The following is a 71,507-nucleotide window of genomic DNA, read 5'->3' as shown; positions in this document are numbered from 1 at the left end:
GCATTTCTGTCCGTAGAACGAGCTATTTATTTTTTCTGCTTTCCATGCTTCTCTTTCTTGTAACAGATTCAAATTATACTCTGTCCAGTCCCTTGGTCTCCATTAAGAATTGCTGGTTTGGACTTCTGCTCTCAAAATTAATTTCTAAGCTACTTAAAGGCTAGAACTTCCAGAAGGCTTTGGAACACGGATGGCATGTCAGATGGAGAGTCTTCCGAATCAGAAAAGAAAAGCAATACCATGAACATAGAGAATTAATTTAAATTAGTATGAATATCAAGAAACAGAATTCTGTACTCTCTGGAATAGGCCCCCAAAGTGGTGTGGGTGTATGTATACATACATACATTATGTAGGAAAGTAGAGAAAATATTATCTCTATAATATATCTATACCGCTTCTGTTTGTTTTACATTATTCTCCACCTTGGAAAGTTTGCTTAAAAAATAAGAACTAGGCTGGTGGGCTACTGCTGGCAGAGGAACCCAAAGCTTCTGCTCCACTAGAGCACAGGCAAAACTAAAATGTTTTGTTTCTCCTTGAAGAAAACACAAAGCAGTCCAATCCTAACCATGCCTTATCAGAAGTAAGTCCTGTTGAATTCAATGAAGCTTGGTAGAGGTAAAAGGACCCCTGACCATTAGGTCCAGTCGTGGATGACTCTGGGGTTGCGGCGCTCATCTCGCTTAATTGGCCGAGGGAGCCGGCGTACAGCTTCCGGGTCATGTGGCCAGCATGACTAAGCCGCTTCTGGCGAACCAGAGCAGCGCACAGAAACACTGTTTACCTTCCCACCGGAGTGGTACCTATTTATCTACTTGCACTTTGAGGTGCTTTCAAACTGCTAGGTTGGCAGGAGCAGGGACCGAGCAACGGGAGCTCACCCCGTCAAGGGGATTCAAACTGCCGACCTTCTGATTGGCAAGCTCTAGGCTCTGTGGTTTAACCCACAGCGCCACCCGCTTACTCCCAGGTAAATGGGAGGATGATTTCAGTCGAAACTAGGAAAATAAACAATGCAATGCAAGCCTTACAATGCAGATATTCTTGCAATGTATAAACTTTGCTGCATAAATGCCTGCTTAACGTTATAAACATTGCAGATGTAGCAAAATATAGTATGTATTGAACTTGTGTGTGTAGTAAACCACGTTGTGATCCTTGGGTGAAGAGCGGTATGGAAATTTAATAAACAAAGAAGCTTGTAACTTTGCCACCAGTCACGTCCCAATTCCTAATATTTTTAGTCAGGAAATGGTCAGGTCATAATATAAATAAATAAATGTTAGCTACACATTTATATCCCAATGTTGCCTACTGTTATATCCCAGAATAAAGTTACTGAGATGTAAGCTCTTGCACCTCCAGTGTGTGCTGTGCACTCAGTGCTCAGAGAGTGCCTGCTCCTAGGTAGCATTAGCTGCAAGGAGCCAACTGTGGCTGTTACCAACATAAAAAGGTAAAGGTAAAGGACCCCTGACAGTTAAGTCCAGTCGCATACAACTCTTGGGTTGCGGCGCTCATCTCGCTTCACAGGCCGAGGGAGCCGGCGTTTGTCCGCAGACAGTTTTTCTGGGTCATAAATAATAATAATAATAATAATATTTATTATTTGTACCCCGCCCATCTGGCTGGATTTCCCCAGCCACTCTGGGCGGCTTCCAACAGAAATCAAATACAAAAATATCAAACATTAAAAACTTCCCTAAAAAGGGCTGCCTTCAGGTTTTTTCTGAATGTCAGGTAGTTGTTTATTTCCCTGACCTGTGATGGGAGGGCGTTCCACAGGGCGGGCGCCACTACCGAGAAGGCCCTCTGCCTGGTTCCCTGTAGTTTTGCTTCTCGCAGTGAGGGAACCGACAGAAGGCCCTCGGCGCTGGATCTCAGTGTCCGGGCTGAATGATGGGGGTGGAGACGCTCCTTCAGGTATACAGGACCGAGGCCGTTTAGGGCTTTAAAGGTCAGCACCAACACTTTGAATTGTGCTCGGAAACATACTGGGAGCCAATGCAGATCTCTCAGGACCGGTGTTATGTGGTCCCGGCGGCCACTCCCAGTCACCAGTCTAGCTGCCGCATTTTGGATTATGACTAAGCTCTTTCTGGCTAACCAGAACAGCACATGGAAACGCCGTTTACCTTCCCACTGGAGTGGTACCTATTTATCTACTTGCACTTTTTTTGGCGTGCTTTTGAACTGCTAGGTTGGCTCACCCCGTTGCGGGGATTCAAACAGCCGACCTTCTGATTGGCAAGCCCAAGAGCCCAGGGCTGAGGTTGTTGCACTGATTCTCCCACCCCGAGGGCTGCCTGCAGGATGGGGCTGGGGCAAGGGCCAGTGACAGGCCTTTTGCAGCTCTTGGGCCCTTGGCCAGTGCCCTGCCTGGCCCACTGCAGGAGCTGGCCCTGCAGCCAGATGAAAACGCAACAGAAACCTCTGGCAGGCCTTTGTGTTGTGGAAATTCTGGAAAGCATTTTTGGCTGTCACTGCACACTTACACAAACTTCCGTAATGCAGAAGCTGGATGAGACACCGAAATGAAATTTCTAAGCAAACTGGTCTTCCAAGCAGACCAAAGGGTTGACCTTCTCCCATTAATGCCACAAATCATCAGCTGAGATAGATTCCCGGCCTTGTGAGTCACACATCATTCCATGACAGGGATTTCTACATGCCAAACACTGATTTTTTATGAAAACAATGACTTCAGATGGCATTTTGGTTGTTACATTCACTGGCAGGATTTGTCTGCCACATTTGATAGGTTGTGGGTAGGGGCGGGCGGGCCGGAGGTGCTAATCCATAACAGATTGGGTAGCACCAGTACTGAGGCACGGATGCTCCTGTGTTCTGTGCATGTCTTTTGATTTGCTGTGCATCTGTTTATTTCACTCCCAGATTTGACTTTATTTGTGCCCAAATGGAAATACAAGCTTCGCTATACAAACAGCTAACACAGTTCCAGTCCCAACATCTGGGAATGCCATGATAAAGAACCCCACACAGATAAGAAAGGAGAGGGAAACACACTTTCTGAAAAGGATAACTGCTGTCTTGCTCCCTATTATGATTACTGGATCTTGCCAGAATTTTATCATGGCATGCCACTCCACCACTCCAGTCTCATAGCAATGTGGTTCCAGGGGTCCGATGTACTTATCAAGGGTTTGTGTTGCCTTTGAAATGAGGTACAGCAGAGACTGTGGTGTCTTTATGATATATGGTTTATTTACACATATATACAACCTGAGCCTACGACGGAGGGGTTCACAGCATTAACACCCCAAGAGAATCTTGCTTCTGCCATAATCCATGCTCTGGATACCGTATTTTTCTGTCTATAAGACGCCCCCATGTATAAGATGCCCCCAATTTTTGGGGACTTGGATTTAAGAAAATGGGGGGGGGGGAGAGAGACAATATCTGTGTAATAAGACACCCCCTAATTTTTGACATTATTTTTTTAGGGAAAAACCCTAGTCTTATACACGGAAAAATACGGTAATTGTTGATTTATTGTTCTAACTGGCTGGACTTCATATCTGTCTGTCTATCTGTCTGTCTGTCTGTCTTTCTATCTATTGTGTTCATGCACAACTTTATTCTATGGCATCATCAAACTTCTGTGTAACTTTCTTTTCATTATTTTGTAACTTTATTATCATGTATTGGACTGAATTTACAGATTACAACCTGGCACATGTCACTACTGATCTGGTTGCTTCATATATTTTGCCCTGCTAGCCAGTAAAGTAAGTGTTTGCGCTCACACACACATTTTAGCATATCATTGTTGGCTCTTGTCTTAAAAAGAAAGAGGCTGGAACAGAGGTGATGTCATCAAGTGAGTGTATCATTGGTTTCTCTCAAATGTATAGTCACAGTAGAATATTGAATAAATGGACAAGCATTGTAGTATCACCAAAATGGGTGGGTGGAATTATGTCACACATCAGAAGCCTAATTTCCTTCACATATAGTATGTGGGTAGTAACAGAAGCAATAAATTTGCTAAAAGATTTATATTTATTTGGGGGGGGGGGAAGAAACCTTTGATAGTCTCTTGATTGATCTGAAGCCAGTAAGAGAGTGTGTGGGGATACCATGCGAAGTCAATTTTAAGAAACCAAGAATAGAGAGCAATTTGCTAGAGCATAGTAAAGACCCTACAAAACAGAGATCTCATACCTGAAGTTACTAAAATTTAGCAGGAAAAAGGGCTGCTGTTTGATCATGGCAACCCTGAGTGACAGCACAGGAGCTGGACCTGTGACGTGTGAGCCAAACTTTTTGCTTTTTTGTAAGGTCCTTGGTGAGTGAGGAAAAGTAGCAAGCAGGGGAGCTTTTTGGCAACCCAGTTCCTTCCATTTGGATTACAGTGGTACCTCTAGTTGCAGACATGATCCATTCTGGGGTGCCGTTCTCACCCCGAAAAGTCCGCAACTAGAGCGGCACTTTTGCACAAGCGCAGAGCACGATAGAGCACTTCTGCGCATGAGCGAAGCATGCAGAATGTGTGTGGCGAAACCCGGCTTTGCCGCATTCGCAAGCTGAAAAGACGCAACACGAGGTATGACTGTACAATTCTCATTGGCTGAAGGCTGAAGTAGGCACCTATGGCAATTTTATCAAGATCAGAGTTCCAGCCCCTCATGAAGGCCTTGCGGAGTTGTTGCTACAAGCTCAGGACATTACATAATAGATCAGCAACAGTGAAGGAAAGCGCTTGAGATTTGGATTTCCAAAATAAAGCCAGACAGAACATTCCAAAATCCTCAGCTTGGGCCCTTATTTTTATATACATGATAGATAGGACAAAATTTGAACCCCCCCCTTAGGTTTGAAAAGGATGGTGCTTTAAAAAATCTGAAGAAGCTTTCCACAAAATGGGAGCAGTTATCAATTATTCTAATTGAACACAGCCTGTTGTCTTCTTAGCAGGGGGAGGAATCATGCGGCAAAGGCACCATAAGTGTACGGCCTTGGATGATGAAAGGGCCTCCAGATGAAACTTAAAATACAGCTTGGAACCTACAGCAAGAAAACAATATAGGTTCCATCCAGGATTCTCCATGCTCAGATGCAAAGTGAGCTCTCTTAGCAGGAGACCGTTCTTCACAATTTTCGAAATGTTTTGGAATTGTTGACCTCTTCAGCAGAGCATATATGGGGATAAAATATGACAAATCCCCAAATACGCTAAACAGGTGCTGAAGAAAATGTTCTAGGATTTATAATGCAAAGCGTCTTTCGTTTTTACTCCTGAGGCAAATCCAGTTCTCTCAAAGAATTCTATTTAGGATTCAAAATGAGGCTTTCTACCGGAGGAGTGAGCTCACACATGCAGTAATGGTCACCAACTGGTATGCTTTTAAATGAGTTTTATCAGATGCGCAGAGGATAACACTAGCAATGGCTACTGATCTCTGAATACTAGTTGCTGGAAAATGCAAGTGGAGACCCTGCTGGTGCACTCAGGATGTGGGTGGTGCTGTGGTCTAAACCACTGAGCCTCTTGGGCTTGCTGATCAGAAGGTTGGCAGTTCGAATCCCTGCAATGGGGTGAGCTCCCGTTGCTCTGTCTCAGCTCCTGCCAACCTAGCAGTTCGAAAGCATGCCAATGGAAGTACAGTAGATAAACAGATACCACTGCGGTGGGAAGGTAAACGGCGATTCCGTGCGCTCTAGTTTCCATCAAGGTGTTCCATTGTGCCAGAAGCAGTTTAGTCATGCTGGCCACATGACCCGGAAAGCTGTCTGTGGACAAACGCCAACTCTCTCAGTCTGAAAGAGAGATGAGCACCGCAACCCCACAGTCGCCTTTGACTGGGTCCTTTACCTTTCTTTCTTTTTACTTGGGGGCTTCCTATTCATGGAGCATAAGGCTAGCAAAAGCTACTAGTCACAGTGACTATAGAGCAGCATTTCTCAAACCGTGGGTCACGACCCATCTGTTGTGGGTCATAGCTTTTATAAGAAAACCCCAAACAACTATCGCCTGTAATCATTAAGTGGTATGATGAGAATGCCTCTTACAACTTTTTGTTCCGTTGGCATGTTATAGTGCAGTGTTGATGCTTGTAACCCAAACCCATAAAGCCCGGAGTCTTACATTTTAATACAGTGGTACCTCGGGTTACATACGCTTCAGGTTACATACTCCGCTAACCCACAAATAACACTTCAGGTTAAGAACTTTGCTTCAGGATAAGAACAGAAATCGTGCTCTGGTGGCGCAGCGGCAGCAGGAGGTCCCATTAGCTAAAGTGGTGCTTCAGGTTAAGAACAGTTTCAGGTTAAGAACGGACCTCCGGAACGAATTAAGTGCGTAACCAGAGGTACCACTGTACTTGGGAATTGCTCGCTGGTGGCAAAGAAGGCCTTCAGTCCAAAATTCATGTGGCGATTAATTGATGGGTCACCAAACCAAGTAAACTGGACTTGTGGGTTGCTACACCAAAAAGGCGCTGGGAACCCCTGTAATATAGTACCTCCAGTATCAGGGACAGTATGCCTCTGAATGCCAGTGACTGGGAATCACATCACGGGCAGGAGAGCGCTGTTATGTTCATGCTCTGCATGTGCCTTGAACTCTGTGAGGAGAAACTGCTTTGTCTGATGCAGCAGGACTCTTCCTAGGGTGCAAGTTCAGGGATAATGTTACCACCATCTACTATCCGTGAGAATTAGGAGCAGAAGACCTGAACTAGGAAATGGCAAAAAGTAACCTTGAATTCTCCAGCCGCTTTTTAAACATGACCCCACTTCATAAAACCAGTCTACACATGTAGAGGTGAGGCAGAGCAAGGTGGAGAATTTCCTGTCTGGAGCCTGTATTGCGTAGCGTTATGCGCTGAAGAGATTTCCCCTCTGGCTCTTGCCTTGCAGCTGGATCCTGCCTGAGCACTCTGTCAGTCTCCCTCCCTCTGGACTCCTGCTGCTCAGCAGCTTCTCTCCCCCCCCCCCCCGCCTCCCCAGCATGCCAGCATCTCCAGAAGTTAAATATGCAGCTCTTCCATTCCCTCTCCATGCCTTCCCCCCAGCTCTATCCTGACACTGGAGCTGGGGAGGCAGGGGCGGCGACTTCTGCTGCTGCTATCTGGCCTCAAGCCATGCACCAACCCAGCTAATGAGGGCCAGGTTTATTCCACACGCTAGTGCGGCTGCCAAGGAGACAGTGTTGCTAGAAAAGGGGAGAAGGAATCCACGTCAGGCACGGCTTCCCACAACTTTTGAAGTTCAGCAATTGGAACAGTCAGTAAGTGTGGTAGGCATGATTCTGAATCACGCACAATTGCTTTGCGCCCATCTCTTTTTTGACAGGCTTCTCCTTGAGAGAAAATGGATCCTGTGCTTTCATCTTGGTTTGCAGCAAAACATACTTTTAGGCTGCAATCCTGTACACCAGTGGCTCACAGTAGCTACCGGTAAGTACTTACTGAGAACCCCGTTTTTCAAAAGCTGAGCCATGGACCCCCCTATTTGTGAAAATGTTGATGTCTCTGTGGAAGTTTTTGATATGTGAATAGTGCCACCACACCCTTCAATGTGTCCCAGCGCAAAACTGGGACGCACATCTTCCAGGCCAAGAGTACGGCACCATTTTGGGGCATCATGAACTGGCACAAGATGTGCATTTGGTTCGCATGTTTTTGGCCACTGTGCTCTCACACAAAAGCACAGCCCCCCCCCCCAAACAGGATGTCCCTGAAGTTGACGGATATGTTCCATGAACACCCTGGGTGGGTTACATGGACCCCTTGGGGTCTGCGCACCACCAATTGGGAAACACTGCTATATGCAATTGCTTGGGAGGAAGTCCCAACGAAGCAAATGAGGCTGACTTCTGAGTAGGCATGCATAAAAATATTGCACTGTCAATAACCGAAATCCTGCTCTATCGGCACAATGCACCCAGTGTTTAATGTCTAAAAAGAGGGATACTACAGTACAAGTTTATCAGGACACTTGCTTAGAAGCCTTCCCATATTACTGATAATACGTTCAAGCTGGTAGGGAAAGAAGCATCCTCTGAAGATTCTCAAAAGAGAGTCTTCCTTTTTATCTTACATCGGACCATGCATACTACCGTGAGCCATCCTGCTCTTCAGAGTTAGAGACAAGGAGCACTCTTAGGTCTTAACAAGAAGGTCCTTGTTCCAAGCATATGGAATGTCCCCTCAATCACACCCACCTGCCAGCATGGAGGTCTCGGCACATCTCTCTGCCGGAACGGTAGCTTTGCCTGACTAGTCTGTGTTGCTAAGAGCTTTCTGGAGGGAGAAGACTGATATTGATTGGGAATCACAGAATTGTAGAGTTGGAAGGGACCCCAAGGGCCATCTAGTCCAACCCCTCTCCCTCCCCCCCTCCCTCCCTGCAATGGATATATAATACTTACTTCTTGCTTCTGATCCCCCCAAATGCCTCCTCCTCACGTTCAGTTGTAAATAAAAAGGTGGCTGGCTGCATCACCCTGTCCAAAGGCTCCTTCATACTTGTATGGCTGACTGGGGAAGGACTGTAGCTCAGTGATAGAACACTTGCATGGAGAAGGTCACAGGTTCAATCCCTGGCATCTCCAGGCAAGGCTGGGAATGTCTCTTGTGTCTGAAACATTGGAGAGCTGCTGCCAGTCAGTGTAGACAATTTTGTAAACAGCGTGTGGAAATGCCTCTCAATCCTGGGAACTTATTATTATTATTATTTTAAAACATTTTTATTATTAACAAACACTACATAAAATGAGCATCAAAAGCAGGGGACAGAGAGGTAGAAGTCACTGGGCTGTATCCAGCAAAATGGTGCTGGACCTTAAACTTGGCTCAGGAGTAGATGGGCAGTCAGTGCAAGTGGAAGGTCCTTGTGTGAACTCACTGGATCCTACCGTAATGTCTAGCAACAGTCTGATGTTCTTCTCCCACCCTGCACCCACCAGCACCACCTTTGTACAGTTGATGAGTGCAGGGCTCAGGTAGGCAGCTGATCTTCAAGAAAAAGTACCTAACTTAGTCTTTCCTATATGCAAAGAAAGGACTTAGAAAGATGACCACTCTGTCTTGCCAGAGTGGTACATGCATTGGTTATCTCCCACTTGGACAACTGCAATGCGCTCCATGTGCGGCTACCTTTGAAGGTGACTTGGAAACTACAACTAATCCAGAATGCGGCAGCTAGACTGGTGACTGGGAGCAGACACTGGGACCATATATTGTAACACTGGTCCTCAAGGATCTTCACTGGCTCCCACTACGTTTCCAAGCACAATTCAAAGTGTTGGTGCTGACCTTTTATACCAGGAATAGGCAAACTCAGCCTTCCAGATGTTTTGGGACTACAACTCCCATCATACCTGACCACTGGTTCTGTTAGCTAGGGATGACGGGAGTTGTAGTCCCAAAACATCTGAAGGGCCGAGTTTGCCTATGCCTGTTTTAAACCCTAAATGGCTTTGGCCCAGTATATCTCAAGGAGCATCTACACCTCCAATGTTCAACCCAGACACTGAGGTCCTCCTCCGAGGGTCTTCTGTTGGTTCCCTCACTGCGAGAAACAAAGTTACAGGGAATCAGGCAGAGGGCCTTCTTGTTACAGGGAATCAGGCACCAGCCATGAGGAACACCATCCCCTTCAGATGTTAAGGAGATAAAGAATTACACAACTTTTAGAAGACATCTGAAGGCAGCCCTATATCAGGAGGTTATTGTCTGATGTTTTTATTATGTTTTAAGGTAAAGGTAAAGGGACCCCTGACCATTAGGTCCAGTCGCAGATGACTCTGGGGTTGCGGTGCTCATCTCACTTTATTGACCGAGGGAACCGGCATACAGCTTCCGGGTCAAGTGGCCAGCATGACTAAGCCGCTTCTGGCGAACCAGAGCAGCACACAGAAATGCTGTTTACCTTCCCGCCAAAGCGGTACCTATTTATCTACTTGCACTTTGAGGTGCTTTTGAACTGATAGGTTGGCAGAAGCAGGGACCAAGCAAGGATTCGAACTGTCGACCTTCTGATTGGCAAGCCCTGGGCTCTGTGGTTTAACCCACAGTGCCACCCGCGTCCCTAGTAGTAGTAATATCTTGAGACTGACTCTCTCTCCTCCTGGAGTGGTGGGTAAGGAAGCTGTGCTTGGTCATGTGCCTTACCCTTGGAGGAAATGAGGATTTCCTCCCACTTCCTGTGTGCAGCTGTGTGGCAGAAGAATGTAAAGCTCTTCCTTGCTGGAGATCTTCCAGCAAAGACTGGGTACCCATCTGTAAGGACTTGGGAATGCTCAATCCATCTGTGCCAACCTGGTGTCCTCCAGAGTTTTTAGACTACAACTCCCACTAACCCCACCTTGAGGGCACTACATTGGCACAGGCTGCTGTAGCTTCCGTGTGGAGAGCCAGTATAGTGCAGTGGTTAGTGTGTTGGAATGAGACCTGGAAGATTAGGGTTCAAATCCCCACCCAGCCATGAAACTCACTAGGTGACCTCAGGTCAGTCGCTGCTTCTCAGCCTGACCTACCTACCTCACAGGGTTAACTGAGGAGAACCACTTATGACACCTGGAGCAACTTGAAGGAAAAAAAGGTGGGATTAAAAATGCAACAAATGCATAAAATTTTCTAGACCAAGAAGTAGGGATGGGGAGTTGGCCTACAATGCACTTCTTCAGCTTTGAGTGAAGAGTGGCTGGGGAAACCCAGCCAAATGGGCGGGGTATAAATAATAAAAAATTTATTATTACTTTGTAACTCTCTGTTCCTCAGCATTCATCCTTTGCTTCTTCTCCAGAATCTGGACCAGTTTCCAGCGGGATCATCAAATCGCTGGGTGAAAACAAAAACAACAAAACCAAACACCCAAATTCCTCCCAAGTGTTTAGGAATGGGGAGGAGGTGTGACCCTGTCTCATTCCTTTCTCCCTCTCGCTCCTCCCCTTCCCCAGACGAAGAGCTGCCAAAATTGGGGAGGGGGGTGGGGAGGGGGGATTCTTGTGGTTCAGGATGTGGCTGGATGTGGGATCGCCTTCCAGGTAGGCGAGCGAGCAAATTGTCCACTCGGAATGGGGAATTATGTCATTGCCGCGGAGGGACGCCTTCCAAGAGCGTTTCCTCCGCTGGCTGATTGACAGGCCTCGCATGCGAAAGGAGCCTATATAAAGCAGGCGAGCCGAGCGCCGCTTTGAAAGGCAGCCCGGCCAAGAGGCGAAGCGGGTTTTTTTTGCGCGCACCTCCCCGGCCGAGGACTTGCCCTTGCAGGGAGCTGAGTTGGCTTCGCGCTCTCGCCACGGGACCTTGGAAACTCGCCGCCTGCTTGGAGTTGCATTGGGAAGCGGCAGCTCTCAAGAGCATCGCGGGGGACTTGCATGCCAGGTAACGGCACCGGGAGCAGTGGAGACAGGTTGGAGCCGGATTGTGGGTGGATGAGTGGGGAGGGGGGGTCAAGACAGGGACGCCCCCGAGAGACCCGGGCAGCACCACCTCCAAGGAGTTCAGTCAAACTTGCTCCCTAGGGTCGTCTTAATAAAAAAGAAAATGGCCTGGAGCCAAATCAAGGGGGCGAGATCGTAGGACCCAAGTCCCGTGATTTCAAAGGAGATCAAGTGCAAGCATCCTAGGTATGCAGTTTTCCAACCTAGAAGGGTGCCTAGGACCGGAGCCTAAGGCTGCAATCCTAACTCCGTTTACCTGGGAGTAAGGGCCATTGAATTCAGTGGGTGGTATGCAACTATATTTTACTCAGAGTAGGCTCATTGAAATGAATGGACCTAACTCAAGTATGTTAATTTCATTGGGTCTGTTCTGAGTAAATCGTAGGGGAATGCCATCCAATAGAATGGGACGATTAAGATTGCACTGGCCCCAATTCTTGTCTTTTCAACCCCCTTTACTGGTCAACAATCCTGGGCAGTTTCCCCCGATTTTTCCCCATTCTCCCCCTAATTCTTCCTGGTAAAGAAAGCTCTTTTTTTGACTGGACTGAAAAAGGGAGTAGATCTTTAGGATGAAGAGAGGGGCAGCATCCACCATTGGGAAGTTTTCCTGTGCAAGCCCCGTTGTCAGGAAAGGCAGCTGGGAACACAAGGGGATCAAGTGAATGCTCACAGCAGATTGACAGGATAGGGGCTAATGCAAAGTCTGATCAATATCCAGTGCATTGTATGGTGCCACCCTAGACATCTCTCTTTAGAAGAAATCCCACTGAGCTCAGTGAGACTTACTCCCATGTATATAAGACTTGGGGCTTGAAAGAGGAATCTTGCTTCCAAAAAGGGGGTTCAAGGCTAAGATGCAGCAACTCCTTTGCGGCGCTATCACGAGGAAGTTGTCATGTACAAACCCCCTGTGAGAGTGATGGGAACCGCATGAGAACTCTCATTCATTTCACTGGAGTTTAAGCAGACAGCAGACCTTCCTAAGGGGAACCTGGCCTTTGTCTATAGCATCATTGTAGACTTTCTGTGTCTAGGGATGGCACTGATTTTCTTATGATGAGGGCATGGGTTGATAAGGTGACTTCAAAGTACGGTGCGATCCTTGTAGCCCGTAGCACGTACAATCCAACCATAATTAAGCAGAGGAATTAATTATGTTCACAACCCCACTTCTGGAAATCTTCACCTTGCACAAAAACACCCAGTTTTGGTGTCTTCTTTGGGAAAGTGCAGCAAATAATGATGCAAGCTGTGAACGGGGGAGATTTACAAATTCCACCTAGTTCAATGGGACACCTAGTGAATATACTCCGGATTGCAGCCATAAACCTATAACTTTGGCTAGGACAGGTCGTGAGATTTAAATTTACATCCGTTCAAGAAGTTTGGATGTATAGAAATCATCAAGAAATTTATCAAGCAGAGGGCTAGGTCTACTCTCCTGAGTCCATTCAGACACAAGACAGATGTGTAGCCCATTCCTGTGCTTGTTGACTTCCATAAGATTTGGGCTGCAGTTCTAACAGTGTCTACTCAGAAGTAAATGCTGCCGAATACAATGAGGTTTACTCCCAGGTAACTGGAGTTTGGAGTGCAGATTGGATTGAGCATCATTTCATCCTGATGTAACACAATTGGTATAGAGAAGCAGGCTGTCTCTGTCTTTCCAGCAGTAAAAGAGTATGTATGTGTGAATAAATGAGTGTGACTGAGACAGAGAGAGACTGGGATTTGCTATTGTAGTTTAATATCTAAGTTAAATTACATGTGAAATGCTGCTGGAAATACCATTATCTTTCAAGAATGTAGCTCTACGGCTTGCCAAAAGTGGATTTAAGAGATGCAATAACTAGTAGACTATCTGAGAGCCCAGACGTCTCATGGAAAACTTTTGAAGACAATTCTGGTTGTATCATATATATTTCCTTGAATTTATTAGGAAGGATATTAAACACTTGAGCCTCCCCCTGCACCATGCATTTAAAGCGTGTGCCTTCACTAATGTTATCATAATCAAGTCAGGATCAAGCACCTGGGTTCTCACACATATAGAGGCATTGTCAGAAGTAATAAATGTCCTGTTTGCAGTGTATAGCAGGATTCATTAAAAATGCCCCATTGATGGGTTGATTTTTAATCTTTGTCTACCACACAACAGTGAAAGTTTTCTGAGTGGTTTGCAAGTAAAAAACACAACAGCGAAACATAAATATAGAATGGGAATTAATTGACGAAGGACGATTTAGAAATAGGTGACATAAATAAAAAAATAGCATCTGACGGAATCAAGTCAACATTTGCTTTCAATATAGTTGTTTCTCTTGTAAGCTTGTGGGAGACATGGGAAAATTTAAAAACAGACAAAAGTATCAACAGTGTGCACATTTTGCTTTGTTCATAGGCATTATGCAGGACAGGAGCTGGCTGTTGTGGCTGACGATCTTGCTAGCTTTGTGGATTTCCTCAGAGGCTCAAGGTAGGTCTTTAAATATCTTTAGCATTGAGGCCAAGTATTTCCAGAGTGGACGAAAGCTCTGGCAACCATAGCCTGATGCTTAAAAGGAGCCTGGCTTCTGCTTGCTCACTTGGCTTGGTCTTGAGAATAATTGCTCAATTATTTCTTTCCATAGCATGCCTGAAATGTGAAACTAGCCTGCATAGATAATATACCTTACTATAAATGCATCAAGGAAAGTGGAAGGACATGTATGTAGATCAAATTGAGGGTTGGCATCAATTGGTCAAATTAATTTGTGGTGTAAAGACCTCCCCCCTTTAGAGCATCAACTACTTAGCTGGCTAAAATGTATTTATATTTTGGTTCTCCTTGTTGGAAATTAGGATTCAGCTAGCAAGCTGAAAAACTACAAAAAATGCTTTGTTATTATAGTTTGTTGCATTTATATCCTACTATTCCCTAAGAAAATTCAGAGCAGCTTATATATGGCATCCAGGTTCTCAATTTGGATATTTGCAGACAGTTTGATTTGAAATTTTGTTGGACTGGATCCAGAGAAGAATTCTAAACAGCCAGTGGGGTTTCCTGGCTCCCTTCCAACTACAGTGGGGTTTCCTGCACCCCTCTTTCCCACTCTATTGTATCACGTCTGCACCCCCAAAATCAATCGTGAGAGTTGAGGCACATGATGGGGTCTGGGAGTCTGCAGCAAGACAGAGAAATTAGGAGAATTTGTTGGGGCAGTCAAGCACAAGTGGAAATATATTTCGACTTGAGCAAGGCATCTCTGGATCTAAGCCATTCAGTTTCATGAAGGATATTTTCCACACATTTTCCAAGAAGCAGTACCAAGTAGATGGAGTCATTGAATTTGGTGTTTTGTGCCAAATGAACAGCCATTATTCACATCCCATTGGGAAGAAGTAATAATAGGCAAAGACACATAAGAGCCACCATTTTCAGATTGCCAGCATCCCAATTGGATGGGGGCTTCAATGGTAGGACTCGTAACAATGCATATATGTGGTCCACTCCCTGGTTCAATCTCAGATAGCAGGGCTAGGAGAGAATCTTCTACAAGTCCCTTAAGAGGACTGTCAGGCTAGGTGGACTGCCAAGTTTGATTGATCACTCATCTGCATGGAATGCTACTACTGTTTCTCTATAATGTTTGATGATTCCCTGAGCATGCACCCACCCTAAGCATCACATCATTTTCTTCACCAGTTTAAGACATTATGGCTCATGGGAAGTGTGTTGAATTTTGATCAGGGAGACTCGAGTGTCCATTTCCATTTAGCTGACTGGCCTTGAACAAATTAACTTAAGTTTACTCCATCTCTGAAAATTGGAGTATCTGTGACCTGCCTCATAAAGTGAGGGTGAATGAGATAACCCCATGCCTTACATTTCTTTGTTAATCATGTTCCTTCATGTTGTTGCCTTTACAGATGACGGCCAAGAGGACGAGCCCACTTTTGACTTGCTGCAAATAAGCAACATAAACAGGAAGACAATTGGAGCAAAAGTATTTCGGGGCAACAATTACAGTCTCCCAGCATACCGCTTCATCCGGTTTGATCACATACCTCCGGTTAATTCGGAGAAACTAAAGCAGATTATTAAACTGATCCAGAGAAACGAGGGCTTCCTTCTTGTAGCCACCTTCAGGCAGGACAAGCTGTCCAGGGGCACCCTCTTGGCCCTGGAAGGCCCTGGCACCGCTCAGCGCCAGCTTGAGATTGTTTCCAATGGCCGAGAAAATTCACTCGAACTTTCCTATTGGGTAGATGGCTTCCGGAAGAAGTATCTTTTGGAAGACGTGGACCTAGCTGATTCACTATGGAAGAATATCACAGTACAAGTAGCCGGGGAAAACTACAGTCTCTATGTTGGTTGCGACCTCATTGACAGTGTGAGCCTGGAGGAGCCTTTCTATGAAAACCTGAAAGCAGAGAAAAGTAGAATGTATGTGACTAAAGGATCTGCCAGAGAAACTCACTTTCGGGTAGGTGACCTGCAACACCTGTGAGGTTAATGGCATGCAGTTCAATCCCTATGCATATCTACCCAGAGGCTGTAGTGAATTCAGTGAGGCTTCCTCCAAGGTTGGTGTGAATAAGACTGCAGCCTTATAATGAGATCCTGACAGAGGGCAGCCTACCTAGTAGCCCCATTGAGACCTTTGTCTTGGACTGTGCAATGGGAAGGGTGGCAAATTTGCGCAGCAGAGTGAGAAATCCGTGGGCCCAGGAGGAATGTGGTGAAACAGTGGCTGCTCTGCCTCAGACAGCAGAATGTCTTGTGCTGGTCCTGGATCCTGTTTATGTGGGTGAAAGTCCTACTGAACTCAGTGGGTCTTAGTTTGCCTTATGTATGCTTAGCAATGTAAACTCTTAGACCAGAATTAGAAGGGATTCAGTTGGCACTTTTGGAGAACCAGCTTCTCCCTTGACTTTGGTGCAATGACAGTGCTGTTCTCTTTCTGACAACTCTTCACACATACTTAGTCTAATTGTAAATGGATGCAGGAATATTTGCCCCAAGTGAGGAAGGGGTATCTCTGTTTTATTTATCTTCGCTCTGTGCCAAGGTCACAGAAGTGAAAATGGAGATGTTTTCCATAAAGGTGGGTGAGCACTTTGCAACAAGTCTCTTCAGCTGTTTGTCCAGAAGCTACTCCAAGATGGGAGAAGGAGCTGTCTAAAATCCTGACACTTTTTGGCCCACTTGCTATATCCAAACCTCTGAATGTCCACCAAAAGTTGCAGATTGGCAGCATGGAGGCCATATAGGCTTCAGTCCTCTACACACTTACCAGGGAGTAAGCTCCATTAAAGTCAGTGAGGTTTGCTCCTGAGGAGAAATTGCACTGACAGCTTTTGTTAAGATTTGCTGCTCTAACATCTACACCACACTGGCTGTCATGTCTGGGGTAGGGCTTAATAATATCAGCCACACAGTTTGTTAGCAACACTTATGAGGAGAGGAGGGAGACACGGGGTTGCTGTTTTTGGCAGGAATCCATTGTTCTGCACTGCATCTTGTTCTGGCCTCAGCGGCAAATGTCATGGTCAGGTAAAAATGAACCCCATAGCATTCCTGAAGAAATTCTCCAAGGGCGCTCTATCTCTTGACTATTAGAATACTACCTTTGCTTTTCCTTCAACTGGATGATTCCTCAGAGCACGAGCCAAGAGCTCCACTTTCTGATGGCTAAAGAATTAACTTAACCACAGGCAGTAGAGGCTGGTGTTCGTTGGGATGGCATGGTGACCAACACTAGGTGGAGCCAATGACAGACAGAGCCAACCAATTCTGGTTGTGTTCCTCTCCTTTGCTTTTTCCCTGATCAAGTTTTCCAAGGCCAACACTGAGGGGCAGTGGGAGGAGGCTGACAGGCCGTGCCATCCGATGGCCTGGATATAAGGAAGGAATCAGGCAGGTGGGGGCTGGCTGAAGACAGACTGAAGTTGGTGGGGCAGTGGCTCCTTTGTCCTAACATGCCAACCTCCACTGCTCACCTGAATTAACCAGAGTTCAGCTGGATGGTTTGGAGTGCTTTTGCTGAAAGCTCTGTGGTGGCTCATTGGCTGCTGAACATACTGGGAATTGGTTTGCATGTGACACTAAGCCAATCCATGTGGGTTCCCGCAGCAAAAATCATGGCTGTTGCCACTCCTCCAGTTCTGCTGCTGCCGTGTTACTCAGGACTAAGCCAAAGTTTGGCATAGCATTGCATTCAAATCTGGGCTCATGGTTTGTCTCACTTCAGGCAAATCATGAGTTGTAAACTAGGTTTGTTCTTCATTTATTGCCTTTGGTTTGACTGGAGCAAAAGTGCCATCTCCTTAAGAGTATTGAGGAGGCCCGTGTCTGGTGTTTTACAATTTTTTATGTTTCGTAAGCCGCCTAGAGTGGCAACTCACAATTAGAACTTCTGGCAATGCATTAGCAAGAGAGCTGCTGGAATATTTTCTCCCATGCTGAGAAAATAATGCCCTGAACCTATTAGCTACAAACAATAGTATTTATTCTAGCAATTCGGATATGTGGTCACTGTACCCCTATGCAGGGATGGAGGACCTATTCGGATTATCCGTTCTTGAAGACTGGTAAAATCTGATGGAATCCTGAATGTTCTGTGGGATTGTGTCCTCCAGTACTGTCCAGCAGAGCTTTTCTGGGTGGTGGAGCTTTTGGAGTCCTTGTAAACCTACCTTGAAAAGTTGCAAAGCACTTTGAGGGCAAAGTCACACATATTTGGTTTGACCGTGACACCACTGTTAATGCAATTTGGTGGAGGCATCTAGAGCACTGTATTGGTTGGTTGGGATATGGTTCAGTTATTGAGGCATGGGAACATGGATAAGGCATTTGAGTGTTTGGCCAGTACACCCCCTTCCCCAAAGACCCTCCTTGGACCCTAAAGACACAACTGTCCCCTAGTAGCAACTATCCCGGTTTTGGACAAGTTGCTGGAGAGGGTGGAGGCTGAGCAACTGCAGATGTGCTTGGAGGAAGCTGCTTATCTTCACCCAATTCCATTATGCTTCAGGCTTTGTTTTAGCAGTGAAGTAGCTTTTGGCTACCTTGATTGATGACGTGTCAGGACAAGGGGAGTACAACCCTATTGATGCTCCTCAAATCTCACAATGGCTTGTGACCATAGTATCCTCCTGAACTGACTCTGTGAGTTGGGAGTCGGAGGTAGGGGTTTTCAATGGTTTTTCTGGTTTCAGATATTATTATTCGCACTAGGGATCTATATGAAACTTTTCGAAGAAGTCATTAGAAGATTTGAGGGAAAGTGTCATCACTATGCAGATGACAGATTTCTCCTTGACATTGGCCTCAGATGAAGTTGTGAAGATACTTGACCAGTGTCTGAAGACAGCATTGGGTTGGATGAGGGTCAACAAACTAAAGCTGAATTCTGACAAGACAGAAAGCTCCCAGGTTCAGGAATTAGGAAGCTGGCCTGTTCTGTAGGGGGTTGCATTCACTCTGAAGGACCAGGTGCAAAGTCTGAGGGAACTATTGGATTCAACTCTGAAACTTGAGTTCCAAGTGATCACAGTGACAAGGAGTGCTTTTTTCCAGCTATGACTACTACACCAGCTGTGGATGTTCCTGGACAGGGATTTTCTGGCCACAGGGACCCATGCTCTAGTAACCTCCTGTTTGGATTCCTGTCATTCTCTGTATGTGGGGCTGCCCTTGAAGATGTTCCGAATACTGAAACTAGTGCAAAATGCTGCAGCCAGATTCTTGAGGTGCCTGTGTGAGTTCATGATACAGTTGTTCTTAAACACTTGCTGTGGTTGCTGATTAGACACTGGGCCAAATTCATGGTTTTTAGACTTGATGTAAAAATTCCTGACTTTGGACCCATCTACCTGAAAAAATGCAAGGTTTAAGGTTGTCTGTGGCAGCCCTGTTAGTAGAATTATATTTAAGGGATGTTCATAGTTTTCAAGAGGGTCTTTTCAGCAAAGGGACCCTGACTTTGGACCCCCCCAAAGGGTGGCTGGCACCATTGTTTTCATTGCCAGCTAGAATTCTTTTTCTTCTGCCAGACCTGTGGGTAATGTGGTATCCGACCTGTTTTGATGACAACATTTGATTGGTTGTTGTGAAGGACTTTTTTTTTTTGCTTCATTTCTCTGTTTAATTATGTGGTGATCGGCCCTGGGGTCTGTTGAAAAAGGGTGGAATATGTGGTATTTAAATGAATAAAATAAATGAACAATTTATGAAGAATTAAATTCAGTCAAGGCCGAAGAATTCTGAAGGAGGAGGGAAGCAGAATAATGATCTGCTGTTACCTTAAATGATACAAACATTGTGTGTGTGTGTGTCTTCTTTGCAGGGTCTCCTCCAAAATATTCATCTAGTTTTTGGAACATCAATAGAGGATGTCTTGCGCAGCAAAGGATGCCAGCGGAGCCAGTCAGGTAAGAAGAAAAAAGTCCCATTCTTATTGCTCACTGTAACTTGAGGGAGTGGCCACACATACCATCAGTTTCTATTGGCGCCTTCCAATAATAGGCAGAATGAAGAAACCAATTAAAATCTTTATTTACAGAGAGTTCTGCAAAGGCTCAGTTTCATGCTGCTGTCCGATGTGCTTCACCAACTGGGGGGGACAACCAATCACATCTACAGATGACCTCCGTGATGGAGCTTAGGATGGGTTTAGGCCAGACACCCACAAACTTGGCCCTTCAGATATTTTGGGACTACAATTCCCATCACCTCTGACCACTGGTCCTGTTAGCTAGAGATGATGGGAGTTGTAGTCCCAAAACATCTGAAGGGCCGAGTTTGGGGATTTCTGGTTTAGGCTGTCCCTAAGGTACCCAGGACCTAAATTGTTCAGGGCTTTGTATCTCTTTAGTACTATAAAGAATGATATTGCCAGGTGACTCTTTCGTATGAATGCTGATCTTTAAAGAAGCATCATTTATCCTTGACACACATATACAAGAGAGGATTTTAGGTCCAAACATGTCCCCAGACATGTTATTTATTACTTATTTTAAAAGGATAAAGCTCCCCCCTTAAAACACAAAGCCTGAGACGAGTGAATGCCAACATTTGTGATCAAATGTGAAGTATTTGGTGAGCTGCATTGAAAGGCTGGGTTCTACTTTTCAAGATGAATAACTAAAATTGCACATTAGTAGTAACATTTCCACTTGGAACCATTTTGACTTACAGAGTAAATCGTGTTTACTACCGGGGGAAAAGAATCAGAAAGTGGAAAGATACAAGACTTCCTTCATAGGCTGGTCCCAGATGTTGCCTTTCACTTCCACTGGCTGTCTCCCCTTAGTGCTTCTGCCATAGTTTGTGCCAACAAAGCTACTGCACTGACTTTAGTACAGTAATCTTAAAAACACTCAGTTCAAAATCTGAAATTAATGATCTCAAAAGTGTCACATGTGGGACTTGCATAAATTTTCATGTGTCTACATGGCAAGAATACGTTTTTTTCATTGAGTCAAGATGACACTCAAACAAGTGGCATTTCATGATAAATTACTTTATTGTGCTGTGTTGCATTTTTAGGTTTTCCGGTCTACAGCCAAGATATTTAAAGCTCTTAGCTCTGGAAACAATTCATTATAAACTTTTGGAAAATGTTTACTTAACAGTTGTCACCATGTTTAGATTGATTAGCTCCATTAGCAGCAATTAATCATTTCCCTGGCCAAAGTTTTTTGTTGATTCTTTAGCTGTATTTCTATGTCTTTATTTATTTTCAGATCTAATGTGCAGTTCTGCCTTTAGAATGCTTTATAATATTATTTGCTGTCCTGGAATCATTCCTGATTTACATCTAACTCGGATCATGACCTTCTTCGATTATTTTTGTTACAGTGCCACTGATAGTACAATCAAAGGAATAGAGTGACAGATTTATGAGCGAGTTTTAAGGGCCACCCTCGAGTGGGTTCCTCCCCTTGTTGTAATACTGAAAAATAGAATGACTTTGGCATGGTTTGCATGATATGGTAAGCCAAACTATGGCTTATTGAGGCCACATGGATGTGTAGGCTCCTCAAGAAGACCTCTCAGCTGCTTTGCTCCTTCCTGGTCTTTTTTGTTCCTCATCCCACACTGTGATGAACTAAGCTGTGGTATGGCATCCTGTGTTGTCTGAACCAGGACTTGTGGTTAAGCTCTCTCCTCACTAAGCCCAAGGTACCGTCAAGGTTTATTCTTAGCTGCAGCTCATGGGTCGCAAGGAGAGAGCTAAACTATGAGCCTGGGTTTGCCCAACATGCTTGTTTTGGCTCAGCAAAGTGCAGGAGCAAAAAAGACCAGGGATCAGCAATGTAGCTGTGAGCTCTTCTCTGAGAGACCACAAAAAATGTAGCCATGGGGGTCTAGTTAGTCCTGGACTATATACTTCAGTTTTATTAGACATTTTCCATAGCAGGATTAAGGTTTTTCTCCAGTGTGGTGTAGTGGTTAAGAGGGGTAGACTCGTAACCTGGGGAACCGGGTTTGCGTCTCCGCTCCTCCACATGCAGCTGCTGGGTGACCTTGGGCTAGTCATACTTCTTTGAAGTCTCTCAGCCTCACTTACCTCACAGAGTGTTTGTTGTGGGGGAAGAAGGGAAAGGAGAATGTTAGCCGCTTTGAGAGTCCTTCGGATAGTGATAAAGTGGGATATCAAATCCAAACTCCTCCTCCTCCTCCTCCTCCTCCTCCTCCTCCTCCTCCTCTTCTTCTTCTTCTTCTTCTTCTTCCTGCGAACGAGGCCTTTATAATGCAATGGTGTTTGGTAAATACGTTTATGTTCTGTTCACCACCACTAAATATATGGCTGCTTTAGTGCTTCTTGAGGGTACCTAAGGAACATCAGTTTTAGTGAAAATATGTGAGGTATGATGTGCAGATCAAGCCTACATGCTTACTCAGAAGTAGGTCCCAGTGGGTAGAAGCCAATGTAGTGCTAAGTCTCTCCTTCTGTCAGTGCAAAGATTTCTCCTTGAAAAGTGGAATGTTTCCTGCTTTCCTCCCCTGTTTTCCCTTAAATCTGTTCTAGGGGTTCCCCTCTGGAGCAGATTTGGGGAAAGCACGGGGTGTGCTATGGGGAGGAAAATACAGAATGTCCTGCTGCACAAATGGAGATCCTTGCACTGCTGGGACACAGCAGTTATATACCACACACCAATTTCAGTAGGACATATGCATAGCATCTACCTGACATCATAGAATGGGGATGGTCATGCTTGCCTGTGGCCTATGAAGTGTTCAATGCCCTCGACCTGATGAGTGGTAGGAGCACAGCTTGCTCCAGTAGAATAGCAGGGGTGGCTTGCCAGATGTGGTTGGACTCCAGCTCCCATAATCTCTGATCACTGGCCATGTTACCTGGAGCTGATGGGAGTTGGAGTCCAGCAACACCTGGAAGTCCAGCAACATCTGGAGGTCCACAAGTTCCTGATCCCTGATGTACAGGAATACAGCCGTTATTTCTGCCTGTGATTTAATATATAGTATGCTGTACCTGATGATGTGCACTCCACTCGCGGCCAAATTGTGCCAGTTTTATTGTAGGGTCTCACCACTCATGAGGGGGTTAGTTTGTGCTGCAAAATAAACCTTCAGCCCCCCCCCCCCACAACTGCTCTCTGAATAATGGAATGGCTCCCAAGAATGTGGGAAGTGACCACCTCAACAATAAAAGATAGATCCTATAAGTCATACTGAAAGTTGCCCAAAATCATAATGATGTAAAGGTATAAGAGTATCCTCTTGCATATCTACAATGAGATGCATGCCATCTGAATTTGCACTATTTTTAAATACGTGGCTGAGACTCCAAGAGGATGACAGTAACACAGCTCTGTGCGTGCAAAGGAAATGCTTGCTATTCAGTGATCTGGTTTTGGCCAAGAAACATAACAACTAGGGGAGGAAGTGTCCCTGAGTTTATAGTCTGGTTTTGTTGTCGGTACATGCTCTTTTGGCATAAGCACTGTGCCAGCAGCAAGTATGCTTTGATTGACGTATATTGCTGCCTGCAAATGCATCTGCTTAGAAAAAGATACGCTGCTTGTGCTTCTTCATTCCCTTCAGACACACATTTAAAATAAATTGTGCTGGGTAGGGCTATGCTGAACCTTTACTTCCTTAATTTTGGGAGCCAGAAAGTAGTGCTTGGAGAGAATAACATTCCCTGAAAAAAGAACCTTGCAGTAAAAGCCTATGCACATTTACCCAGAACTAAGTTGCACTTTGTTTAATGGGCCTTACTCCCAACTAAAGGTGCATAGGGTTGCAGTCTTAATTCACCCTTTTTCATGGCTTCTTGCCACTGCTTACATCTATAGCTATTGCTTTCAATTAATCAAGCCGAAATGTTCATCTTATCAGCGCTGTGTTTTTATAATTCTTTGGGACTAAAATGTCAACAAGCGTTCAACCCATTCTTGCCCCACTGCCAGAGTGATCATGAAACCTGGGGAACATGTGATACATCATCATCATCATCATATTTGTATACCACCCTTTATCTGTAGATCTCAGGATGGTTCACAACATAAAATTTCAATATAAAAAACACAAAATACATAATAAAAATAAGAACAAAAGCAAACCAATAACCCCCCTTCCCACAACACATTTAAAAGGGCATCAGATGTCAATCAGCCATATGTAAGCTTTTAAGTGGATAGTATTTAACATTGCATATGTTCAAATGCCCTCTCCTGTGTTCCTAAAAGACTTTTCCATTCCCTCTAAACCTGCAGACCACTTTGAGAGCTGGAATCTAAACTGTGAAAAGGAATGACTATAATTGGAAGGGGCCGACTTCCAATCCTTCTGTTATACACTTGAGTATAATTTGGCATCAAACTTGCTCCAAGAGAGATACAGTTACAATCCACCTTTAGTACCAATGTATAATTTGAGCCAAAAGTTGTAATCAGGGGAAAGCTGTTGCATATACGTAATGGGTTTTATTTTACTTCCTTCCTTCCAGCTGAAGTGAACACGATCAACGAGAGCACCGAGATCCTTCACCTTCCTTCTGTCATGACAGAGTATGTTGGTGAAAACACAGAGAAAAAGGCAGAATTCTGTGATCGCTCTTGTGAAGAGCTAGGGTCTATGTTTACGGAACTCACTGGACTGCGTATTGTTGTCAACAGCTTAACAGAAAAGTTAGAAAAAGTGGTAGGTATCACCAGTTTGTTCTGCTCTAGATGTCTGGTCATTCATTTGCAGCAATTGCTCCTCAAGATTAGCAACAACAAATGAACAGTCAAGTCACTGGCACTACAATAAACCCTTTGTTTGGGTATCTAACAGACATTGATAAGGAGAACACTTATAAATGTTGGAAACATGCCAAAGTATTGTATGAAAATTGTCTGAGAATAGTGGGATGGTGTATTAGTTCTGATGTCACCTCAGGGGCTCCCCATGATATAGAAGGAGACACTAGGTACAAAATTCTGAGTGCTGTGAAAGGGTGGAGTGACTTCTGTTCTAGGTTCCAGCCATCCAGCCATGTCCTTCTCAAGGATATTCCATTCCATTCTCTCTCCCTCAGCTTTCCATTCTCCCCCCACGCAACAATCAGTTAGCTATCTTCAGCCAGTTAGCCTGCTACATTGCAAGTTGTTATATGCAAGGAGGGACCTGCTCACAAGAAGAAGCTGTACCAGCTTACATCTGTAGGTGGGGAGAACTTCTGATGTCTGTTGAACAAGCAGACATCCGTGGAGCATGGCAATGATGGGCTAGACTGCTGGGCTCCGCAACCCACTTCCATATGTTTTTTCAGCACATGGAATGACTCGTGTGAACCACATTAAGGACAGCCTTGATGCTGCTAAGACAATACTATGTCATGGGAGATAGCTGGGTGATTTTTTTTTCCAGTTGCCAGAGAAAGGATGAACACACAGCCTCCAAGGTTTTTTTGGGGGGAGGGGGAGAAAGGGTGGAGAGAGAGAGTGTGACAATTGAGAGGACTAGATTTGCCTCCATGCTCAAATGGTGTGGTTAGGTTAGTGCCAGGTGATTTGGCACCGTCCAGATACCTGTGTGACACTGGCAAAACTGCCCTCTCCACCACATGTGGGGTACTGTTGCACTTGCTGGTGCAAATATTGCATTCCAGCAACTGCATTTAGGGACGCAGGGACTTGCTGGTAGGTAGCAGTGCCTTCTGGGACAACGTCACAGGGGCAGATGAGGGAAGGATAAGTGACCTCCTACCCAGTCCCTTGCCTACCCATCTCCTGGAAAACCCATAGTCCCTGGAAAGGCTCTTGGTGGCTAATCCTTAAAGTCTTCGTGTGCTGCACATACTACCACTGCCAGGGGTGGCATGTCCCATTTTGCCGCTTGAGGTGACATGGAAAGTGCCTGCTGCACTGCCCCACCGCCACTGGCAGAGAAGCAGCACCGACATCAGCATCAATAACCAGTGAGATCTCATGAGAGTTCACTGAAAATCACCAAATCTCTCATGCTCTGTGAGATCTCGCAAAGATTTTGGCGAGATCTCACAGCAAATCAGCACTGATGCTGCACACCGCTTCTCTGCCAGTAGTGGTAGAAGCAGGTGGGGTGCCTTCAGGGGCTCCCACCTCCTGAGGTGGCTGCTTCACCCCACCTCATGAAGTCATCAGGCCAGCCCTGATCATTGCACAGTGTTAGTGTATATGCAGGTGCCTTGATAAATCAGATAGAAAATACATGAATGTGCCTTGTTTGTCATTGCCTGGCTTATGTTCCATTGTCTGCTTCAGTCTGTGTTATGAATCAACTTCACATATTTGAAATAGACCTGATGTCTCAAGAGTGAAATCATCTTCCATTTTAAGGAAGATGAGTGATACTGGAAGAAAATCTCTTCAGTAGAATTTATGGAGATCTGTGTAAGCCCAGATTGTAACATTAGCTGGGACGTTTGCGCCCAGAGGAATAGTGCACTCACTGAATTGTTTGCTTCTTTTCTGGCTCAGTTTAGCTGGGTGAAAGAAGGAATCTGTTCTGAACAGCCTAGCTTTCTATGCTGAGGTTTAGTGAGAGTTTCACCCGTCTCTGACTATGGTGCATTGCAAAAAGCCCAACTCATCGCTACTGATGCTACCCTGTTTCATTGTACAGTCTGAGGTGAATGAGAAAATTGTGTCGGAACTGCTTGGCCCCAACAAAACACTCAAGAACCAGTCGGCTTGTTGGCAAGATGGCCGTGAGTTTATGAATAATTCACATTGGGTTGTGGACAGCTGCACAAAATGTCACTGCCAGGTAAGGCATCAATGAATCATTTACTCTTCCCCTCCCAATCACATGGAGTTTCTTTTCAGCTCTGCATCCAATCAAGAGTACATTGGTACCTTGGTTCCCCAAATCAATCCGTTCTGGAAGTCCATTTGACTTCCAAAATGTTCGCAAACCAAGGCACGGCTTCTGATTGGCCCCGGAAACAATGCCAACAGCTGAAATGGACATTCGACTTCCAAAAAACATTTGCAAACTGGAACACTTACTTCTGGGTTTGTGACATTCGGGAGCCAATTTGTTCAGGAACCAAGCCATTCAGGAACCAAGGTGCCACTGTAATGGGCTATTTTAATAGGCATCTATCTCTTTCTTTTGGGCTTTGCACAATTTATTATTATTATTATTATTATTATTATTATTATTATTATTATTATTATTATTATTATTTATTATTATTATTAATTTGGCAGGTTTCCTTTGATAAACTGTTATGATGGATGGCCACATATTCTTGGGGTTGAATCAATACATCAGTGGAACAGACTGCCACTCACGCAATGGGGTTTCCCCTTCCTCTTCCATAATCCTCCAGAGCAGATTTTGGAGGAATGTAAGGAGCTGCAGCGTGGCAAAGAAGGGCAATTCCCATTGTGCGGATGGAAATCTGCTCACCTCACCCCATGTTGAATTCCTTGGCCTTTAGTAGCCAGGGCCCTCATCTCTCCCTCATGATGTGTTGTTGTTTAGTTGTTTAGTCGTGTCCGACTCTTCGTGACCCCATGGACCAGAGCACGCCAGGCATGCCTATCCTTCACTGCCTCCCGTAGTTTGGCCAAACTCATGCTAGTTGTTCTCTGTCGTCCCCTTCTCCTTGTGCCCTCAATCTTCCCCAACATCAGGGTCTTTTCCAGGGAGTCTTCTCTTCTCATGAGGTGGCCAAAGTATTGGAGCCTCAGCTTCAGGATCTGTCCTTCCAGTGAGCACTAAGGGCTGATTTCCTTCAGAATGGATAGGTTTGATCTTCTTGCAGTCCATGGGACTCTTGAGTCTCCTCCAGCACCATAATTTAAAGCATCAATTCTTCGATGATCAGCCTTCTTTATGGTCCAGCTCTCACTTCCGTACATTACTACTGGGAAAACCATAGCTTTAACTATAGGGACCTTTGTCGGCAAGGTGATGTCTTTGCTTTTTAAGATGCTGTCTAGGTTTCTCATTGCTTTTCTCCCAAGAAGCAGGCATCTTTTAATTTCGTGACTGCTGTCACCATCTGCAGTACTTATGGAACCCAAGAAACCCTCATGCTGTACCACTAACTAAATCTGGCGTCATCAACCCTAATGGGGATGCAGCTGTACACTTTGGCCCGCCTGCTGTCACTGATGCAAAACCACAAGCTTTATTATTGATCGACTAGAGGATGTTATTGCCCGTTCTTCTGTGTGGCATCTCATATTGTCAGTTGCATAAGTCTCTGATGGGAAAATGCATGGTGCCAGTTGCACTTTTTGATGTGCATTTTTTGTCAATAAGGCAAATTTAGGTACTCAAGCATAATTCCTGCAATGGACATTTTGCATTGCAGAGGGTTGGCCCTTGGGTCCCTTCCAACTCTGCAATTCTATGATTATATTACTTTTCACTTCATTTGAAGAATGTCCTGCCAAAGGATAGGATATTTAGATTGACTGATATTGGAGTAATGGTTTCATGTGTCCCCCCCCTTTGCATATACAGAACTCTAAAACGATATGCAATAAAATCACATGCCCAGCTGTTCACTGTGTCAGTCCCACTTTTATTGATGGCGAGTGCTGCCCTGTCTGCTCTCACTGTAAGTATGGCATGCAAGGATCGCTTATTGTTAAAAGCTTGTGTAGCAGAGAAGTCTCAGCTTGAATACCTCTTGCTGGGTCTTCAAAGAGCAAGGCTGCAGATTATTCCAGCTAGACTTCCTATGTCAGTGTTGCACACTTAACTAGCTATACATTATGTGCTGTTACTGCCTGGGTGATCCCTGAATGTCTTGCCACCTGCATCATTTTTTTTATTTGATGAAACTACTGCAGGGAATAACATGCAGTGGTACCTCGACTTACGAATTTAATCCATTCCGAATGCACATTTGTAGGTCGAAAAATTCGTAAGTCGGAAAAGCGATTTCCCCATAGGAATGCATAGGAAACGAAAAATTCGAAAAAATTGTAAGTCGAGTAAACCGCATCTAAAATTCGTAAGTCGAGTAAACCCCATCTAAAATCGCCAACGGATGTCCTTCGGATGTCTAAAAATTCGTAGGCGTGTGGGCACTTTTCGTAAGTCGAAAAATTCGTATGCCAAGTAATTCGTAAGTCAAGGTACCACTGTATAATAGAAGGAGGAGCAGGAGAGAGGTGCAGGGTTTCTGACTTCTGGGATGATTGACATTTTGCTAAGGCAGGGATGGGGAACCTGCGACACTCCAGTTATTGCTGCACTATAACTCCCATCAGCCTCAGCCAGCATGGCCAGGGGCCAGGGCTGATGGGAGCTATAGTCCACATTGAAGTGCTCACCCAGGGATTTCCCACTTCAGTTTTTACAAGGGGAAGAGGTTGCTGGTTTACTCCTGTGTGAAGCTCACGCTCCATGTGAACAAACCAAGTATATCAGTGAGAAGCCTTGAGAAACTTTCTTTCTCTCAGACAGGAGAGAGATTTTCTTTCTTTTTTTTATGTCTTTATTGCTCTTTAAAAATATTCTTACATATCTCACATGTGTGAATGAGTATATACAAAGAAGGAAAAACAAACACAAAATCAGAACTTACATGCGTCTACATTCAATATCTAAAAAAGAAAAGGAAAAAGGAAAGGAAAAAAGGGAAAAGAAAAAGAAAAAGGAAAGAGGGGAATATAAAAAAAAAGGAAGAAAAAGAGAGAAAGGAGACCAAAAGCATAGTAAGGAGTCTCCAGTTGACATTACATGATTGAACTTCAAAAGATGTACTTCCACTGCTTTAACAACGCTTCATTTTAAGTAAATTACCTTGTTATAGCTGTCATTTATACATATAAATGAGAGAGATTTTCATGCTGGGAGTAAATTTTCAAATGGGACACTTAAAGAAAAAAGATTTTGTTGAAGTAAATCAAACAAAAATAACAAAAGTACAAAAAAAACGCAACACAGTATATCTGGGAGAGACTTAATATTAAATTGGTACAGTACTTAAGACCATTAGGAAAGCTAAATCTCACATCGTACTGTGCAGAGGGAATCCTTTGTTACCGCGTTAGTTGTATACAAGATAAAATCCCACCAAACCACACAGAATTTTTGCAGGGTCCATCAATCCTTTGGCAACATGTAATTTATGAGTTATTTTTCCTGTTAATGCTAAAATCCACATTTAATTATACTAAAGTGAATGTCACAAGTCCTGTAACGTTTTCCGTTTGGGGGCAACTGAAGTTTTGATAGCCACGTTAAGAGGTCCTGAGAGCTGAAACCTTTCAGATTGTTTGCCCCGTAGATTTAGTAAAGTGAGGTTGGAATGTGATGTTTGAGTATTTTGGTCGTTTCTTGATTTGAATACCTGTGAGCAGTCCCAACACAGAATGCAATTAGAGCACATAGTTTTAGAGACCAATGGACAATGTGCTTTGATAGTGATGTGTAAGACAAACAATGCCAACAATAATAATGTGTAGCTGGTTGGGCTGTGTCTATTCAATGCTTCAGGCTGTATATGGACGTAAGCTTTGAAGAGCTAACGCAACAAATGCACTGGCTCACCTGTTTGTTTGTTTTGGCTTATTTTTTTGGCTCCCTAATGTATCTGCAAATTCCAGCAGGCTTTTTCATGTGAACAAGACAATTCAGGGTACCTCTATGATTCTTCTGATTTGCAGCTGATGACAGTGAAGAAGGCTGGTCACCCTGGTCTGAGTGGACAGAATGCTCTGTCACTTGTGGATCTGGAACCCAGCAGCGAGGAAGGTCATGCGATGTCACCAGCAATACTTGCCGAGGGCCCTCCATTCAAACAAGAACCTGTTCCCTCGGGAAATGCGACAATCGCAGTGAGTGTTTGTACTGTCAAGCTTTTATCTTTGTAGCTTCTCCTTTGCTTCTCAAACAAGCAAATGCAACTAACCTGGAATCAATCTTGTATGCAAAAGAAAGTGTGAAAGAGCTCATGTGACTTTTAAAAAAAATTCATCAGATGTTAAGATGTGACCGGAACTACTCCCCTTACCCAAAAGGCAAAGAGGTAGATAACAGATAATTGACAGGTGAGGACAACTGCTCTTTGTTGTACATATAGGCCTACCCAGCTAAGGTTAGCACACGGGGGCAGCAAACATATGGCCACTTTGACATTGATAGACATGGCTGAAAGTTGGTGTGGGCTGTCAGATAATCACAGCTGCTATTGGTATTTGTACTGCAGATACAGTTTTCCTTACACTGCTAAGCATTAAATGTGAATTTGCATTAGAGCCTTTTGGGAATTTTGGGGCAGGGCCTTGAACTGTGATTCTTTTTCTCTCCTTGATCAGTACGCCAAGATGGCGGCTGGAGCCACTGGTCCCCTTGGTCTTCCTGTTCTGTGACCTGCGGAGTAGGCAACATAACTCGCATACGTCTCTGCAATTCCCCCATCCCACAGATGGGTGGGAAAGGCTGCAAAGGAAGCGGAAGGGAAACGAAAGAATGTGAAGGAGTCCCATGTCCAAGTAAGTGTTTTGGTTTGAATTTTCATCCTCTGATAAGGCTACAGTCTAGATGTCAACATTACTCAAGCTGAAAGAACCTATCCTATACATTTGGGATCAGCAACTGGGGCTCTGTTAGACTGAATCCACATCCACCTGGCCCTTCAGATAAAGTGATAAAAAGTATGCATGCCATAAAGGAATCTATGGCAGTAGAACTTTCCGGCACACTATTTTAGAGGGTCTGCCTTGAACGGGCAACTATTTGCTCACTTTTCAAAGTACCCCTTTTGGAAAGCTGGTTGCTGTGCAAGGCAATAAATAGATTTATGTAACAGGTGGTGTGGTGGCATCACTCATCTGACCTCTGGTCTACCAGGAGGTAGAGGCAGAAAGCATGAGTTGGCATGGTGGAAATGCACCAGTGGGAACACCAGATCAACTCACTCTACTACCTCCCACTCCTGGTAAGAGGAAGTGATGCAGAAGTCACATGATTGATGGTGCCCCACCATGTGGTCCACCACTGAATAGATTATCATAACATTCTACTAGACTTAGGCTGCGTTTCTGTGCACATTAACGAGACAGTAAGCCCCACTGAAATCAACGGAGCTCACCTATGTAAGGGTCCAATATTTTCCTAGCTCAGCAAATAACGGGTTTATATTGGATAGTGTAGATATTCTATAATGAAAGCCTAACATTATTCTCATTATTTGAGTTTAACAACATCTACATGAAAAGCATGTTCTAGCAGGAGAGTGAAGTCTACAGTTCCTTATTTAACCAGTAATGAAATTCAAATAGAAGAACCTCAGACTCTGTCTTGAAATTTGCCTCTTCCTATTATCTTTACTTCAATGAATATGGTCTGAAACTGCTATAGCCTGAGCATGTGCAATGTTTTCAGAAACTGATACCTACCTTTCAACTACTAATTGCTTCTGTTTGTTGATTATTCCTCCTGATTTGTTTGCCTAAAGTTTGCAGGGATGTTAGACAATGCCAGCTTTATAGTGAGCATTCATTCTGATTAGGAGGCTATATAACAACATCTTCCATATCTTTCCTCCATCAATTTCTCTCTGCAAAATGTATTGGGTTTTTTTGGGGTGTGTATGTGTGTGTGGATGTGAGGGTAAAGCAGATTTGTTGTGCAAGAGCATCAAATCTACTTTGATTGTGCAATCTGAATTTGTCAGGGTGCATCTGAATCCCACTTGTGAAATCACATCCAGAATCTTTTCTAGAAAAATGACATAATTCAGATTTGTTGAATGTATTTGTATATATGCACGGGCAAAGTCATGTGGAGAGAAAGCTGGGATAGATTACTATGTGAGCAAAAATATGCATTCTTTCTTGCACTGCATTTTCCTTCCAGACTGCCAGTTGTCTTATTGGATTCAGGGGACTGAAGAGGCTGCCATCTACAAGCCTTTTGTTCCAGTTACCCCATTGAAATGAATGGGGTACTTCTGAGTAGGAGGATTGTGGATTATGGCCAAAACAGAGTTTGCAATTTGAGCAGATTATTTTCAGGTTCCTTGACTAGACCAGAAAGACAGTTTGTATTCATTGTACTAGTGAAGTGGCCAGGTGAAACAACTTCTTGACATCACTGAATGACACCACTCTGTGTGGTCAGTGTTTTGTTTTCTTGACTGTACTGTGTTTGCCCATGCTGATTTTTCCTGTTGTCTGTCCTGCTCCAGTCAATGGTCGATGGAGCCCTTGGTCTCCTTGGTCTGCATGCACTGTTACCTGTGGTGGAGGGATTCGTGAAAGATCTCGTCTCTGCAACAGCCCAGAGCCTCAGTATGGTGGAAAGGCATGCATGGGAGATGTCATACAGCATGATATGTGCAACAAACAGGATTGTCCAATAGGTGAGTGTGGCATGTGCTGGATAGTTAGCTGTGTTCTAAACAAAGATACCCAAGTATACTTCATGCCTCACATGGGATCTGGTACTCCAAACCATTCTGCTAGACCAGCCTAAGATTTTTGGAGCAGCAACTGCACAGTGGCAGAACATAGGATTTCTATGCAGCAGACTTTGGGCTGGGTTCAACTAATGGGTCCTGCTTGTGGAAGCTCACACAAGGACTTTTGCCAGCACAATGGGGCTTTCTCCCCACTCCCGCCAATTGGCTTGGGATGTGTGTGTCAGAAGAACGCCAAGAACAGTGCACGAGGGAAGGAGAGGAGAGATTGCTCCTCTAACACAAGCATTTATACTTGCCTGACAGAACAATTTCCTTAATGCTATATTGAATTCCTTCTCTAAGATTCAGTCACTGCCATCTCCAGTTGAAAGGATCTTGGCTGAGAGTGCTAAGAAAGACACCTGCCTGAAACTTGAGAGTGGCTTCCAGTCTGGAGTAGACATTTTGAGCTAGGCAGTTTTAGACGTACTCCATCCTTACTGCTGTGTCTTCGTATACAACTTGTCCTTGTGGCATCATCTATCTGGGACTGGTATAAAATATATTCGTAGTAAATTTTAATGCTGTTGCCTCAAAGTGGGTTTGGAGATTTGATATAGAAATGATGTAAAGCTGTTTTTCTTCCTCTGTATTCAGATAAGGAGATTGACTTAGTACTGACACAATGAATGCTCTTTCCCCTTGCTTTGGCAGATGGATGTTTGTCAAACCCTTGCTTTCCTGGAGCAGAATGCAACAGCTTCCCGGATGGTTCTTGGTCCTGTGGTGCATGTCCTGCTGGTTACCTTGGAAACGGAACAGTCTGTGAAGACCTTGATGAGGTAGACACAGTTTCGGTTCATACAGAAATGCTGTTTTGACCCCACCCAATGGAAACACTTAGCCAACTTCGTTGGAGGTTCTTCAGTGATATAACTCAATACGTCTTTCTGGTTGTGTGTGTGTGTGTCTTTGTTTTTTGCAGTGTGCAGTAGTGCCAGACGTTTGCTTTAAGTTAAATCAGAACCACCGTTGTGTAAACACCAATCCTGGATTCCATTGCTTGCCATGCCCTCCTCGCTACAAAGGAAGTCAGCCTTATGGGGTGGGCCTAGAGGCTGCCAAGAAAGAAAAACAAGTAAGTGCTGTTGAAAGAAGGCCAGCGGCCAGTAACGGGATGGAAAATGTGATACATCTGCTATAAAAGTATGGCGCAAAGAGGGTGATGAAGTATCAGTCCTAAAGACTTCATTGTCTTGGAGCATCTCGAAATGAGCAAGAGTGCAGCTTGCAGGTTTATAACGGACCCCTTAGATTGGAAACCTGACATCAAAACCACTCCAAACTTTTTAAGAAATTGATCTCAGATTAGGGCCAAGAAGGTGTAACAGTGTATAAGCAAAGAGGCATTAATTCTTCACATAGCACAGGATGTAATGATGGCCGCTAACTTGGATGACTTTTAAATGGGATTAGAGGAATCTATGGAAAGGCTACTAGTTGTGATAGCTATAAATTATCCCCAGTAACAAAGGCAATATGCCTCTGTGACTGAACACAAATGGGAAGAGTGCTCTCGCGCTCATGTTCTGCTTCTGGGTTTCCCATGCACATCCTGTGAGAACAAAATACTGGAGCAGATGGGTCTTTGGTCTGATCCAGAAATCCTGTTCTTATGTTAGCCCTTCAGCCACAGGTTCTTCACTAACATATTCTTAACGCATTGCACTTGAGAACCAGCACAATTAATATAAGGGATTGTTTGACACACTGTATGAAATAGGTCACTTTGGGGAGATCTTTATTCAGTGAACATGAGAAAATGCAACTAAATTAGATCTGATAAAAAGACACGCCCCCCCCTCATTTTAAAATAGTTTCATCGGGTTTTACTCAGTCTCTTCATAGTTCTCCGTGTTCTGGCTGACACGGTTTGCGAAGTCTAAATGTGAAACATCCGTTAATGTTAAACTACTCTAGCAAAGCTGTCAATCAAAACAATAGCAATACAGAAGTAGCAGTCAGGACTTGTGGAAAAGAAATCACAGTCCATTAGGCTGTCTCTCTATGTAAAAACGAAAACAAAAAACCCAAAGGCAGCTAAATAGCTGGTTTGGTGCTACATCCTGAAACTGCTGCAAAGGAAATGGGTGGGGTTGATTTACGTTAGTTAATGACATCCAGAATCAGCAGATGTAAGAGAAATTTGTGAAGTAATGTAAAATTCTGCTTAAGGCGACTCTTTAGTTAAATAAAGCATTATTCATAATTACTGCATTGACAAACGTGTGCAGCTAATTAGCTCATTCAGCAAGGAAATGTTCCTTGAGGCTCTGCCCAGGATTTTAATAAAAGGTTGTTAAATCTGGGCCCAGCTAAAGGATGTGTGGCTCAAAGCTCAACAATATTATGGGAAACTAAAACTGCTGTTTATGTACCCTTCTGATTAATCAGATGTTTTGGATGCTTCACATGTCATTTGAGGGTAGTGTGTTGCCTGCTGGACTATCGGTACTGAAAACTGTTTAAAACGAGGCATTTGAAAAACAGACATTTTTGGCCAACTTAGTTGAATTCAAATTTGGCTTTGAATGGTTTTTCCAGTACTATGTGGAACTGAGTAGGTCTTGCCATCCAGAGCATCTCTTCTCTTGTGTTGTTATCACAATTCTCACCCGCACATACTGTTGTGGTCCCAGCCATTCCAGGCAGGTTTTCCTGGTCCCAGCCACCATATATTGTCCTGTTCCTAAAGTCACCTGTACTGCAGAAAGCATTCTGCGAATTCTTTTTGAGTATTGTAACTTGCTATGATGAGGATGACATCAAAGCAAATATATAATAAACAAGTGCATGTCCCTGTAGCTCATGATACATTTATTTAGAGAAAATAAAATGGGATACCCTTTCATTACTGTCTCCTCCTCCAATTTAGCTGGGGTCTGGTGCTGCAGTTTACTTAGCTTAATTTAGCCCCAGACCTGCAGTACCCTTATGCCCCTACAGAAGCACGGTCTGAAATGATTATGATTTGCTTTTTCAGGTATGTGAACCTGCCAATCCTTGCAAAGACAAGACACACAACTGTCACAGGTCAGCAGAGTGTATCTACCTTGGGCATTTCAGTGACCCAATGTACAAGTGTGAATGTAGGACAGGCTATGCTGGTGATGGATTCATTTGTGGTGAAGATTCTGACCTGGATGGATGGCCCAATCATAACTTGGTCTGTGCTGCCAATGCAACTTATCACTGCATAAAAGTAAGTAAGAAGCAATGGAAACACCATAAATGTCTCAATGAAGGGCAGTTAATGAAGGGCAAGTCTAGTGATAGCCTCCAGTGACCATCACTTCCTGAACCATTTGTTAGGCCACTGTTGATGATATAAAGACTGTTGAAATAAATATTTTCCAAGACTGGTAGGTCTCTCAATTTAGAGAATTTGCCCATTTTGGGCTCCTAGTCTACAAAAATTATATTCCTCTTAATAACCACCAAAAAGATATGACTGGATAAACATGTCAGAATTGGAGCCATTCCATTGAAATAGCTAAACGCACAATTCTTCTTCTTCTTCTTCTTCTTCTTCTTCTTCTTCTTCTTCTTCTTCTTCTTTTTCTTTTTCTTTTTCTTCTTCATTATTATTTATTTATTGAATTTATATACTGTCCTATACCCGGAGGCCCCAGGGTGCCTCATTGCTTCATGCAAGGTTGTTGCTTCTGTCACCTTGCTACATCATCCTTTCATCACAAAACATGGGTTAGTCAGGTTACTGATAACATAACCTCTCAACAAGTTAACCAAGTAAACCAGTGAAAAGTAGATGAGTAAGTGCTGAAGACAACCTTTATCAAACCGATACAGTCAAAAACAATACAGTGCCAAAGTATATCACACCCCAACAGCAAGTGAATTGAAACAAACCAGAATTTTGTGCCTTACTTTAAACTTACTTTAAACTGCAAGAAATGCTTGTAACCTGAATCCGAATGTGACTTTACAAGACTGTGGGATGGAGCTAGGAATGGATTTCTCTTTTCCTGCTTTTCCATGAACAGGGAGGGAGTATTAAATGTTCCTTGAGCATACAATTGAGATGTCAAATTCTTTCAGCCCTGGCTAATGTCTGCTCATTTGTTAATGTGACCAACTCAAGCATATATGGTTCATTCTTTCTTTCTTTTTGGTTCCTGTCACCAGGACGTACTTCATTTGATTCAAGAAGAATCAAGAACTGCTTTCATTAAAAGACAAAAAAAACCCTCAAACATGCGGAATTCATTTAGGGGAGGTTCTTCCCAAAAGCCAAACCCATTATTTTTGTAGTACATATGTTGATTTAATAAAGGTTAAATGCCTTCCTTTAAAGCAATCTAGCAAAAATATAAGGTGGTAACCATCATCGGATATCATTCCACTTTAGCAATATAATCCAACACAAACCAAAGGCTGCCTAAAAGTGTGTGAAAATTAATTGAATACATATGCATGTTGACTTTAGAAAAGACTTCAGAATTCCCATTTTCAATTCGCCCAGTGCTGTATTTTAGTCTCCAGAGGGGCATACAAACATTTAGTCAGAGTTTGGCATTATTATCAACTTGTGGAAAAGAAGTGTGCGCCAATCTCGGGTTGTCTGTTTTTATAGGATAACTGTCCTCTTCTGCCTAATTCTGGACAAGAAGACTTTGATAAAGATGGAAAGGGAGATGCCTGCGATGAGGATGATGATAACGATGGTGTTGAGGATGATAAAGTAAGCTTGTTTTCATTAACCCATCTTCTCATTTCAGAAGAAATAAATATGGACACCATTAAGAAGTTGTTGGTGTATTTGCTGCATTCTCATTTCTCTACGTCTGTTGTCAGATATCAGAATTTAAACTGTACCATTTGGGATACCACTATTTCTTACAGATGTCGCTGATCATTACATGCTCCGCATTTCAGACCATCAGAAATTCTCAAAGAATGGTACACTCTATGGGAGTTTTACAGCTGTTTTGTTGGCTTGTAGTATTCATATGGGGAAAGGTTGAAAGACACTGACTCTAGCAGAGTGTGTGTGAGAGTGAGAGTCTTACATATGCCTCATTTGATGCTAATTTACTATTATTAGCAGTATTTACATGAAACCCTTGGGAACCCCAGTAGGTATATACTATTTGATTTACAGAAAGGGGAAAGGTTGACTGGAAATGTAATGGTCTCTGAGCTATGCTTACACATCTTTTCTTTAATACTTTTCCTTCTTTAGGACAACTGCCCCCTTATTTTTAATCCTCGTCAATTTGATTATGACAAGGATGAAGTTGGTGACCGCTGCGATAATTGCCCGTACGTGCACAATCCTGCACAGACTGACACCGATAATAATGGAGAGGGCGATGCATGTGCGGTGGATATTGATGGCGATGGTAAATTCTTATTCGTTCTCATATGTTTTGTTTCTGTTCAACATGGGAGAAACTGGTTCAAAATAAGCTATTGCTGTCAGCCTTGTGAACAACTGTGTCAAATCAACCCACGCACTGAAGGCAAAGGATAGGGTTGCCACATTTTGAAGAGCAAAAAAAGAGGACGCTATGACGACTCTCATTTTAAATACCCCTCCTATATGTAGGCAAGAGAAGTTGTGATATATTGCTGAGGGAGGGCAGGAGAAGAGAAGAGGAAAGCAAGCATATTCAACCACCAGTCATGTCTATGTCTCATCCAGAAACTATAGCCAGAGACATTTTGGCAAATTTCCACAGAAATTTTACCCCTGAAAGAGGACGTGCCCTGGGGAAAAAAGGACACACCGTAACCCTAGCAGAAGTTAGATACATTTATATGTCATTGATTTCCATATGATGCAACCAACCCAGGTATGTTATTTATGCCCACTGTTTCCAAACTCTCATTATGCAATCTTAAGAGTTGCTGTCACAATAATAATAAGTGAATGCTTGGGATGGAACTGACAACACAACTGATGACATTGGCTTCCATGAGCAGAAGGAGGGGGCAATTTTTGCCAACTTCACTTTCCCCCTTCATGGAACATAACTATTTTTTGGGTGGGGGTGGGGGTGGGGCACATAATCCTCTTCCCACTTCAGTCCATGGGAGACTCCACTAAATCAAAGAGCCTTTTATGAATGGATGGACTCCATTCATGAAGAGAAGGGCACCATTAGATGACAACGTATTGTATACTTTTGCAAGTATAATGTGCTTTTTCAGGATGCAGGTGATAAAGGGCATTTATGTGCTCCTTGGGCCACATTGACATCAACTCTGATCCAGCTCTAGTAACATGCAAACAAGCAGTTAATGTGTGACTAATGACACAAGAATGTGAATTCGTATTTGGACTTGCATCCTCATTCAATGATGATTTGGATGCATGGCTTGGGTGGGCAACCATTTCTGAGGGCCACGTACCCTTAGGGGTAATCTATCAGGGGTCTTATGCCAGTGGTTGATGTCACTAGAGCCAAAAAGGGGAGCGAACACCTGCTCTCTTTTCTGACACTTGTTCTCTTTCTGTAATCCTCATTACTCAGTGGGTTGTTGAGGACAGATCATTCTCATAAGAGGTCTGAACTGATGGTTTGCAGAAGGCTGAGGCCGCAGGTTGCCCACTCCCGAGGCATTTGATTTATGTTCATAATTTTTAGTCCAGAAGTGCTACATGCACATAAACCACATAAGTGAGATTAGATCAATAGCTTGCCACTGAATAGGATGGCCTGTTCATTTCCAGATCCTTCCAAACAGCACTGACAAGTGCCACCCATTGCTATGTCTGAATATTTCACCACATGTATGGAAGTCTCCTAAGACACAATTGCCAAATTTATACACTTTGAAGATGCAATAATTTCAATGGGATATTTAAGCATGTGCTTAAATAATGTTCATAACAAAGAAATGGGATATAAAAGTGGGGCTATGCCCTTCTTTTTGTTTCATTTATTTGTAATAAACCAGGTATCTAGAGACTATTTTTTTCTTTAAAACTGTTCCAGCATATTTTTATATTGCTTTTTTATACTATATATACCATACATATCTATATGATTATGTATATATAAACACACACACACACACACACAGAGAGAGAGAGAGAGAGAGAGAGAGAGAGAGAGAGAGAGAAGGTAAAGTGGAACTCCAAAATGCAAAACATCATTAAAATGATAACATCTTATTGGCAAATAGTCCTTAGAATATACTAAACTCAAACCCATTTAACCATAAAACCAGCCAGCTGACCATATAACCTCAAAAGGAAAAATGTGAAAGGAACATTTTACATACCGGTAATCATATAAAAGCATGCAGATTAATTTGTTTATTTAAGGAATTTTATAAACTTCTTAATCAAAAGAAATCTGAGTGGTGTACCTAAAACTTATGGTTTGGTGGGCTTTACTGGGCAAATAATTTCATGGTAAAAGTTTTGTCATTTCCTCAAACCAGTTCTGGAACAGAATGGACTATTTGCACAGTCTCTCTGACAAGTCTTTAATGATCTTATAATGGGAGAGGTACTCTTTAAGAACCCATGTCCCGTTTTTAAGAATATAACATTCACTTGATATAATAATTTCAGAAGTAATGAAAATTATGGCCTAGCAATACCCATATTCTTTCTAATTATTTATGCTGTCAAATATGCTTGCATGAAGAGCCGCACTGGAAGTGCCAGCCAAATCAAATGTCTTCACCCAACGTGTTTGCCAAAACGCCCTGGGAGAAAAAAAGGAAATTTCTTTTGGATGCAAGAATAATAAGGATCCCAAGTTACACTTTTGGCTCAGGAAGGAGGAAAAAACCAACAGTGACATTTCAGGTTATTAAACTGGCAAACCTGACCCGAACAGTAGCCCAGTACTGAAAAAACCTACCAACCCAAATATCTTTGGTGTTTTTGGAATGCCTCTAGGCTTGTGGTTTTTGGCATGACTTGGAAGCAGAAGCTTCAGTGTCCTTAGAGGGACGTTGCTGCTGCATTTCCTGGCAGATGAATCCCAGTTCTCAGCACTGGAGAAAAAAACCTGTTAAGCCTCAGATTTGATTCAATAAATGTGTAAAGTGCTGGATGTGTGTATCAGTAGATCTCTAAAACCCTTGAAGGTTTTCCATAGTATGGAGTTTCCATTCACACTCGAGGTTATTTATTTAGACATATCTAAATATCCAAGGCAGCTTACAATCAAAATATATATCATTGCAAAAAAATAATAATAATTAAAAATATATAAACCAGTATTCCTGGAAAGGGTTGTCTTCTTGTCTCCTGCAAATATTGTAAGAATCAGCAAAAAACTTTTATTACTAAAAAATAAATGAAGTCTGAAATCTGAAACAAAACTGCCTAAACCTCAAGTCAGCTCATGGGATACATTTCATAGTAAATGTTATAGTGTTGATTTAGGACATTTGTTGACTGCCTAATCAACAGATTCCTCTGGACTGTTTACTCAGAGTTCAAACAATAAAAATATACTAGGGGACTGCACAAACCACAACATTTGGATCAGACCTCAATTTGCTGCTTCAGGAAACTGTCTGTCTTGGTCCAAGTTGTTTCATAAGCTGCCCTTCACAGTATTGCTCTCTGCCATTCACTATTGTCTATATAGCTGTTTCCCCCTCTTTTTCATATAGGTGAATGGAATTTGCAGGCTTACTAGCTCCTCTAGGCGATATAATGCTTACTGAATTACAGGAAAATGGGCCTAGAGGCAGTCGTGTTAGACACTTTATAAAGTTTTTTCCCCCCTCATGGAACTACTGTACAACTTTCTTTAAACTTTGGGGCAGAATTGGATAAAATTTGAAAAGTTGGACTGCCCTGTCTTGAAAGGTCTGGATGAACCGACTACCTTCAATTGAGAATGGAAGCTGATAGGTCATCAATCAATTTTTCAGAAAACAGGGTGGTTTTTGTTCTTACCTTCCCACCGTCAGCAGAAAATGTGTCAGGCAAAGCTTTTATGTGACCAAGAGTTGGACAGCGAGGGGTCACCACAGAGCCAAATTAGGAAAAGATCCACCCTAAAAGTACTTCACCAACCATGAGATCAGCTAGTACAACCCTACAGACTTTATAGTATTTGTAGCCTTCTATAAAAGGGGTTGTAATTTAGGGAAGGCACAGCAAGACAACCACATCTCAGTTAACAAGCAAAGGACAAAGCAGTAATGCCATCAGTTCAATATATTATGTGTGTCATCTAGCATGGAGAGACCAGGCTTAAATACAAAAGTATACTGGGTGACCATGGTCCCAACGTTGTCTCTTGGATGCACTGAGTTTCCAGTGAGAATAAAATGGGGGAAATTCCCATTCATGGTTGTGCTAGTTTCTTGGAAACCAGTGCATGTTGCTTTATGCAAGTGGAATCTGAACAGAACACTTTTATTTGCATTGCTTTTTTTCATCCTGGTAGATGTTTTCAATGAACGCGATAACTGCCCATATGTCTACAACACAGACCAGAGAGATACAGATGGAGACGGAGTTGGTGATCACTGTGATAACTGCCCACTGGTGCACAATCCTGATCAGGTAAGTAGGACATAGACTGAATGGATGTGAAGAGCCTCTGCCTTCACCCTTGTAGAGGTATCACTACACTGTACTGTGTACTATTAACACAGGCTGCCTTTTGCCTGCTTTGAAGGATATTTCAGCAAGGCTTGTTGTTCCTTTCCCCCCTTTTCAAGATCTTAATTCATACCTGGCTGGATTTAGAGGTAAAGAAGGTTTTTGTTATTGCAGAGATACTCAGTGTTCCAATTATCTGCTTTTGGGGGTAGGTTGTTTCAAGATGCAGGAAAGCAAGAATAAAGGAAAGCTTTTGTTCATGAATAGTCTTCCATCCCTCTTCCTAACAGGGAGTCTTCTAGTTTGAGTGCAGGTTCATACATGCATCCAGCAACCACCCTATGAAGTGATGACTTGTATGTGTGACATCATACATCCAACTCCACATATGGAGATTCTACTCCCAGCCTGCAATTTTTTCCCCTATGGAGGCAGTTCACACATTCAGTTCCAAGTCACCCACCACCAGAATCCCGTGCGTGTCAACTCAGAAAATCTGACTCCCAATTTCACCCCAGGAACATCTCCTGCTATTTTCTCAATTAAAGGTAAAAAAGGCAAAGGACCCCTGGACGGTTAAGTCCAGTCAAACTTGACTATGGTGTATGGTGCTCAGCTCGCTTCAGGCTGAGGGAGCCAGCGTTTGTCCACAGACAGCTTTCTGGGTCATGTGGCCACCATGACTAAACTGCTTCTGGTGCAACGGACCACTGTGACGGAAACCAGAGCACATGGAAACGCCGTTTACCTTCCCGCCGTTTACCTTCCTGCCACCTATTTATCTACTTGGTGTGCTTTCGAAGTGCTAGGTTGGCAGGAGCTGAGACAGAGCAATGGGAGCTCACCCCATCATGCAAATTCTAACTGCCAACCTTCTAATCAGCAAGCCCAAGAGGCTCAGTGGTTTAGACCACAGCGTCACCTGTTTCCCTTTCTCAATTAAGCCCCAATATATACAAGAGATCGCCCCTTTCTGATTGTTGCTAGTTTCTCGCCAGGTTGGTTCTGATGAAGGAGAAGGTGGGGAGCACATGAGATTTATGTGTGAAACAAACTGTGTGCCTGTGGGAGAGATTATGTATATGTATGCGCTTTTTTATTTGGCCCACCAGGCACTTTAAAATGGGTAACACAACTCCCAGACCACAATGGGCTTTCCAGCTCTGCATTTCAGAAATGCTACGTTCTAGACTTACTTGTAATTCTATTTGGGAAGTGGGAGGGGAAACCACCCAGTTTACATAGAATTAATATGGTTCTGTTCAGTCACAGCGCACATGTTTATATTAAAGGCAAATGTTGGTGGCAAGCTGCATGGTTTGAGGTAAATTGAATGCCCAGGTTATTTTTAAAAAGAGAGAGCGTAGCTTTTCAAGTTTTCAAAGCTCTGACACAAAAGCTTTGCCTTTGATTTGGATGAATGGTCTGGAATTTCTAATTGTGCAAAGTTATTGCCGTTGGCTTCTCGGGGCATATATATACATAAAAACCCTGAAAGCAGCTGAGGTCAATAGCAGTCACTCATAACATAAGAATGCTGCCTAGGCAAGAGAAGTTTCTCACGAGAGCAGCGCCACTTTTCTCATCTGCAAAATCTTACAAAGGGGCCTAAGGCTAGAACTGAGATCTGCTGAGGACGTCAAAGGTCTTCCTGTGTGTTGGCACCAATTTCATTCATTAAAATGTCTGCACTGCATTTTCATCTTCTTAACAGATACTTTGGGGGCAGATGCCAAATGCTTACAGTATGAAAACAGATGCAAAAAAGAGAGAAAATACCACGATATGTTGGAAAAGTTGTATGAGTTAAAGATCAGTTAGAAAACATCTCATCGAGCATGACACCACCTACCCTGATAATCCACTTCTTCAGCTTAGCCAGACTCTGTTCTATGCAAGAAATCACTTAGAAACCATGCTCCCCAAACTTCTGATAAATGACAAATTTCCTCCTTCCATTAAAATTGGAGGGATGCTATGGACTTGCATCTGTTTGCTTTTAGGGCTATAGCTGGGATATAAATACAACAGATAAATGAAAGCACGTAATTAAGCGTATCGGCTTAAGAGTCAGTAGATTTAAATGAGGAATTTGAAATAAGAACCATGATGCAGAATCTATTTTGCAAGTTTGGGATATCTCAGTATGTTTATAGAATATTACTTTTCAGATTGCCTTCATTATACATTAACATTTCTGAAGGGAACCATTAACAGTGTGATCATGTGGTTTCCCCGCCTTTTTTTGGTTCACTGTTGTAAAAATTCATATCTTGTTTCCTGTCCCCCCTTTAGACTGATGTGGACAATGACCTGGTTGGGGATCAGTGTGACAACAATCAAGACATAGATGAAGATGGCCACCAGAATAACAAAGACAATTGTCCGTACATTTCCAATGCCAATCAGGCTGACCATGACAAAGATGGTAAAGGGGACGCTTGTGATTCTGATGATGACAACGACGGCATCCCAGACGACCGGGACAACTGCCGACTCACATTCAACCCTGACCAGAAGGATTCTGATGGTAAGACTATGGGCACTTTAAAGACATATACTGTGGCATATCCTTTTGTGGACTACAGTCACCTTCAGGCATACTGTACGATGGTGTGCTCCAGGGATGGAGAGCCTATTCCCCTCCAGATGTTGCTAGACCACAGCTCACATCATCTCTACCATGCTGGCTGAGGTTGTTGGGAATTGGAAGCCGACAACATCTAGAGGGCCAGAAGCCCACCTTTCCTGCTGCAGTCCATGAAAGCTTATGGCATGATAGATTTGTTAGTGCCATAGACTTAGGGGTTTCTTGAGTGAAGACTAAAGATGGTCCTCTCAATCCAAGCTGAGCCCAGCAGTAGATGATGTGGTGCCCTTGACCACTCTCCAGTTGAATCGTTGCTGCGTACTGGGACTAAGAGCAGGACAGGGGAGGTGGTGGCGAGGTTGGCCTAGTGAAAACATGCCAGCAGGAATGCCAGGTTGGCTCAGCCAGTGTATTTGCACAGTGTATTTGCCTTGCTCTCTCTCCATCTTTGTTTGCAGCAGTGACTCATCCACAGTGGAGATTAGCAGTGCAGCCCTACCATAGCATCTGCTACTGGCTCGGCTTATGTGTTGGAAAGCTGATGAAAATTTGACTTGTTTCTATCACTGATGAGTCTGTTCAGGCGTGTTCGCACCCAGCTGCATGCATGCCTGTAGTGTTGCATCCAGTTCTGAAAGTATTCCTAGGTCTGGAGAATTCACAGGTGGTCTCCTTTTAATGGTGCACTTCTTTTAAGCGCAAATGAGGCAGTATCTTGCTAGCTGAGAACTCTCCCAATATTTTGGCATTAGCAAGTTGATTTTGTAGGTGATCAAGCAGGAGGGCCATTGCTGCTTTGTTATGCTGAGAACATCCCTTTGTAGTAGAATCTGACAATAATGAAAAACATCCGTACAGGTTGTTTATGGGACATCTTCAGATGTCATCTAAAAGTCAAATAGTTATGCAAGAATATGTTCAGCTTCACTTAGCTCATCAAAGCTAAACCCAAACACATCCTTTTGCTGAAATCTTTATGAGGGTTTTCTGCCTGCAGTAATCTTACTAAATCGTTTTAATATATTTGAAAGTACCGGCAGTGCTTTGAAAACGAGTGAGCCAATCCATAAGCCAGCTGCCTCAAGGTCATCCAGTGACCTCATAGCTGAGTGGGGAATTTGAATCTGGCTCTTCCTGCTCCTTAGCAGACAGTACACAACACTGGCTCTTGGTTTAACACCACAGCTGATCCTGCCCGCTTACGTATCCTGCCCAGTTATGTCTCTAATCACACAGAGCAGGTGGAGCTTAGATTTCTCACCAGTTAGCTGTTCTATGACGGACACCCCACAGTGTCATTTGAATCTAGGGTCAAGAAATAAGGCAGAATTTTACTGTGTACTGAACAACCATTTTCCAGAGAGCAGACCTCCAAGCAGCCTGTGGTCATGGTTGGTGGGGCAGATGGTTTCTAAACCTTTTGATGAAAAAAACAGCCTTGTCAGCAATCAGCACCACAGGGAACTTAAGAAACATATGTGGTGAAAAATTAAAACCTCATTTGGACAAAGAAATTGCTTCTTTGATGTTGGCAAGAGAATAAAACTGGGAACACACACTTTCCCCCTTAAGTGTAAAGATAAACACGTTCAGGAGCATACAGCTGGTCAGAATTTGGAGTTCAACTTGGCAACCAGCCAGCCAGTCAGTCCGTGGAATGTGAAGCCATTTTCTCACAGAGATGAACTACAAAAAGCATCTGAGATGCTTGACTCTGTATTATTTTTTTTAAAAAAAACATTTTTGGCAGTTCCATAACAAAGTCTGTCCTTGAAGATTAGAATAGAAGATTGGAGTAGAGAGACAGTGTTCTAATGAAACATGCCTGCGAAACATGTGGTATGAGTCTCTACTGATAAGAGAAATGAATTCAGACAACAATAACTGAATCTGCATAAACACAATTGGCTAAGATTCTCATCATTCCCCCCACCCCAAACCCCCCCCCCCATGTTTAGTGTCCTCATGACTGGAGAGAAACACAGGAATTGTATTTCCTTATCAAAGAAATAAGTTTGGGGAAAATGCCATAGAATGTGTGCGTGCCATTAAAAGTGACTTGTGGAACAGGATTTGCATGTTGCCTGTGAACACAGAAAACATATTTGTGACATTTCAGTTTTGTTGTTTTGACATTTATTTGAATGTCTACTGTTCTTCAACCCAAATAACTTTTTAGCCCAAACCAGTATAAATATTACATTCTAGGACACACAGCTTGCAAAGTATTTACCACATTGCCAGCACCAGGGCTTCCTTATAACAGATTTTGTGGTTGCAGTCTCTGTTCACTTGAATGGCTCTTTTCTTAAATACCATATTAATCACTCAAGATTTCATTATAGCAACATTCCAAGTTTTAGGGTGTGTGTGTGTGTGATTATTTATCCCATAACTTATCACTGTTCTCCCTCTCCCTCTCCCTCTCCCTCTCCCTCTCCCTCCCTCCCTCCCTCCCTCTCACACACAGTCTCTCATAAATAAAGAGTAGCCAAGAGCTGTTTTAATATGATTTATTGTAATGCCTTCTTCACTCGTTTGCTACAGATGTGACAAAAGTACATGGTCACAATCTTAAGTATTCATGACAGAACATCGCTGAAGGCACCTGATGACATGGAGATAATATGGAATTTTAATATTCCAAAGCTCCTTTTTAATATTGTGGTTCTCCTGGCTTGTTAGGTTATATGGGAGTCATTTGTTTTTGTCAGCAAATGATTTCCCAGATGGCCTGGGCCTATTCCCAGATTTGCATGGTTCTGTCTGCACTGCAGTTCCCATCTTGCACAGAAGGCTGGAGTAGTCGCCCAACAAGGTCCCTTGCAACTACCACTGCACTATCCATTCCATTCCCCTAGAGTGGAAGATGGTAGCCCTTCTTCTCTTAAATTTGATTCTGTTATCTAGAGAAGGCTGCTTCCTTCCTTCCTTCCGAACATGGCTTTTTCCTACAGAATGAGAAATGTGTGAATATAACATGAAAACCGTTCAATGTTTTGTGTGCATTTTAGGTGACGGCCGAGGTGACATCTGCAAAGATGACTTTGACAATGACAAAGTCCCAGATATTTTTGATGTTTGTCCTGAAAATGATGCCATTAGTGAAACTGATTTCAGAAAGTTCCAGATGGTCCCACTGGATCCTAAAGGAACAGCTCAGATTGACCCAAATTGGGTTATTCGACATCAGGGCAAAGAACTGGTACAGACGGCTAACTCAGATCCTGGCATAGCTGTAGGTGAGTATGATTCGAATTAATCAATTGTAGTCTTCCTGTGAATGATATGAACAGAATTTCACCAAGAGGACAAAGTTTAGTGTTTCACAAGGGCTTCCATGAACCCAGTAGCTTTTTGGACTTCATTTTCTTGAAACAGACCCTCATGGCATATTATAAACTGCTTTTGAAACACATCTGCCTTGTGTGGTATTAGGGCTGTAGGTTAAACAGTGCAAATTCAGAACCTGACAGAATGCATGGAATTAGCCACATGGTTCTCCAAATTGTGCACAACTGTTAGCTAGAAATTAGATTGTCCAAGCTGCTGATCAGAAGAAGCTGAAATATTTGAGGCAGTTTATATGTTCAGTTTAAGACTCTCTTTCTAAACTTAACATTCTGAAATGGATTTGGAAAAGTTGGAAGCACAGATAACTTCTGAGGAATGTTTGGCAATTAAAAAAAGCTGCCCAATAACAAGTCAGCATTCATAGATGATTTACATTGGAATACACACACACACACACACACACACACACACTGTATAACTGGATGGAATGTATTTATCTTTCTGCATCGGGCTGTGGGACACAACCCATAATAGTGCCCTTGCATATGGTATACAAGCATTTCAAAAACATTCTGTAATTGTCACTTTTTTTCTTTTTAAATATTTTGAAGAACTGAACTGAAAAATGTGAAGGTGCTTCCTATATCAAGGTCCATGTGTGCATCAATAAATATGCCCATTTAAAAGTGATTTCATTATCAAGCAAGTATGAAATAACAGAAAGGGTAATAATTGATAAAGCCTAGAAACAAAAAACAAAAAACAAACAAAAACAAAAACAAAAACCAAACCCTGATAATATGATTGGGGAAAGAAGGACTGAACCAATCAAATAGCATCATAATCATAATAGAAAGCAATGGCAAGTGCCTGAAACTAAATGGATAATCTAGGATAAGCATGGCCAGACTTGGCCCTCCAGATGTTTTGGGACTACAACTCCCATCATCCCTAGCTAACAGGACCAGTGGTCAGGAATGATGGGAACTGTAGTCCCAAAACAGCTGGAAGGCTAAGTTTAGGCATGCCTGATCTAGGAAGATAGACTAAGTAGGATCATTCACTGCAAGGTCATTGGTATCGTTTCTGCCCAAATTCTCAGCAAGCTGCAATACCTTTGAGAACTGAACACCTACCATTTTCTACCCTCCTCCAGGTTATGATGAGTTCAGTTCTGTTGACTTCAGTGGTACATTCTATGTCAACACAGACCGGGATGATGACTATGCAGGGTTTGTCTTTGGCTACCAGTCCAGCAGTCGCTTCTATGTCCTGATGTGGAAACAAATTTCTCAGACATATTGGGAGGACAAGCCCACCAGAGCTTATGGTTACTCAGGGGTATCACTTAAAGTAGTGAACTCTACAACTGGCACTGGTGAACATTTGAGAAATGCCCTTTGGCATACAGGAAACACACCTGGACAGGTAAGAGATGTATGAGTCACATTCAGCAAAGTGTTCTTAGAATTGTCCCCTTCCATATACCATCTTGACATAGCATTGGAAACCATTGTTTTGGCCCTATCTTTCATTATATTGATCAACCAATGGCCAAGTTTTTATTTATTTCTTCTTAATTGGGTACTGTCTTGGAAACTTTTGGCCGGGATTAAACCTGCCCCAGTGAACCCAAGGAGCCTCCACCTCCAGGTTTGACTTCAATAGTGACCCTGTGTCCAGTTATTTTCTCCCGTATTAGTGAATTACTGTCCCTTGCTCTTTGCAGAAGAAAGTACTGTGCTTGGGAAGACTTTGGCCAAATGGGCTTCTCACATCTAACACTGAGCAGCCCGGTCACTCGGATGAGAGGGATCCCTTTGTATAGAAAGACAGGACATCTTTTACAGCTACCCAAAATATACTATACACTCTCTGCTCCCTGTCTAATCACATCAGCATTTAGCTGGGAAAGCTGCAAAATGAACATCTCATATTGACTGACCGAACTGGAGGGGGGCATAGAAACTATGGCGGCGCATATAAAATGTGGGTTGTGGTTTCTATCTAAAAGATAGAGTCTATAGGAATTGGATGTGCCTCACCTGTTAATGCAAATCACTTTAAAAAAAAAAACAAACTTCTTCCACAGGTGCGTACCTTGTGGCACGACCCCAAGAATATCGGCTGGAAAGATTACACTGCTTACAGGTGGCATTTGGTCCACAGGCCTAAGACGGGATTAATAAAGTATGACATTTTTTGTAATACACTGTATTGCTTTTCCATCTGATCATAAATGAGGTTTTATTTAGTGGTTTGTAACCAAACTCCAGCGCTGTCACTTCATTCATGGCAGACTTTCTGCACTGGAAGATTTGGGAGTGTTCCCCAGCTTTCCACCCCATCAGATGTGTTCAATTTCCTTTGAATGGCTCATATAAACATAGCCAATATTAGATAAAAAAAAACCTCCAATTTTTTGGACTGTTTTTCTGTACTAATCTGAATTTTGAAAAAAAAGAAAAATGTCAAAATGAAGCTAAAATGAAGATTGGGAGAACTGATTCCCCCCTTCTTAGAACTAAATGGAATTGAGGCTAAGGCAACTCTAAATGTTTTCGTAGACTTGTGATGTTAGCTCTGATTTGTCCATCTGAAGCCAGTCTTAACTTAAATGCAAACATGCAGCCATTTATTCACACAAAGTATTTCAGTGAAATACCCCATTCTCACATTTTTTTCCCCATGATAAAATGCGTGCAATTTCAGGACTCCCATGCAAATGTGACATTGTGTGAGAATGGTGCAGGTAATATGCCTATTCAGTAAATAAAACGGACATTCTTGTTATTGGTAAGCTCAGTTGCATGGGTCCTTTAGGCAAATTCAAGTTTTTAAGAAATAGTATATGGTTTAGGCCTTTGTGGTTTACAATATAAAAGCACAAAAATATATAACACAGTAACAAACAACAACTATAGCACCCGCCACAGTTTAAAAGGCCATATATTGTTTAATTAGCCAAACGCCGGAGAAGAGGAATGTTTTGCCTGGAATTTGTACATGTTGGGAGCTTTTTACATGGGGGGCATTCAAGCAGGTAATTTTCTCATTTCCCACTAGAGACCCCATGAGGGAGGGCTGTTCTTAAACTATATACTCCGTTCCATGTCCAATAAGAACAGGACACCTTTGCCCAGCAACACGGTGGCCCATAGATTGCAGCAAAAAACTTGGCAATATTTTGCCCAGTATCTTCTCTGTGCGATGGGCTCATGGGAAAAAAGCTATCCCATGAACCCTTGCTGCAGAGGGGTGGGAAAGCCTATATAAGGCTGCTTCCCCTGGAGCTCACAGCCATTTTGCTTTGAGAGCTTCCTATCCGCCCACCCTCATGTTAGAGCCTTCACTGAGCAATTTTGGGTCGCTGGTTGAGAGGGCCGGAAATGAATTCCCCGCACCCCTCTCAACCTGATTGGCACTTGGTTGGTTTTTTTTCCGCCTTTCCCTCAGTGAAATTATGGTCTTCCTTGTTAGGTGGAAGAACTTGGTTTGAGTGCAGAAATGGCATTGGTCAGGATCAACATAGTATATGGGGGGGCCCCATAAAGGGCCTGTGGGGAGGACTGACCGTGACAAACCTAAGCGTGGGTTTGGTATCTGCCTGGTTGGAATCTGCACCCTGGTACCCCAGTGAGACCTCGCTTGCTTGACTTGCACCGTGGCAAGGTTCAACCCTGGCCAACTCCCATGGTACAGGTTTGGAGTGATCCAAACCCAGTGGATCCATTCCATCAACATGGGGCTTGTGGAATGATGATGTGATCCTGGGACCCAATGCCATGCCAACCCTTTGCCCCGCCTGCTGTTCTCAATTAAAGATTTGGCCTGATTTTATCCCATCACGATTGTACCGTCTGGTTGTTTTGCTGCTCTCATGGGTTACTGCCTGCCTGGGCAACCACATAAAAAAAATATGGCTCTGGTTAAATATCTTGGCACCTTAAAAGAACCCGTAGGGCACATATGGATGATATCAGTGGCTGTTAGCTATTGTGGTCTGCGGTTGAAGTTGGGTACCTAAGTAGATTGGTCTAGCCCAATATGACTGTTGTAGTTCTGGGTGAATATGTAGCCATACAGCACACTAGCCTACTTCCTGGATTTAGCTATATTGTTTGAGGATAAAAGAGAATATTTTTAGCTGGTTGTAAGATATAACTTATTGTGCATATAACCGCATAAGGATACAGCAGAAACTCAACTTCTCCAGGTTATAGCTTGATCATCATTCACACACAGCCAGATGCAAGGCTTCCATCTGTTCTTGGCACCGCTGAACAGTTGCTAATCCAGAACCTTTAAAATTGTAACATTTGTTAATTCATGTAGGTTTTGCGCTCTAATTTGACTCTTAAGAATAATTGAGCATTTTTCAGAAGTCAGATGCACACCAGATGCATTCTGATGTGCATCCAATCTCCATGAGTCACACAGCACCCAGAATACACAAGTATGGACAACCAGTTCCCAAGAAAATTTGTCATCCCTATGACCTTTTGGAGTTAGTGAAACTTAAGTTAATCATGGCTGTCTTTTAATGTGGCTTAAGCATGGTAACATTCTCTGGGTTGGTGTTAAAGTCTGTCGTGGTGTAACCATTCTCTGGCAGGAATATATATATATATATATATATATATATATATATATATATATATATATATAGAGTTTCTCTCACATTAAATTAGCCCTTCTTCGACAGCTATATTTTCCCATGCTCCCACATCTAGAAAGCAGTGCCGCAAACAAATCCTAATAATTATGTTCTCAACAAAACCTAGGGCTTTGAAATAGAACACGTATACCATTTATTTCATTGCATAAGCCAACCATTAACTGTCTGAGGTTAGCGGGTATGTTTCTTTCTGAAAACAAGCTAATGTATTATGGAATATTTAGCAATTTCAGCTGAAATGCACAATAACATCTGCTGTCAGAGATCACACAGTGCACAACGTGACCTCAAGACTATGGAGATGTTTCTTCAATTTATGTGCATGACAATAATAATAATAATAATAATAATAATAATAATAATAATAATAATAATAATGATGATGATGTTGGAAGCCACTCTGAGCAGCTTCCAACAGAATATGCATCTTACCCCTCCTCAGTTTAGATTCACCTCATTGGACTTGGCTGGCCTAAATCAGAACTGGGAAATCTTTTTCAGATGTGTCCATAAAATTACTTTTGTGAGACATGTTTGAGCAGACTGTGTGTTAGATAGGTAGAAGTTGTATACTCTAGAAACCTGGGTGTGAATCTGATGTCACTTTGTTTTCCTTATAAGAGCTTTTACTGCAGCTAGAAAGATAGTGTATCATTTCAAGAACTGTGTCTAATCTAGACTTTGTTCCACTTTCAAAGGGTTTTAGTGTACGAAGGGAAGCAGGTCATGGCAGACTCTGGACCAATCTATGACAAAACCTATGCTGGTGGGCGATTAGGTCTTTTTGTCTTTTCACAAGAGATGGTATACTTCTCTGACCTCAAGTATGAATGCAAAGGTAAGTTAATGCATCCATCATCGTAATGGTAATAACTACTTTAGTGTTTGCAGGGGCGTTTGCAGACTTTTTCAATGGACTGGAGGGACCATGGACCTGATCCAGCAGGGTCTTCTTATGTTTTTATGGCTCATTCAAACTTGCAAGTCATCTGATTTTGCAGTATCAAGTTTGGCCATGTATTTGTGAAGCAACCCTCTGAGTGCCTTTGATTAAACAATCTTATATATATGTACTGGTATCTACATTATGGATGAAAATGAATTCAGTGGGACAACCTTCTTAATAGCAAACATGTGTATAATAGAAATTAATAGCAATTGTGTGTATCTAGCTTGAGGCTAGAGCAAGCATAATCAGTGCTTTTTTTTCCCTTTAAAAATGGTTAGGGGTACTCTCATTTTCCTACTCATATCGAAATACTGCCCCTCAATGAGGCCAAACTTGGATTCACAAAATGTTTAGGGGTATGCGTACCCCTGCATCCCCCCAAAAAAGCACTGAGCATAATTAATTGTCATAATCAGAGCCAGATTCCATGCAATAGGTAACCTGACTTGCATGTGCCACTCCGCATATGTGAGGTCCCGTCCCCCGCAAAGACGATCTATGACACAAGGCTAAGCATTTCCCCTGACCATCAATTAACCTAGGTATCCTCAACCTTTTCAGACCCACGACCCACCTTTAACCCAAATAGGCATTTGGGGACCAATTTCTCAATCCTTTACTATGTATTTGCATGGTGGTAGTGCTCTTGTCGTGATCACCTTGGGTCAGTCTGTGACCCGAGACCAGCAAGTCAACCATATAATCTGTAGGAAGCAATAAGGTCCGAAGGACTGAAGTAACACAAGCAGCAAGAGACAATGTAGTGGTGTGAGCAGAGTCTCAGACTTGGGAGTCTTGGGTTCAAATTTCAGTACAGTCATTAATTTGGATGGCCCTTGGGCAAGTCACTATCTCTTAGCTCAATTTACACCACAGTATTGTTGTAAGAATAATGAGACAATGCTGTGCAGGCTGCAGGCTGGGATAAATAACAGCCCATTGGAACCCATTGGTTTTTACCAGATTTTTACTGTGCATATTTATTACATTATAATAGTTTGCTTTTCGAAAGGTGGGAAAAAAGCATTCTCAAAATAAGTTTTAAATGTCCAAACACAAGTAACTCCCCCACCCCCATGTTTACTGCAATGCAATCCAAATGTGGGGATTGTACTTAGCAATTGCTTCTTTCTGTTGCAGATGCCTGAGGTAAAGCTGCTGCAAAACCAGCAAAGTACTGTAGACGCCGTTCAACTAGACACCTCTGTTCATCCTGGTACTCCAAACCCCTCACTTATTTTTCAGCTCTGGCATGTTCCTCTGATCTTGTGCCTCCCTGCAGCCAGGAGAGATCCCTCCAATTCTGCACCCCAGTGCCTTCTAAGAGCTTGGACTGACAGGGCCTAAATGTGACCATCAAACCCACCACGGAAGCAAAAATAGACTGACGTATAGAGTGAAAACTTGGCAGACACATTTGTTCAGTCATTTGTTTAGGGTTGTTTTTTTTTTAAATGACGTTTACATATAAAGTGTAATTACTTAATGTATTTATATGGATATAGATGTGGAAGAATGTGAGGGGGGGTATTCTTACATCAAGACGGAGGAAGTGGCTCTAAGTAAGACCACTTCTTCAGCCCACATTACTTGCTCAGATCAGGGCTGGGCCTTGGTGACACAAAATCTGGGAGATATACCGTAGTTCAGCAAAGCTGAGAAGGACCAAACCCTAAATATCCTACTCATTTAAGAAGCCATGGAAAACTAAGGCAATGGCCACACAAGAAGATGGCTCAACAAACTTCAAATGTTACTATGCTTGAAGTTTAAAATAATGACAAATACTAGCACGTGATCAGGCTGAAGAGAGAACGACGACAGCTTAACATCCAACAGGGCTCTTTAGATCTTGTATCCAATTTTGTTTCAAAGAAGTGAATTTGGAATTATTCTCCTGGGGGCATGCAAATTAAAATGCCAGTTATTTCAGGGTTGTTCATTCAAGGTATGTGGATATCAGGGAATCTTGATACCTCATGAGCAGGAGTTGGCAGGCATCTAGTATCCTACTCACATATAATTTTGTGGGGAGTGGAGCAGGGAAGCTGCATCAACAACCCAACACTATTTTTTAAAAAATTGCATATGTCTCCAAAGTAATACTTCTAGTGGAAGTGCTGCAGCTCAGAGGTAAAGCATGTGTGTTACATGCAAAAGATTCCAGGTTCATGCCCCAGCATCTTTGGGTAGGACATCTGAGTCACTGGTGAGCAACCCACCAGTGTAGACAGTACGGATGTAGATGGACCAATGGTCTGATTTAGTATAAGGCATCTTCATATGCTACACTCTGGAGGAAACTGGCATTATATGAAGCTCAGCATCCTATACTCTGGAGCTGTTCTTGCGACTTTAATTAGGACTGCCCTGTAATAAATTGGGTGTGTGTGTGTTGTGAATGTGTGTGTCGTGAATTCTTCTCTTCTCATGAGGTGGCCAAAGTACTGGAGTTGAGGCTCCAGTACTTTGGCCACCTCATGAGAAGAGAAGAATCCCTAGAAAAGACCCTGATGTTGGGAAAGATGGAGGGCACAAGGAGAAGGGGACGACAGAGGATGAGATGGTTGGACAGTGTTCTTGAAGCTACTAACATGAGTTTGGCCAAACTGCGAGAGGCAGTGAAGGATAGGTGTGCCTGGCGTGCTCTGGTCCATGGGGTCACGAAGAGTCGGACACGACTGAACGACTGAACAACAACAGTGTCGTGAATGTCAGCCAAAGCTTGTAGGTGCTCCTTTTTATAAAATGGGTTCAACTACTTGATGACCCCTTTCCCATATGAATTCACCCTTTGCCTCAAAGACACACTCAGCATATCAATGTATACCATGCAGTATACCAAGAATGGTTGTATGGGAGGATGCCTGGTGCTTGGCCACTGTGTTTAGAGACATTTTATCCATGAGTGCTCTTTGGGAGCCCTGGAGATGCATCCTAGTAGTCACAGTCAGAGCAGACATTCTGAAATTAATAGATGGACATGACTAATTCATTGTAGTGGGTCTACTCTGAGTAAAACTTAGTTGTTTATAACCCAGAGGGTAGAAAGTGTAGCTGTCAAATAAAGCGTGTAATCAGCCCTTTGAATTTTGTCTAGGAAGATGAGAACTTGAATGTGCACTAATTGACCTGATGAACAGCAGCGTGCCTAAGGCGTCCCATGAAAATAGTTCCTGGCCAGGTGAAACATTTTTCCTGGCGCTGTCGCGGCAAGCACTTTGAAATCCCGAACTTTGATCTGGGTTTCTGATAAGGTGGCAATGCTACCATTAACAAAATCTGGTAACATATTACGGTTCCAGTTATAAGGACGTCGGTGCTATTTGTTTATTGCTATGTGCAGCTACATTCTCCAGTAATTTATTTGAAAGCATGCCATAGAGCACATTAGCCATGGAAGAACTCACAGAAGAGATGACTACATAATGCCTTTAATGCTCCAACCGGTGAATATAATCTTAAATTGCTCTGAATGGCCAAATAATTAAGTAGCCACCGAGACCTTCTAAGTGGAACCTTGATATTTACTATTGCCCACCATTTTTGTATTTTATTTTATTTTTTACTTATGTCTGCTGTATATAGGACTTTTAAGGAAAAGAATGCTGAAGGTATGTCAGCCTTTATCCTAACCAGATACAACAGTTATTCCATTATACAATAGTATGCACATATTTAACACTCTTCTTTGTTATTTTAAGTTGAATGAACTTTGCCCATGAGGTAAACTTGCTGGTGTGGTTTTGTTCGTGGGTGAGCATTACTGAGAGAAGAGAACAATGGCCTTGTTGCTGAGTCCTCTCTGCACTCTGCTGCGTGCGTCTCTCTGGATTGAAGAGAGCGCATGCACTCATGAGGGCTGTGCGCATGTGCAGCTGTGTAAAATAATCTAGAAACCCGCCAACCAGCTGTTGGGCTGGAGTCAGGAAGGGGCAGAATCCATTCACTGTCACAAACAGCTGCCATGTGGGAATCCACATTAAGATATGTATTAAAGCCCTGGCTGCTTGGTGAGGCTGGGGAATCGCGGGCAAGATTTTGCAGCCAGCCATGTGGATGTCTCAAGAAGGACTGTGGCAAAAGAATTCAGCCACATGTGAGCACTACCAGTCACACAATTGTCAAAACGTTTTCATGGATGCAAAAGGATGCAATTCAAGCTCAGGGCTTTTCCCTCCCGCTGCATCAGAATGAATGTGACAGCCTATGTTGCTGAGGCTTCTACATTAGCATCTCAGCTGCTGCACTCACAGCCAGGCTTGGGCTTGGAATAACAATCACCTGCCTTGTTTGAGAATACAGTGAGCAAATGTCAGCTGTTTTCAAACCAATTTCTAAATAGATTTTGATGTTATATACCTTTATCAAGAATCCAGTGTTTCTGGCTTTATTGCACATTCTTAGTTTTGCCATATTAACAACCTTTTTAAAAGGCCTCTTAATGAGATTTTTAAAAAAAAGCTTGTTCAGAGTGGGGTTTTTATTTTGCAATTCATATTTTTAGTATTTCTAAAAGTGTAGCCCCAAGTCCCAGAGAGAAGTGAGGGAAATTTCATTCATGTAATAATGCTTATTGTATCCTTCAAATAAAAAGAAGACATCAGCGATGGGACTAAGATGTTAATATTTTGATTGTACCATATTTGCCTATACTATGTAAATTATTTATGACTGTTTCCTTTTTCCTTTGTATGCGTGAATATAAGTGTGTGTGTGTGTGTGTGTGAGAGAGAGAGAGAGAGAGAGAGAGAGAGAGAGAGAGAGAGAGATGGTGGGGAGGGGAGAAAGAATATATGTGGATAAGCACAAGATGCCAACAAGACTTAACATTCTGTTTTGCCAAAGACTGTAAATAACTATTTATTTGTTTGCATGGATAGAATTTCACCATTTAATGTCCCTCAGTTATTCAAATCTTCATTTTTATACATTTTAATAATAGACAATAAACTGTAAAAAGGTTTTATTTCAAAGTGTTCTCTTTACTTTTACATAGCTTAATATATATACCACAACCAACCAAACCCAAGAAACCCCTCTTTTGGAATTCATTGTTGAAACCAAACATATGATCTTAAGCAGCCAGAACTGGTAGGAATGGAATTCAGTTTGATCCTATTATATATCCAGTGAGGACTGACCAATGCCACAATTATCCTTCCGTGGAACCCCAGTAATTTGGAAGCAACTTGTGCTGGAGACATTCAGGGTGGACAGTATTTATTTTTTAGTGCTCAGAAGATTAAGAGCTTTAGTTGCTTTTATCAGCATCTGCACAACGGATGGATTTCATCCCTAGGTTCATCTTTTCTGAACAGATGCCCAGAAGCTGGCATGATGCCATAGAGCTGCCCTCCTGACACAGGCATTGCTGCCGCTAGCTGGGCTGTGGTAAGGTTCAGGCTGCATGGGTATACTGGCAGAACTAGGATAGCACTTTTGCTGGTGTATTCACATGGTCTGACCCTGGTAAGCAGCAGTGATACTGGTGTCAGAATGGCAGCTCCACACCGCCACCCCACCTTCTCCTGCTCTCTATGACTAATGTTTCTTGTTCACAGTATGGAAACTGCTCTCAGTTATGCACATTTATCAGAATCCATTTAGCCAGAGCTAGAATCATAGAACTGTACAGCTGGAAGGGACTCTGAGGATTATCTGGTTCAACCCCCTGCCATGCAGGGATAGGCAGCTATCCCTAAATGGGGATCGAACTTGCGACCTTGTGATTTTCAGCACCATGCTCCAACCAACACTGCTAACTTCATGATCCACTACAGCAGGCATCCCCAAACTCGGCCCTCCAGCTGTTTTGGGCCTACAACTCCCATCATCCCTAGCTAACGGGACCAGTGTTCAGGGATGATGGGAATTGTAGTCCCAAAACAGCTGGAGAGCCGAGTTTGGGGGTGCCTGCACTACAGTATAGTCGATGCACTATCAGAAACTAATCTCAGCTTGACACAGAAAAATCTTACGCTTTCGAAACATCTATTGGTTAGCCAGGAGTTGACTGCCACCCTGTACTTCTGCACATGTATCACAAAGTCCAGATAAAGCAAAACAATTGCTCCATTACCATAGGATAGGAAGATGCATGATTCTTGCCCCACTAAGCTGAACTGAACTACACCAAAGACTAAAGCGGCTGCCTGGGCCTCACTGGGTTTGGTCTCCCGACGATCTCTGCACATGGGTGTGGAAAAAGCTGGGAGTTAGACTTGTGCACAGAATTCATTGTACCACAAAGCAAGCTGTTTTCTTTCAGAAACTTTGTTTCTGACTACCATAGAACCAAAACTGCCATAGACCTGATCCTGAAAAGACTCAGCAGCCAATAGTACAGCTGGTTTTACCTGCACAGTCACTAGGGGAGCACAAATGGCTAACTGGTGGGCTCCCATCTGTCCTGTTCTAGAGCCAGTCTTGTTCAGCTTCAACAGTAAAAATGAAAACCCTGTTACTCCTAGACTGATCATTTGAAAAGAGCTAGAAGTGATCACATATCCAGCTATCTGCTTCTTTTAATGAATGAGTATTCTACTATGAGCAATCTTATTCTAACCATTGGAACTCGCTCTGCAGATGTTCCAGATGTGACCAAGAATAACTTACATGTTCAACAGCTGAAGCAGTACTGTTACCTAAAACCTAAACAAACAATAATTAAGCATGTTGTGTTTGAAAATATATTTGTTAAAATATATTATAATGTTAAAAAATCTTGGCACACAGAGAGGGAGCCTGAAAAAAATCAGGACAATGTGCAGACCTATCATCATTGGAAATCATTAATACGCTTCTCTTTGCTATGCTCTTAATTGTTCCTCATGACATTAGAGAAATCCAAATGCATAGTTTATGTCAATGCAGATAGGAACTGATAATGCAAGCATACTGTTCTTAAAGTACAACATTCTGAATACAGTAATGCTGTTTCTTGGCACTGCAAAAGTTATTACTATTGGAAATACTTGCCAAATTGGTTAGTGTACAAATGTTTGGCCCACATAATTTTGGATATGTGACAAGTATTAGTCATTATCACATACTCTCCGATTGTACTAACCTCCATCATTCTTAATGGTCATTTGGGACAACAAATTCAGTGTAGCGTAATCCTTGTTAAAAAATATGAAACTTTGGAGAGTGCTAACACAGAATTCTAGAAGAAACAACTTTCTCAGAGCACCTTTGCCCCCCCTTGCCAATACACAATCATTACATATATATTTTTGAAGGTCACTGTTCAGAAACTTGAGTGATGGAATTCCCCCCCCTCCCACTACATCTGTTTTCATTTCACTGTATGAAAGTTTACATTATGAAACAAATGCAGAGGAGCTAGCCAAATTGGCGTATGGTATATAAAGAGGCTTGTCAACTCATAGTTTGTCTCTGAGACATTGTCAATATATCACACAAAATGAGAAAGGTTTAGTTAACCGTTTTTATCAGCTTCAAGTATCACAAGAAACCTTTGAAGTAGGTTGCTATTACCATTTTCATTTTATATTCCTGGGGAGCTGAGGTTGCATCAATTAGAGAACATGTGTTAAACCACTGAGCCTAGCACTTGCCGATCAGAAGGTCGGCGGTTCAAATCCCCGCGACGGGGTGAACTCCTGTTGTTTGGTCCCTGCTCCTGCCAACCTAGCAGTTCGAAAGGATGTCAAAGTGCAAGTAGATAAATAGGTACCACTCCGGCGGGAAGGTAAACAGTGTTTCCGTGCGCTGCTCTGGTTCGCCAGAAGCAGCTTTGTCATGCTGGCCACGTGACCCGGAAGCTGTACGCCGGCTCCCTCGGCCAGTAACGTGAGATGAGCGGCGCAATCCCAGAATCGTCTGCGACTGGACCTAATGGTCAGTAGTCCCTTTTATGTTGCTCCACTACCTGAATCTGAATTGGGCAATAAACATGCAAACATTACAGTTTTGCCTCGTGGATTCTTGATGTATGCTTTACCGTGAGCTACATTCAGGATGGGGTAAAGTTCAGCTCCTCCCATGCACCTTTTTCTATTTGGTTTGTACATAGGCAGCATACATGTCAGGAAGGAAAGATTTACAGTGCTACCCTGAGTTAGAAACGCCTCAGGTTACAAACGCTTCAGGTTACAAACTCTGCTAACCTGAAAGAGTTACCTCAGGTTGAGAACTTTGCCCCAGAATGAGAACGGAAATTGTGTGCCAGCAGCACAGCGGCAGTAAGAGGCCCCATTAGCGAAAGTCCACCTCTACTTAAGAACAGTTTCAGGTTAAGAACAGACCTCTGGAACGAATTAAGTTCATAACTAGAGGTACCACTGTATTTTCAGTGTATTTCCCCATAGAGTCTATAAAAAAGCGACCACACTTTGGGTCTCCCACGTAAGGGGTGGTGGCATTCCTTCCTCTGCTCAGCAGAAAATACAGGAAATTCTGGACATCTCTTAAAATTCAAAATTTCCCCCAGGATGCCATTTTAGGCATCCGATTTCCTTGCAGGTGTCCCCTTGTCTTCAGTGGAAAAGGACAGAAATGCTGAAGTTACATCAAACATACCATCTCAGGACTATTTAATTGCTCATCTCCCAACATTGTGTATGCAATCAAATGCCAACAGTGCCCTTCAGCTCTCTATATTGGACAAACAGGCCAAACCCTACGCCAAAGGATAAATGGACATAAATCTGATATCAGGAATCACAAGACAGAGAAACCAGTAGGAGAACACTTCTATCTCCCTGGACATTCTATAAAAGATCTCAAAGTAGCTGTCTTAATACAAAGAAATTTCAGAAATAGACTGGAAAGAGAAGTGGCTGAATTGCAACTAATCACCAAACTTAAAACCATGGAGAAACCTGGTCTGAACAAAGACATTGGATTCTTATCTCATTATACATGACAAAGCTATCTTTAGCCATCTCACCCCTTGCCTTTCCCTGCAAGACTAATTGCAGCCAATAAGAGTCCTCAACAGGTTTTCCACACCTATCAGCTGACACCCATTCCCACCACCCTCTGAGTAATACCCCTCCCCATCCCTCACTATATTTAAGGATCTGGTGACTTCTGTTTCAGTGTATCTGAAGAAGTGTGCATGCACACCAAAGCACATACCAAGAACAAACTTAGTTGGTCTCTAAGGTGCCACTGGAAAGAATTTTTTATTTTGTTTTGAGAAATGCTGAAGTTCTTCATGGACTTAAGTCTCACCAACAGGAAGCAACAAAGGCTCTATTGCCAGGAAAAGTACAGTAGCCCATCAAATTCCTGCTTGCCTTGGTTCCCATTCCATCTGTCAAGACAGGAGTCCTGCAAGCTGCCATATGGGCCCCTCACACATGGTGGCCTTATTTCAGAAGTAGCTGCAAACCAGAGCTCCCTTTAATACTTTAAAAGCACGCTGTAATTCAAAAGCAAACCCACAGAGAAAACCCCCCGATTGCAGCATATAACAAAATGTAGCACATATTCCATCTCAACAATAAACGCAACCACCGAGGAACATTCCTGAGAAATTCTAGGAAAACAGGCAGGTCTTCAATAGAAAAACTGACGGTTTTATAAGAGCAGAGATGTGAAGCCACCAGGAGGAACGAGCACATGCATACCTTCCACAGATGAATTGTATATGCACTTACACACAGCAGCCTACATCCCAATGAATACTATTTCCAATTTCCAAAGTGGAACTTTTAAAACAGCCAACAGAAGGCTGCAAACAATGTGTGTCCTGTTACTAACTGCATTATTTCCCACAGAGATGGACTAGAGGTTCTTCTTCAGCATTATTTCCCACAGAGATGGACTAGAGGTTCTTCTTCGGCATGCGAAAGGACTGTCCACCATTATTACGATACAAGCTCACAAGCTGAAAATAGCGGACCAATATTTCAGGAGTGGTATTCAGTCAGTGCTTGAAATAACATGCTATACCTGGGCTGAAGATTAGCTCCAGCTATTTAATTTAAAGCATTGGCTGCTTTAATGGTTTATACATATTTTTTTCCTGAATGGAATAGAAATACAACAAATTAATGTAAAAAATATTGTTAACGTTGGCGGCATTTGTACATTCCAGGGCCTGGCACACAAATGCCTTCCATGGACTCTGATACTGTTCATTCTTGTATCTTAAACTCTGCTCTGCCACTGGCTTTTTGCATCCATTTCAGGTGCCCCAAAGTTGATAAAATAACAAGTCAAATGTAGGTTAACTTTTCGGTTTCGTGCTATCAAGGACTGAACTTGCTTTGGGTTTTGTTTTGGATTTTTCATCTGCATCCTCGCCCAAAAAGCATGTTGTGCTTGAATTGAGATGATGGAAACACATGCTTGGCACAGATAATAATAATAATAATAATAATAATAATAATAATAATAATAATAATAAATGTTGTTTGTTAGCCTTTGGAAATTCTGCTAAAATGTAAATTATAGAACACTTCAAAGTTGCCAATCATAAATATTTTTTTATTGAACAGCTGTGCTTTTTCCTTTTGTGAGAGCTTTTTAAAATAATTGTCGAGCACTTTTTCAATTATTCTCAAAGCCAAGCCATGGGGGAAAATCTGCTATGGGCTTATAAAACAAAATTTCCAATATCAGATATCATTGACTTGATCTTTCAAGTCTTCCACATGTCAAACACTTTATTAGAGGCAGTTGGACTCCTGTGTGGAACTCTGTACAAGTAATTTAAGACATGCTGAGTTTGAATATCTGATCTATATAGAATGGATTTCTGTGCCAAATGGACACTTGTGTGGTCCAGTGGCAGGTGTGCTACCTTTTGAAGTAAAGGACATTTAGTTCAAGCCCAGCTTCTCCAAGGACTCACCATGGTCATGACAAGATATGGGAACACAAGCTATGCACACTAAATGGCGACACTTTGGGGAACGAACTCTGTGCTCATTTACAGGTAGTTGAAAAGCAAAATGTGTTTTTTTAAATGAAAGCATGTCTACTGAAATGTTGATATAGGTTGGAATGGGGAAAAACATTTATTTTGCTTTAGGGGGGGGGAAACTTGCGGAAGCACTAGGATTACTTTGAACTGAGAATTTACTGAGGTTGATGAAGAAAGAAGGGACTAGTAAACAGAACACAAAACCCACAATCACTTAATTCTGCAAATTTATACAAACTTGCTCAGAGAACATTTGAGGTATTTATATATAACAGCTCCTGTTCTTTTTCATCCTTTCCCTCATCCCTTCTCTCTCTAGTGATTCTGGGAAGGTATGAAGCATGTTTACTCCCAAAGTGTGCTACTCTGAAAATGAAATATGTCTGCTTCCGGTGCCTTTTTTTCTAGATCATTTCCCAGCTTTAAGGTTCCAGCTTTTTCTTTCTGAGTCTCTTTCTTTTTGTGGTCTGAGCTCACTTTGAGTAGTCGTGTAACTTATTCAGCCTGCTGAAAATATTACTGTTTTGGTGCTGCTTTTCTGTACGAAACACCCTTGTCTTTTTTTGTATGTTAGAAACTATTAAACCCAACTAAAATATCCAGCTGGGCCTTTCTTACATCTAGTTGCATTCTCAAGCATCACAGGATCCCAACTCACCATCCCTTGTTGGAAGAAAAGTACCGGTATGTTCTGATTAGGGACAGGTATATATATAGGCACAAAATGCCCCTATTTTCCAGGGACAGTCCTGGATTTACAGAAGCTGTCCCGGTTTCTGATTTGATCCCGGAATGTCACACTCCCTCCATTCCTTAGGATGTCCCTATTTTCATTGGAGAAATGTTGGAGGTTATGGATGAATCCAGCAACTGCTGGTTCCCACGGCCAGTCATGGTCCTTAACAGCAGCTGCTGCCCCCTAGTGCCCTACATTCCAAAATGCATTCATAGGAAAATATTCCAACCAGTGCCTTGGTCTGGTCTGGTGCAAAGAGGCAAATATGGGTTGCTTCCTTTTAATCATAGACTTGAAGAGTTGGGAGGGACCTTGAGGGTCATCTAGTCCAACCCCCTGCAATGCAGGAATCTTTTGCCCAATGTGGGGCTTGCACTCACAATCTTAAAATTAAGAGGATCATGCTCTACCAACTGAGATATTTGAGCAGTTGCTTTGTACTAGGTTAGACACCATCTACTCCGGTGTTGTCTACTCTGACTGGCAGCAGCTTTCTGGAGTCTCTATCAGAGGTATTTCAAATCACCTGCTACCTTCGTATGCAATCTAAAACTTAAGTTCTAGAGAGCCTCACTGCTAGCCCATTCTATAAACTTTCAAATAAATATATAAATAGTAAGATTGTGCCATCTCAAGTAAGGGGAATATTCTTGTTGCCTTGACTGGTACCTGGCTCCCCATCTCACTGGCAACACCTTCTGCACTAGAATCTCATCTATTATCTGCTTCTTCTATCCACTGCTGCTTCTCTGATCTCAGTGGCCCCTCCCCAAATGATGTCTCCAGTTTTAAAAGGGCCATCGAGCTAGCTTACATGTATAATTCAGCCACATGAAAACCCTTGACCGCCTGAAAAAAGGGGGGGGGAGAGAGGAAAAGGTTGCTAAAGATAAATTTAGCTGTTACTGGAAAATTCTTCCGTTAAGGAAAATGTAATTATAAAATGGATCGTTTCACAGCTTACTTAAAAATATTTGTGAACAGATTTATTTTTTATTCATTTTGTCACCTTCAAGCTATGAAACTCCGGCCACAAACATCCCTGTCAAAATTGTTGAGATAACCACAGAGGGTCCCAAATGTGCAGAGAACCTCAGAGAAAGGGAACGATGTGCCAAAAAAGGGAACCTCATTGCTTCCGCTTCTATATCCCTGCAGGCATGTGGTCAAGGATGAGGAGAAGGGCATTCTTAATTAGTGTGGATCGGAATACATGCTGCAGAACATAAATTAATAGGTTTTCAGTTACACTGCGGGACCGGGAAGGGAAGATGTGGAACAACTTGCACAGACATAAAACAGATTCTCTCCCTCTGTCTCTGTCTCTCTCCCTGGGTCCCTTAGGATGTGGTTGGGCAGATGGATAGATACATATGCACAGAAAGTCTCCGCAATACAAGGAAAAGAGCGAAAAGGAAAGTATGTTATGTAAGAGAAACTTAAAGCTATTCTAATGAGAAGGCCAGCATATGCATGCAAATTAACTAGACTATAGCATACTTGATTTAATTGTATTTGGAAGCAAAGAAGCAAAATTGAAGTTTTTGGTTTGGCACTCAGTGTTTACATAGAAACACTTTCCTTTTAAAAAAGGAAAGAAGTGGAGACTGTTTCAGATGGAGAACAGCACTAATTAAATGTACCACAACTATGTTTCTAATTAAAGCATTTGGCACAAATGCTATTCACCATCATTTTTTTGTGTCTGTGTGCAATGAAGAAAACTCGGCAGAATGGTGGAGCGATGCAACTGTAGCGATGTTTACATTCCGAAACAGATCAGAATCTTCCTTGCTTGGAATGCAGATTCGGTTTTTCTTCTGCATTATCTCCCACACTGACAATATTAATATGCGAAAGAAGAATCTTGGGGGAAGGAGGGAGAGGGAGAGATTTCAGATGTGCCTTAATTTTAAAATGGAACATATGCAAGAGATTCTCAGGCTGAAAATCAAAAATGCGCTCTTGTTGCTTGCAAATGTTCGCATGTATGCATTCACTCTTTTTGGCAGCTTCTACTACTAAAGCACAGGCCACTTATAATTGTGAATTTAAAGTGTGCATGCACACGAAAGCTCATACCAGGAACAAACTCAGTTGGTCTCTAAGGTGCTACTAGAAAGAATTTTCGATTTTGTTTTGACTATGGCAGACCAACACGGCTACCCACCTGTAACTGGAAATACCATTTCGTTCTCACCCAAGGCAAAATAGATGGCAAATAATGAGAACCAGGAAAAAAGAATAAACAATCCACTTTGTCAGTATTTGGAGTGGATAAGGTTCTAATCCAATAAGTTTAAAGGAGATTGTTAAAGAATTGGCCATAGGCACATTTCTAAATATGGAGAATGGAAACATAGACATTATTAAAAGCTCTTCATTGTGCAGAGTTCCAACCGGCAAGATTGTGCTCACCAGGAAGAAACCTCACCCCAAAACTGTTGGAGTCAACAATTTCTGCAGTGAATTAGCTGTGAATTAATTAACAGATGATCCAAATTCACATTCTGAGCCCTCAAGGCAGCCAAACACTTTGCATAACCACAGAATGAACAGATACGGAAAGTCTTCAACCACAGCTACACCAAAATGGCACTTCAGGGTTATAGCCTGTGTTGAGGCAGGTCTGACATATCAAGGGGCTTTGGGTTTTTTTAATCCTTAGAATATATGTAAAGCAACAATGTGAGTCCACAATCAAGGTGAGTTATCTGTGTTCCTTCTCTTCTGTCCAATGAGAAAAATCAATTCCACCTTGTAGACTCAGAAGGAGGGATGAGACCAGAGTGGACTGCCCCTTGTCCACATGCAATGAATGTGGCTCTGCTGGTCCCAATGGGATCTGCTGGCCCCACCACAAATGACAATATCTTAAAATCAGAACTCATGCTCATTTTGCAGTCCAGTCACAGGCTCCCCTTTACAGATGCTGTGCTGAACAGCTGGATTGTAGGGGTAGGACCAGAAAAGTGTGCATCATCAGTCTCCCTACACATGTATCAAGAGATTATGGCAAACACACACACCCCATTGGCTCAGGTAGGACAAACTATCATATGGAGTCTTTCCTCTCAAAACAGTTGCCAGAAGGCACCAACTTGCCTCCATTTTGTTCTGACTAGCCTTTGGAGTTCTCAGCTTTGGGTGCCTGTCACTACCCTCCAACCCACTTCTCCAGCAATCCTTGCCTGGAAAAGCCTTGCCATGGCTGGGGAAAGGCCCATTCTGCCTCTTCTTGCATTTACCATGACAACAACGAATGCACCTCTATCCCCTCCTTTCTCTGGCTGCATATTCCCCATACATGTAAAGCACATTCAAATTGCATTGCTTGCCTCACAGAACCATTCTGCACGCCTCACAGAACTACGATTCCTTGGGGAACTGGTTGTCCAACAGCAGGATATAATTTGGAATATGGACGCACGCACACACAGAGCGTCATCTGAGCTTTCTGTAAACACCTCCAAACCTCGCTATGCCTGATGCAGAAAGTCAGGACGAATACCGCCTGTTCTGGACTGGAGCAGGGGCTCATTTTTCTTCATGGCACACAAAGGTGAAGACTGTGGAAGAAGGCAAATGGCACCCTCTCCGGAACATTTTGTGGCACTGTCAGAAATCCTCCTTTCTCACTGAAAGATGATTTTCCTCCCAGCTGTATCTTTCGATTAAATCCATTAGTTTGGCTGGGCTGAGAAGCCAGGAAAACATATCAGGCTTTGAAAGTTTAAATCCAGGACTCAGTGTGAAATATTTTATAGTAATGGTGAGAAGAGGTGTGTTGCCAAATTCAGACTGGGCCATAGATGTGTGGTACTCTGAACGTGCAGTTGACTGTTATTTATTGTGTATTAGAGGGTGCAGCATGTGGGGTATTTTGGCACCCCCTCTCCTTTGCTTCGTCGATCGTCTTATTTACTTGGATATGCTGAAGAGGGATATTTTTTTCTGCACTTGTTTTAGGCTCTTGTTACAGTGCTGCCTCCAGGCCCTTGATGGTGACGAAGCACCATAAAAAGTCAAAGTAATGGAATTATATCATTCCGATATCCCCTGAGGATCTCCCCATTGTTGTTGTGTGCTTTCTGCCACTCTCTAATGCTCTTCCAGGATCTGTAATTCATGTTAGCTTGGAAATGGATTTCATTCTCATTTCCTCTGCCTTCTAACGCCAGAGAGAACAAGCCAGATACCTTCTTGGGTGTTATACCCATCCAACACAAAAAAGGAAGAAAAGAAAATAACACAATATACATTTCACTGATCAACCCCACCCCCACCCCCCAACGTTGAACTGAAAGTAATTATAGTGTTTCTTGGAGCTGCTGCTTGGGGTTACTAGCAGAACCTTCTTACAATGTTAGGGCCCCCTATCAAGAATTCAGGTTGTATACGGATATTCCTTAATTGTTGTTGTTGTTCAGTCGTTCAGTCGTGTCCGACTCTTCGTGACCCCATGGACCAGAGCACGCCAGGCACGCCTATCCTCCACTGCCTCCCGCAGTTTGGCCAGACTCATGTTAGTAGCTTCAAGAACACTATCCAACCATCTCATCCTCTGTCGTCCCCTTCTCCTTGTGCCCTCCATCTTTCCCAACATCAGGGTCTTTTCTAGGGAGTCTTCTCTTCTCATGAGGTGGCCAAAGTACTGGAGTCTCAACTTCAGGATCTGTCCTTCCAGTGAGCACTCAGGGCTGATTTTTTTAAGGATGGATAAGTTTGATCTTCCTTAATTGTAGTCATGTGGAATAAGCACCAGATATACCCCCATCCCAGATTGAGGGTAACAGCCATACCTCCGGTTACAAACTGAATTCCTTTTGGAGGTCCGTTCTTAACCCGAAACCGTTCTTAACCTGAGGCGTGCTTTTGCTAATGGGGCCTCTTGCTGCTGCTGTGCCACCGGCGCACGATTTCCATTCTCATCCTGGGGCAAAGTTCTCAACCTGAGGTACTACTTCCGGGTTAGCGGAGTTTGTAACCCAAAGCGTTTGTAACCCGAGGTACCGCTGTACTCTTCTTGCAGCCTGGGTGCAAAGGACATTGGCTGCTATTATTACCTCAGTTTAAGCTCAGCATCACTATTATCAATCATGCCTATGCTGTAGTCAGGCTAACTGCTGTGCGGTGCCAGCTATGGAGCCAGATCACTCCTGAGCTGCCTGGCAAAATTCATGTTGGGACCTGATGATGTAGAATGCCTTCCCTGTAGCTTAATCTGCTTAAGTCCCTTGTTGCTACCAGGGGAAAAAAACCCAGAGGCAATATCAAACACGGTCTGTTCATTATTATTTTTAGCCTACCATTCCTCCAAGGAGCTCAGAACTCAGCTGTCCATTTCTCACGACAACCTTGTGAGGTTGGTTAGACTGAGAGACAGAGAATGACAGAGGGCTGTAGGTGACCAAAGGAAGCCAAGAGTTGCTTTTACTTTATCTGTAAGATGCCCATCTGGGAAAAAGGCAGGG

General features: G+C 42.9%; 1 protein-coding gene across 1 annotated transcript; it reads left to right on the top strand.

The window, feature by feature from the left end:
• The first annotated feature begins 10,980 nt into the window (after positions 1-10,980).
• THBS2 (thrombospondin 2) lies at positions 10,981-56,802 on the top strand. Its single transcript, XM_033144217.1, has 22 exons — positions 10,981-11,360; positions 13,824-13,898; positions 15,332-15,888; positions 19,753-19,837; positions 24,385-24,578; positions 26,526-26,669; positions 28,383-28,479; positions 30,539-30,709; positions 31,190-31,366; positions 33,064-33,237; positions 33,991-34,118; positions 34,262-34,414; positions 36,320-36,538; positions 37,931-38,038; positions 38,540-38,699; positions 42,726-42,844; positions 45,179-45,413; positions 48,488-48,715; positions 49,924-50,195; positions 50,860-50,957; positions 54,144-54,283; positions 55,535-56,802. Exons 1-22 carry the CDS (start codon positions 11,354-11,356, stop codon positions 55,540-55,542), a joined length of 3,549 nt encoding a protein of 1,182 aa, XP_033000108.1. The 5' UTR covers positions 10,981-11,353; the 3' UTR covers positions 55,543-56,802.
• Positions 56,803-71,507: the final 14,705 nt, after the last annotated feature.

This window comes from Lacerta agilis, chromosome 3 (assembly GCF_009819535.1).
Source record: "Lacerta agilis isolate rLacAgi1 chromosome 3, rLacAgi1.pri, whole genome shotgun sequence".
Classification (NCBI taxonomy): Eukaryota; Metazoa; Chordata; class Lepidosauria; order Squamata; family Lacertidae; genus Lacerta; species Lacerta agilis.
This window is presented reverse-complemented; position numbering and strand designations above follow the sequence as displayed.

Coding starts and splice junctions, on each gene's coding strand:
- THBS2 (XM_033144217.1), top strand. Junction 33,238..33,990: donor CAAACAGGATTGTCCAATAG/GTGAGTGTGGCA, acceptor TTGCTTTGGCAG/ATGGATGTTTGTCAAACCCT. Junction 50,196..50,859: donor CAGGAAACACACCTGGACAG/GTAAGAGATGTA, acceptor CTTCTTCCACAG/GTGCGTACCTTGTGGCACGA.